General features: G+C 47.3%; 3 protein-coding genes across 3 annotated transcripts; 2 read left to right on the plus strand and 1 right to left on the minus strand.

The window, feature by feature from the left end:
• The first annotated feature begins 34095 nt into the window (after positions 1–34095).
• LOC137525329 (dexamethasone-induced Ras-related protein 1-like) lies at positions 34096–45537 on the plus strand. The gene is made up of 2 exons (XM_068246384.1): positions 34096–34366; positions 44990–45537. Exons 1-2 carry the CDS (start codon positions 34096–34098, stop codon positions 45535–45537), a joined length of 819 nt encoding a protein of 272 aa, XP_068102485.1.
• A 2304-nt stretch (positions 45538–47841) lies between these two features.
• LOC137525331 (involucrin-like) lies at positions 47842–49575 on the minus strand. Its single transcript, XM_068246385.1, has 3 exons — positions 49114–49575; positions 48604–48999; positions 47842–48504 (listed from the first exon to the last, which is right to left on the minus strand). The coding sequence occupies exons 1-3, from the start codon at positions 49573–49575 to the stop codon at positions 47842–47844; spliced, it is 1521 nt and encodes a 506-aa protein (XP_068102486.1).
• A 17652-nt stretch (positions 49576–67227) lies between these two features.
• Positions 67228–69882, plus strand: LOC137525362 (dexamethasone-induced Ras-related protein 1-like). Its single transcript, XM_068246423.1, has 2 exons — positions 67228–67565; positions 68836–69882. Exons 1-2 carry the CDS (start codon positions 67295–67297, stop codon positions 69363–69365), a joined length of 801 nt encoding a protein of 266 aa, XP_068102524.1. The 5' UTR covers positions 67228–67294; the 3' UTR covers positions 69366–69882.
• Positions 69883–72089: the final 2207 nt, after the last annotated feature.

Raw genomic sequence — 72089 nt, forward strand, 5'->3', positions numbered from 1 at the left:
GCTTATGCCGCAGACAGTACAGTAAAACTTTGTACTGCGCCTGTGCAGTAAGCTCTCGATCATGCGCACACTTGCGCAGCCGCAGTTCTATTCCTCTAATTAGACGAATAATTACACGGGTGCCAGCGGCAGGAAACGGAAGATCGTAGGAGGATGGCGTGGCGGTGGGACATGACAGCTGCAGGGGGCCGATAGGAGCCCCAGGTAACTGTCAGGTTTTTGTTTTTTGATACTTGCCACAGAACTCCTTTAAAGGGGAACTGAAGAGAGAGGTATATGGAGGCTGCCATCTTTATTTCCTTTTAAGCAATACCAGTTGCCTGGCAGCCCTGCTGATCCTCTGCCTCTAATACTATTAGCCATAGCCCCTGAACAAGCATGCAGCAGATCAGGTGTTTCATACTTTAAAGTCAGATCTGACAAGACTAGCTGCATGCTTGTTTCTGGTGTTATTCAGATACTACTGCAGAGAAATAGACCAGCAGGGCTGCCAGGTAATTGGTATTAATTAAAAGGAAAGAAATATGGCAGCCTCCATATACCTCTTACTTCAGTTCCCCTTTAAACAAAAATCCCCCAAATAATTAAGCAGGCAGCATGCCGTCTCCAGGTTTTGGTGGTCTAACACAACTCATGTCTTTGGATTTATAGACAGTCACTGGGATTTGGAACTCTACACATTATGGCGGTTGTGTCAGGACAGGCTCCCGGCACAAGTCTCCCAGTGTCACCGCATGTGACCTCTAAGTCACGGGAGAGCAGAGTAAGGCCGCTATGCGAGGCTAGAGTGCCTGAGAGCGATTTCTCCGATGGTAGCGATGGAAGAACACAAACAAGGCAATTTCATCCTCCTGCAATTTAGAATGCATTTAGATCAATCATCCCCGTCATGAGTGGAGAATATCAGGAACAATATGATCAGACCACGTCTTTTATTATTAATGCCATTATTATTATTATTGTGTATTTGTGTACTGCGGACATCGGCTGCGCTCTCCGGAGATCACGACTAGGACTGCGGATTGCTCATCAGATGTCCCCCCCCCCCCCGACATTACCGAACTCTCAATGAACTTTCCTCCTGGCTTCAATCCTAGAAGATTATTTATCATCTTCTCTAAAAAGTATCTTTGCAGCAAATGAAAAAGTTGTTTTGAGTATTTTCGTGCTCTCTGAAACTATAATAACTTCGAATGCAATAATGCAATATTCCGCAATTGACCCCCCTCCCCTCCCCACCCCTTTTGCACACCGCTAAAAAGTAAGTGCAGGCATGTAGGTGATCCAGGGAGTGCTGCAGTGGCGGGCATCTGGAGAGTCATCAGGGGGAGGGGGCGGGGCCGGCATGAGCCTGAATGGTAACTCCACCCCCAGGGAATGCTGCAGTGGCGGCATCCGGAGGGTCTCTAGCTCCTTGCACTATACCTGGCATCAGGGGGAGGGGGCGGGGTCGGCACTAGCCTGAGCACTAACTCCACCCCCAGGGAGTGCTGCAGTGGCGGCATCCGGAGGGTCTCTAGCTCCTTGCACTATACCTAGCATCAGGGGGAGGGGGCGGGGCTGGCACGAGCCTGAATGCTAACTCCTCCCCATGGAGAGCTGCAGTGGCGGGCATCCGGAAGGTCTCTAGCTCCTTGCACTATACCCGAGTCATCAGGGGGAGGAGGCGGGGTCGGCACTAGCCTGAGCACTAACTCCACCCCCAGGGAGAGCTGCAGTGGCGGCATCCGGAGGGTCTCTAGCTCCTTGCACTATACCCGGCATCAGGGGGAGGAGGTGGGGCCGGCACGAGCCTGAACGCTAACTCCTCCCCATGGAGAGCTGCAGTGGCGGGCATCCGGAGGGTCTCTAGCTCCTTGCACTATACCTGGCATCAGGGGAAGGGGGCGGGGCCGGCACGAGCCTGAACGCTAACTCCTCCCCATGGAGAGCTGCAGTGGCGGGCATCCGGAGGGTCTCTAGCTCCTTGCACTATACCCGGCATCAGGGGGAGGAGGTGGGGCCGGCACGAGCCTGAACGCTAACTCCGCCCCCAGGGAATGCTGCAGTGGGGGGCATCCGGAGGGTCTCTAGCTCCATGCACTATACCCGGCATCAGGGGGAGGGGGCGGGGCCAGCACGAGCCTGAACGCTAACTCCTCCCCATGGAGAGCTGCAGTGGCGGGCATCCGGAGGGTCTCTAGCTCCTTGCACTCGAGCGAGGAGACAACCCGGCATTAGGGGGGGGGGGGGGGGGGGGGGGGCCGGCACTAGCCTGAATGCTAACTCCTCCCCATGGAGTGCTGCAGTGGTGGCATCCGGAGGGTCTCTAGCTCCTTGCACTATACCCGGCATCAGGGGGAGGAGGCGGGGCCGGCACTAGCCTGAATGCTAACTCCTCCCCATGGAGTGCTGCAGTGGTGGGAATCCAGAGGGTCTCTAGCTCCTTGCAGTTGAGCGAGGAGAATACCCGGCATCAGCGGAGGGGGTTGGTCCACAGAAACCTGCATGCTATATCTCCGCCCCCTTGCACACGCACCAATGTAATTTGCAGACAGCGTGGTGCAGGAGGGGATAAAACTGTTGGACTGTGGCTGATGTGGGGTGGACCGAGGAAACCGAGGCCCGGAGGAGAAAACCACCAGGAGCCAATAGTGCAATATGTCTATATACCAAGATAAATACGGGTAAAATAATACACTCACAAACTTCAGGCTGCAGGACATGCAACCATATGGCTTACAGAGGAGACCCCAGCTGCGCTCGGGTGTGCGAAGTAATCCGCAGAGGACACACTCCTAGCCTTCTCCGGGGTCACCATGAGCGCCTGTAGCACGTGGCAGCTGGCTTGTGTGAGCCGTTACACAAGGCCTGGTGGCACGTGCTACAAGCACTTGTGGACACTTTTACACATGGGGGCACCAGCCGGGGGTCCGTGGAGCATGTTGGTCGCCGTCATATAGGGCAATGTTACTGCCGTGTACCCGATTGATCACTTGCGAACAAGATTCTCCAGCATGTCCGATCAATCCTTTTGACTGATTTAGTCCAGAAATCAATCAAAAAACGGAAGGCCATCTTGTAGCACCAATGTCTTTTCCTCATGTGTGACCCACTGACTAACCCACTGCTCCCAACTGTCCTTTTTTTTTGCAGGAGCAGTCCCTCTTTAGGAGCCTTGCCCCTCTGTCCCTCTTTCCTCCTCATTTGTCCCTCTTTCATGAATAATTTACAGATCTGTGTAAATATCTGTATTTTTTTACTGAAAAATGTGTCTAATGTACTCCAAACTTTATTCTTATAATTTAAAGGGAACCTAAACTGAGAAGGATATGGATTATTCCTTTTAAAATAATACCAGTTGCCTGGCTCTCCTGCTGATCCTGTGTCTCTCTAAGGCCCCATTCACACTTGAAAAATGCAAAACGCTAGCATTTTTCTCTTGCGATTTTTGGCAATTAACGTGAAAAAATAGCCATTCACGATTTTTCGCGATTAGCGCTTCTATTTCACTAAACGCAATCGCCGGGAAATCACCTGGAGATGGTGCAGGATACAAATTTGCGTTTGGCGATTTGCGTTAATCGCCCAAGTGAGAACGGGCCCATAGGGGTATTATGGCACTAGCGCTTTAAAAAGTGCTAGCGCTTGAGCATTTTGCCGAAATTGCCGGCAAAACGCTCAGATGTGAACGGGGCCTCATACGTTTAGCTACAGCCCCTGAACAAGCATGCAGATCAGGTGCTCTGACTGAAGTCAGACTGGATTAGCTGCATGCTTGTTTCAGGTGCGTGATTCAGACACTACTGCAGTCAAAGAGATCAGCAGGACTGCCAAGCAACTGGTATTGTTTAAAAGGAAACATCCATATCCCTCTCAGTTTAGGCCCCCTTTAAAATGATTTATTTCTTATTTTAAAATCTTAGAAAGGAGGAAAACTAATGATGATAGAAAATGTCCATTGTGTGTTGAATAATAAAACTAAAAAACTTTAGCTTCTAAATTCTTTGTAGTATGCATAATGAGGGGTGTGGTGGGGGCGTGGTTAGAAATGTGGCAGGGGTGTGTCTTAAAGTGCCTCTCTTCCTTATCTCAAAAAGTTGGGAGGTATGCTAATCTGTAATTTGATCTCTCAGCTGTGTCAGCTGGCTGCCTCGGCAGAGCAGCTAATTTGTAAACACAGGACGTTAACCCTTTGTCTGCATCCATGAAAGCAGGAAGTATGCACACTGCAGAATTATTGCAGGATTTGTATCAGCTGTAACAAAGACATTTTTTTCTTTAAAGGTTATTATGCTGTTGCTTATCTTGTAGAGCAGAGAGGAAGTTCCGAGTTCAGGTCCGCTTAAACCACAAAGTAGATGAATGAATAGATGTACACACTGATTGATGAGCTTGTGGTATCTGTGCTGTGTGGAAGCCATTATATGGCCTAGTGCACACCGGAGCGTTTCTGCTGCGGTTTGCGATCTGCTTGCGGGTGCGGATCCGCTAGGGTAATGTATTTCAATGGGCTGGTGCACACCAGAGCGGGAGGCATTTTGCAGAAACGCATACTCCCGGGCTGCTGCAGATTTTGGATTGCGGAGGCGTTTCTGCCTCAATGTTAAGTATAGGAAAAACGCAAACCGCTCTGAAAAACGGCACTTCAGAGCGGTTTGCCAGGCGGTTTTTGTTACAGTAGCTGTTCAGTAACAGCTTTACTGTAACAATATCTGAAATCTACTACACCAAAACCGCTACACAAAACCGCAAAGTGCTAGCAGATTGTGAAACGCTTTTTCTTATTTTTCTGTAGCGTTTCAGCTAGCACTTTGCGGTTTTGTGTAGCGGTTTTGGTGTAGTAGATTTCAGATATTGTTACAGTAAAGCTGTTACTGAACAGCTACTGTAACAAAAACCGCCTGGCAAACCGCTCTGAAGTGCCGTTTTTCAGAGCGGTTTGCGTTTTTCCTATACTTAACATTGAGGCAGAAACGCCTCCGCAATCCAAAATCTGCAGCAGCCCGGGAGTATGCGTTTCTGCAAAATGCCTCCCGCTCTGGTGTGCACCAGCCCATTGAAATACATTACCCTAGCGGATCCGCACCCGCAAGCAGATCGCAAACCGCAGCAGAAACGCTCCGGTGTGCACTAGGCCTAAAGGTGCGTACACACATGCGACTATAGTCGTTTGTAAAGATCGTTCCCCGATCTTTACCAACGACGATCGTTACAAAAAACGAACCACCGACTATTAAGGCAAACGACGAACGAGCCAAATCGCTACAAAAGAAAGTTCTGTCTCGGCGGATTTTAACCAACGACGATCGTTTGCAAAAGTAGTACATCGTTGGAAACGATCGTTCGTACTAGGCTTGACATGCGCATTTCACTATTTCTCCATGGAACTTCTCATTTTTATGCGCAGGCGCAATAGTTGCTTTCTGTGATGTAACGTTCGTTCTAACGATCAGATCGTTACACACATTTTAAAACTACCTTTACTTAGGTCGTTCTTTCATCAATTAAAAGTTCGTTCGTCGTTCTTAACGAACGATCGTTGTCGCATGTGTGTACGTAGCATAAGAGTGGATACAGCTTTCTGATTTTCCCAGCAGCTAGTTGGCATTGCATATTATATATCTGGTTGTGTAGCGCCACCTTGTGTCTTTTTCATTAAATGTTTTTTGTTTTTTTTCTTACATTCTGAGAAGTGGAAATGTCAGTCAATGATATTGCAAATAATACCAAATTGCATGGAGATTTCATGCAAATGGAATTCAGCTGGAATCAGGCCAATGAAAATACAGGAGGCAGCCCATTTGCTTGGCATAATCTTAATATAATATGCATGAAAACCAAAACTATTTGCATCTCATTGACCAAGATGAAAGTGCAGAGACTGGGAAAGAACTCCGCTGTAGAGCTGTGATGCTGCCCACAAAGAGTTAATCTTTCTCTCCACATCTCCTTCCTAACGATCTCATGTGGGTGGCTACCTATATTGGGGGCGCCTATACCTGGCTACCTATACTGGGGGAACCTACCTGGCTAACCTATACTGGGGTACCTATACCTGGCTACCTATATTGAGGGCGCCTATACCTGGCTACCTATACTAGGGGAACCTATCTGGCTAACCTATACTGGGAGCACCTATACCTGTCTACCTATACTGTGGCACCTATACCTGGTTACCTATACTGGGGGCACCTATACCGGTCTACCTATACTGTGGCACTTATACCTGGCTACCTATACTGGGGGCACCTATAACTGGCTACCTATTCTGGAGGATCTATACCTGGCTACCTATACTGGTGGCACCTATACCTGGCTACCTATACTGGAGAATCTATACCTGGCTATCTATACTGGGGGCACCTATACCTGGCTACCTATACTGGAGGATCTATACCTAGCTACCTATACTGGGAGCACCTATACCTGGCTAACCTATACTGGAGGATCTATAACTGGCTACCTGTACTGGGGGCACCTATACCTGGCTAACCTATACTGGGGGCACCTATAACTGGCTACCTATACTGGAGGATCTATACCTAGCTACCTATACTGGGAGCACCTATACCTGGCTAACCTATACTGGAGGATCTATACCTGGCTACCTATACTGGGGGCACCTATACCTGGCTAACCTATACTGGGGATCTATACCTGGCTTATACTAAGGGGATAATTGCATGGCGGGGGGGGGGGGGATGGGTTGGGCACAATTTTCAGTTGAAAAGAATGATGCTGATTTTCACACTTTAGCCTCTCTTTCATTTTCCCATGATGTCTATGTGCCCGCTGTTTGTGCTTTCAGCAGTGGCCAGGATTTTATTATAGCACTCTGAATGGTGTGGTGGGGTCTACACGGCACTGTGTGTTCTGCCTGCTCTCTCTCTCTCTCGTATAGCCAGCAGTAAGTTTTCCCCGGCAATCTGTGCGATGGGCCTGGTCCAAGGGGACTAGCGTTTGCTCCCCCACACCCGTCACTGAGCCTTGGACTCCCATGTCCTGTTACTGGCTGTCATTCCTTGGATCAGTTTTCATAGGAGATGCTTCAAAGGACAACTGAAGAGAGAGGTGTATGGAGGCTGCCATATTTATTTCCTGTTAAGCAATACCAGTTGCCTGGCTGTCCTGCTGATCCTCTGCCTCTAATACGTTTAGCCACACCCCCTGAACAAGCATGCAGATCAGGTGATCTAACTGAAGTGTGACTGGACACTACTGCAGCCAAAGAGATGAGCAGGACTGTCAGGCAACTGGTATAATTTAAAAGGAAATAAATATGGCAGCCTCCATATTTCTCTCACTTCAGGTGTCCTTTAAATGCAATCAATTTTTTTGACTGATTGTATTGTTTCAAAAATCATCCCCATCTACTATAGCCATGTCTAATCTCCCCCAGTGTAACCTATCCTACATCCTCTGCAATGCCCAACCGGCAGAAATCTGACAGTTGTCTATGATGCAACATAAGTCGTAATGTCCATTCCATCTGCGGCAAAATTTGATTGAAATTACTATCGGAGGGCAAATTTTAATCGATCAGATGCGGTAGGGAAGCACCAGTAGATCGACGGCCCATACTGAAGAGTGCAAGGGCTGCAGTTTGATAGATTTTCAGTAGAATTGATGGTCAAATCTATTGAAAATCTGTGTGTAGTGTATGGGGGGAATCAATCTCTCTCTGATCAGATTCAGGCCTGGAACCCACTGGAGCGATTTTGTGAGCGTTTAGTGAGCGATTCAAACCGCTAGCGATTTCCCTAAACGCTCAGCTAAAGTTAATGGATGGGCCAAATTCCACCGGAGCGATTGTGATTACCAAAACGCAAAACGCAGAACATGCAGCATTTTTAGCGTTTAGCATTAGCATTTAGCGTTAGAGTTTAGCGTTAGCGTTTCTGCAATGTAAAGTATATAAACGCTGGCATAATTGCTCATCAAAACCTACACAGAAGTTACTGCACACTGTAAAATAATTAAAATGAATTGAAAGGACCAATCAGAATTAAAATCGCTAATCGCTACACAACCGCTGGCAAACAGAATACACTTTTTAAAATCGCTGCCAAAAACCCTCATGAAATTGCTTACAAAACGCTCACAGAAAACGCTAGCGATTGCGATTAGCGATTGCGTTTTGTAGTGAGTTCCAGGCCTCAGTCCTGGAACCCAGTACAAATCACAAATCGCTAGTGCAATCGCTCACGTTTATAATTAGCGTTTTGTAAGCGATTTCATGATCATTTTCTGCCGATTTTGGTAGCAATTTTAAAAAAGTGTAAGCTTTTTGCCAGCGACTGTGATAGCGATTTGGGATTAGTGATTTTAATTCTGATTTGTTCTTTCAATTTATTGTAATTTTTTTTTACCATTTGTAGTAATTTAACCATTTACTGACATCCTAAAGTATTAAAACGTCATGCTTACCGCTATTAACGGCAACACGACATTTTAATACATCGCGAGTTCCCGCCGCTGCTACCGCCGTGTGCGAGCCGCTACCGCCGCTGTTTCCGTCGGGATACCATGCTGAGTGATTGGGGAAGAAGACCGAACGGTCCTCTACCCAATCGCAGTGCCTGGAGTGAATGGACGTGACCGCGAACAGCGGCTACGTCCATTCACAAAAACAGAAAATGTAACAATTAAATAAAGTGTAAAAAAAAAAAAAAAAAAAGTGAACACTTCCTATACCGAGTGCTTGTGGCCAAAAAGTATATTACACCTACAAAATATAATGATTTTTTTTATTTATTTTCTGTTTTTCTCATTAAAACATATTTAGAATAAAAAAAATTCTTAGCAAAATGTACTATCCACAGAAAGCCTAATTGGTGGCGAAAAAAACGAGGTATAGATTATTTTCTTGTGATAAGTAGTAATAAAGTTATTAGGGAATAAAAGGGAGGAGCACTGACAACTGAAAATTGCTCTGGTCCGTTAGGATAAAAACCCTTGGGGGTAAACTGGTTAAAATTGCACATAAATCGTTATGCGTAGTGATTCATGGACAATTTGACATCGCTTCAATACCTTACATTGAAGCACAAACGTTCCCAAAATGCTGAATGTCCTGCGATTATGATTTTGCTAATCGCAATCGCTACTGTGGAATTTGTTACATTTATATACATTAGCAGAGCGCTCAGGGAAATCGCTAGCAATTTAAAGCTCTCCCTAAACGCTCAAAAAATCTCTGTAGTGGGTTCCAGGACTCAGATGTACGGCTACCTTAAGATTGTACAATCAAGGTTGTATCGTTAACAGGCAGCTTTTATGCTGGGTACACACGGTACGATTTTCCATGCGATTTTCCGACCCAATCGTTTTTTCCGCTCAATTCTGCACTTGATTCTGCGCTTAATTCTCTTATCTTTGCTTGTTTTTCTTATCTTTTTCCATTCACTTCTATAAGAAATCGAGCGCAGAGTCAATCAGGAGTAATGTCGGACATGAGGAATTTTATCAATCGGATTCATCTATCGCATTGAAAATCTTACCGTGTGTACCCAGCATAAGGTAGCCATACACACATAGATTGCCACCCAATGTAGCCAACAAATCTGAATCTGATCAGAGAGAGATCAAACCACCAACACAAAGATTTTCATTGGATTTCACCCAATCTATTGAAAATCTATCGAACTGCGGCGTCACACATACAATGTAACACTCCTTGCCATGTCTGAGTGATTCAAATTTACCATACAATCTTAATTTCGATCAATTTATTCCTGCAAATTGATTGAAAGAACGATCGATGTGACTTACTGCATCATACATAACTGGCAGATTCAATAAATATGGTCACGCACGATACAATTTTTACATTTCTTTTCAATTCAAGGATTACAATCAATTTTTCTGATTGATTGTAACATTTCAAAAATCTGACCAATGTACCACACACATGTGCTAAATTTTTACCCAATTATGATAAAAAAAAATCATAAAAATTATTTAGAAATTTCCAACACTCCCAATCGACTTTCCAATGCCGATTAAAAATGGGAAATCGAATCAGATTTCTTGCTTGAATGAAAAAAAAAGCTTTTAATCAATTGTTTCCCAGCTCTGAAAAAAAAATGATTGAAAACTCAGAAAAATTGCTTGGGTTTGTACATCAATAAATTGTCAGTCTGACACACACCATACAATTTTCATATAAATTGATCAGAAAAATCAGACACTCCCGATCTTCTTTAACCAAATAAAAACAGAAAATTAAATCAGATTTTCTCTCTCGAATAAAAAATAAAAAAAAAAGCTTTTGATTTTTCAGAACAAGTAAACGGTTTTATCGAATTGCTGTAAAATTGGATTTTATTGTACTGTGTGTGGTCACCTTAAGAGAGATTGAATCTTCTAGTAAAAAGTCAATGCTTGTATGTACTCTCCAAGAATCCGTCGACAATTTTTTTTAATATCTTTCCAGTTCAAGAATTGCAATCAAGTTTTCTGAAAAATTGCTTGGGTGTAAACATTATTAAAGAGAACCAGAGATGAAGCAACCTCATGTATTTTACCTTATAAATCAGTGGGAACATGACAGTAAACACCTAATCTGCTCTTTGTTACATTGTTCTCTGTTTAATTTGCCTGTTATCACCTCTAAGATAAGAATCCCGACTAAGCAGTCGGTCTGGCTTTGCTACAGAATAATTATAGCTGAGACTGTGTTCTTTGCTGTCTTCAAGTCCAAGCCTGCCCCCTGCTGGCTTTGCTCAGGAATCATTATAGCTGAGTCATTATAGCAAAGCCAGACTCAATGCTCAGTCCGGGATTCTTATCTCAGCTAGATAACAGACACTTTTAGCAGTGGGGATGGAACAGAGAGCATGGTAAGTGTTTTCTCTAATGTTCCCACTGATTTCCATGGTAAAATACACAAGGGTGCTTCGTCTCTGGTTCACTTTAAATTGACAATCTACTACCACACACCATCCAGCTTTCATAAAAATTGTTTAGAAAAAATCCACCACTCCCAAATGAATTTATTTTCTCACTCGCATAAAAAAATTTTTTTTTAAATTTTTTGGGGGAAATCTGATCGTTTTTATTGAACTGCAGTAAAATTGGATCATTTTATTGTATCGTGTGTGGCCACTATAAGGGCTTGTTCATACCTAAAGTGTTTTCGCTATTTCTTAAGCGCCGGCGATTTTGAAAATCGCCTTAAAAGCGATTGCGCAATAAATCTTTATTTGAATGTTCATATCTGCGCGTTTCATCCGCTTTCCGCTGACCAAAGCACTGCCTGCACCATGTTTTGGGTGATTTTGCTACAATAGGAATAGGAAAAATGCAAAACGCGCACAAAATCGCTTTTGCGGCCACTGCGTTTGTGCTTTTGAGAATAAATACATTGTATTTATTATTTTCCGGGTCAAAAAGTTAACTTCCTGACTTGCATCAGGAAGCGAAAAAAGAAATCGATCTGCAAAAGCGCTTAGAAAAGTGCTGTACACAAAATCGTAGCGCGCAGGTAAGCGCCGAGAGGGGAAAAAAACACAAAACGCGGCCGTTAGCGATTTCGATTTCAGATGTGGACAAATCCTAAAAGTTTCATGTTATTTGGAGGATTTATTTTGTGTTACATTCCTTCCTACCGCGCGCCGATTTCACACACCCTCCCCCCCCATCATTGTGATACCGACTATAGTTACACTATGCGGTGCCTGTAACCATTTCATGACCAAACCTAAAATAAAGTCAAGAGACAGTACCAGCTTCCCTTAAGCCTCGTACACACGAGGCACAAATGTAGCAGGAGAGAAAAAAAAAGCAGTGACAGTTCGTCGCCAGGTCCCTCTGTGCAGCAGCCGTACACCTCTGTGCAGCAGCCGTACACACGGCACACAGAGGGACAGAGATGTGGCGGAAGCTGTCGCAGAATGTTTCTCCCCCCGCCAGAAGTTCCGTCCATGGTAAGTGGGTTGCTGTCGCTAGTCCGCATACACACGGCGGACTAGCGACAGTTGCGGCAAAGTTGCGGCGACAGCTGTTGCCGGCGACTGGCCGCGCCAATCGCCTGGCGACAGCTCTTACTAGCGATGGTTCGTGGCCTATGCGTTATACACACAGGGACCTCTCGCCGCAACACGCGGGGTGCCACGTGGTTGCTGCGACAGTTGTAACCCGTGTGTATGAGCCATTAACCTCAGCTTCTTACTACAGTGCCCCTGATTATAGTGCTTATCCTGCTACCCCCCCCCCCCCCTCCCCCCATCCTTCTACACACACTTTGGCGCTGCTAATTATCCTAATTCCTTGCAGCCTCCTCATCCTGTGGAGACTGGCATGTGGACGTTGGTTATAGTTTCCTGCTTAATCCCTCTGTTCATTCGCTGTACACCCGGCCCCAGTGCTAGCCCCTCAATTATATCCCTTTCACCTCCAAGGGTTTTTAAAAAGAATTAACATGTATTTCATATTTCTATGGGAAGGTGTATAATAAGGTATTTGGATGTGGTTTTACTTTTTGGCCACAAGATGGAGATATAGAGTCAGTGTGTTCTAAAAATAGAAACAGAACCATCTGTTTATATTTGTTTGTATTTGTGTACATACAGGGACGTAGATACTCGTGCTGGGGGAGGTGAAAAGGTAGGACAACTGTAGCAAGAGTGTTATGTAGGCTGCCCTCCTTCCTTTTAAGACTTGATGCACTAAATTGTGATAACTCATATGACGGGTGCGCTAGCGTTTTCTTGCACGTTTTCGAGTGTTGCGTGAGCGAAATTCGTGATTGCGCGGGAAAATGCACAATTGTGCGCAAAAACATGCGTAAAAACGCTAGCACAGCCATGATATGAGCTATCACGGTTTACAGAATCAAGCCCCTAGGGTGTTTTTGCCTTTTTTTTAGCACCGGCGATTTTGAAAATCGCCTTAAAGCGCTTGTGCAATGATTGCCTATGACAGTGTTCACATATCAGCGGTTCAATTCCGATCCGCTCAGCAAACCGCTGCCTGTACCTATTTGGAGCGATTTCCCTATAATAGCAGGTATGGTGAAATCGCAAAACACTTGAAAAAGCGCTTGGTATAACGATTTCCCCAGCGATTTTAACCTATTTTGGTTTCTGGACGTAGAAACTACGTCCAGAAACCATGTGCGCTACCGCGCGCCCCCGCTGCCGATCGCGCGCGTGCACGCGCACTCCCCGGCCGCGGATTCGGTAGTCAGGGAATCAATGTATCGGACTATGAAGTCCGATCACTGATTCCTCTCCCCCGCTGAAAAAGCGACAGCTTCTCTCGGAAGCTGCGCCTTTTCTGGCCATTCACTGCCTAATGCGCCACTCTAAGCGTGTGTTACGCTTAGAGTGACGTCATGTAAACAAACTCATGGCCGCCATCTTGTGGCCAAAAAGTAATACTACACCTGAAAATAAAAATGAATTAAAATCAACACACATTTACATTATAAATCTATTGTTTACCCCCCACCCTCCCAAAACTACCCAAATAAAATGTTTACTATAAATAAAAAAAAACATTACAATAAAAAAAAAAAAACATGTAAATATTTACCTAAGGGTCTAAACTTTTTAAATATCAATGTAAAGATGAAATATTTCTATATTTTTTTTATTTTAAACTTGTTAATAGTGATGGATGCAAAATGGAAAAAATGCACCTTTATTTCCAAATAAAATATTGTCGCCATACATTGTGATAGGGACATAATTTTAACGGTGTAATAACCGGGACATATGAGCATATACAATACGTGAGTTTTAATTATGGAGGCATGTATTATTTTAAAACTATAATGGCTGAAAACTGAGAAATAATGAATTTTTCCATTTTTTTCTTATTCTTCCTGTTAAAATGCGTTTACAGTAAAGTGGCTCTTAGCAAAATGTACCCCCCAAAGAAAGCCTAATTGGTGGCGGAAAAAAACAAGATATAGATCAGTTCATTGTGATAAGTAGTGATAAAGTTATAGGCTAATGAATGGGAGGTGAACATTTCTCTCGTGAAAACCACGGAACCTGAATGGGTTAAGAATGAATACATTGTATTTATTATTTTCCGGGTCAAAGAGTTCCCTTCCTGACTTGCGTTAGGAAGTGAATAAACAAATCAAAGCGCGCAGGTCACTCAAAAAAATCGAAAATTGATGGCATCAGTGATTTCGATTTTAGATGTAAACATAGCCTTAAAGTGTACCAGAGCTCCAGAAAATAAAAAGTTTTATACATACCTGGGCCTTCTTCCAGCCCTATAAGCCTGGATCACTCCCACGCTGCCATCCTCCGCTGCCTGCAGCACCGGTACCGGGCCCCGTAACTTCTGTCAGTCGGGGCCCGTCTATGCAGGAGAAGGGCGCCCTCTACGTATCTCTCCGGCGGAGATATGCAAACAGCGCACTTCTCTTACGTCAAACTGGCCCGACCGAGAGACCCAGTACCGGGATCTGACAAGATCTGACAAGATTAGCTGCATGCCAGGCAACTGGTAAGGTTTAACAGGAAATAAATATGGCAGCCAGGGCCGGTTCTAGACTTTTTGCTGCCTGAGGCAAACTTTTAAGTATGCACCCCCTGATTTGGAATGATCGCACAGCACCTGACAATTTACTCTGCTTCATTTAATGTTCTCACATGACATGCTGCAGCTCAACACAATAGCACACTGGCTGGCTGTGACTCTGTGACACACTGCTCACCCTCAGCCGTCCTCCATTCCTCCTCAGTCAGCACAGCAGTGCCACCTCCTCCCTTCTGCTGTGCAAGTCAAACACTGCTGCTCTCCTGCCTCCCCCCTCCCCACTCACTGTCAGACTCCTCACACAGCACAACAAGCTGCTTTTCCCCAATGATGCTCTCCTGCCTCCCCCCTCCTCACTCACTGTCACACTGCTCACACAGCACAACAAGCTGCTTTCCCCCAATGATGCTCTCCTGTCTCCCCCTCCTTACTGACTGTCAGACTCCTTCCACAGCACAACAAGTTGCTTTTCCCCAATGATGCTCTCCTGCCTCCCCCTCTCCTCACTCACTGTCAGACTCATCACACAGCACAACAAGCTGCTTTTCCCCAATGATGCTCTCCTGCCTCCTCCTCCTCCTCACTCACTGTCAGACTCCTCACACAGCACAACAAGCTGCTTTTCCCCAATGATGCTCTCCTGCCTCCCCCTCCTCACTCACTGTCAGACTCCACACACAGCACAACAAGCTGCTTTTCCCCAATGCTGCTGTCCTGCCTCCCCCCTCCTCACTCACTGTCAGACTCCTCACACAGCACAACAAGCTGCTTTTCCCCAATCCTGCTCTCCTGCCTCCCCCCTCCTCACTCACTGTCAGACTCCTCACACAGCACAACAAGCTGCTTTTCCCCAATGATGCTCTCCTGCCTCCCCCTCCTCACTCACTGTCAGACTCCTCACACAGCACAACAAGCTGCTTTTCCCCAATGCTGCTCTCCTGCCTCCTCCCTCCTCACTCACTGTCAGACTCCTCACACAGCACAACAAGTTGCTTTTCCCCAATGCTGTGGTCCTGCCTCCCCCCTCCTCACTCACTGTCAGACTCCTCACACAGCACAACAAGCTGCTTTTCCCCAATGATGCTCTCCTACCTCCCCCCTCCTCACTCACTGTCAGACTCCTCACACAGCACAACAAGCTGCTTTTCCCCAATGCTGCTCTCCTACCTCCCTCCTCCTCACTCACTGCCAGACTCCTCACACAGCACAACAAGCTGCTTTTACCCAATGCTGCTCTCCAGCCTCCCCCTTCCTCACTCACTGTCAGACTCCTCACACAACACAACAAGCTGCTTTTCCCCAATGCTGCTCTCTTGCCTCCCCATCCTCACTCACTGTCAGACTCCTCACGCAGCACAACAAGCTGCTTTCCCCCAATGATGCTCTCCTGCCTCCCTCCTCCTCACTCACTGTCAGACTCCTCACACAGCACAACAAGCTGCTTTTCCCCAATGCTGCTCTCCTGCCTCCCCCCCCCCCCCCTCCTCACTCACTGTCAGACTCCTCACACAGCACAACAAACTGCTTTTCCCCAGTTATGCTCTCCTGGCTCCCCCTCCTCACTCACTGTCAGACTCCTCACACAGCACAACAAGCTGCTTTTTCCCAGTGATACTCTCCTGCCTCCCCCCCTCCTCACTCACTGTCAGACTCCTCACACAGTAAACAATCTGCTTTTCCCAGTGATACTCTCCTGCCTCCCCCCTCCTCACTCACTGTCAGACTCCTTACACAGCACAACAAGCTGCTTTTCCCCAATGATGCTCTCCTGCCTCCCCCCTCCTCACTCACTGTCAGACTCCTTACACAGCACAACAAACTGCTTTTCCCCAATGCTGCTCTCCTGCCTCCCCCCTCCTCACTCACTGTCAGACTCCTCACACAGCACAACAAGCTGCTTTTTCCCAATGATACTCTCCTGCTTCCCCCCTCCTCACTCACTGTCAGACTCATCACACAGCACAACAAGCTGCTTTTCCCCAATGCTGCTCTCCTACCTCCCCCCCTCCTCACTCACTGTCAGACTCCTCACACAGCACAACAAGCTGCTTTTCCACAATGCTGCTCATCTGCCTTCCCCCTCCTCACTCACTGTCAGACTCCTCACACTGCACAACAAGCTGCTTTTCCCCAATGATGCTCTCCTGCCTCCCCCCTCCTCACTCACTGTCAGACCCCTCACACAGCACAACAAGCTGCTTTTAACCAATGCTGCTCTCCTGCCTCCCCCTCTCCTCACTCACTGTCAGACTCATCACACAGCACAACAAGCTGCTTTTCCCCAATGATGCTCTCCTGCCTCCTCCTCCTCCTCACTCACTGTCAGACTCCTCACACAGCACAACAAGCTGCTTTTCCCCAATGCTGCTCTCCTGCCCCCTCCTCCTCACTCACTGTCAGACTCCTCACACCGCATAACAAGCTGCTTTTAACCAATGCTGCTCTCCTGCCTCCCCCTCTCCTCACTCACTGTCAGACTCATCACACAGCACAACAAGCTGCTTTTCCACAATGCTGCTCATCTGCCTTCCCCCTCCTCACTCACTGTCAGACTCCTCACACTGCACAACAAGCTGCTTTTCCCCAATGATGCTCTCCTGCCTCCCCCCTCCTCACTCACTGTCAGACCCCTCACACAGCACAACAAGCTGCTTTTAACCAATGCTGCTCTCCTGCCTCCCCCTCTCCTCACTCACTGTCAGACTCATCACACAGCACAACAAGCTGCTTTTCCCCAATGATGCTCTCCTGCCTCCTCCTCCTCCTCACTCACTGTCAGACTCCTCACACAGCACAACAAGCTGCTTTTCCCCAATGCTGCTCTCCTGCCCCCTCCTCCTCACTCACTGTCAGACTCCTCACACCGCATAACAAGCTGATTTTCCCCAATGTTGCTCTCCTGCCTCCCCCTCCTCACTCACTGTCAGACTCCTCACACAGCACAACAAGCTGCTTTTCCCCAATCCTGCTCTCCTGCCTCCCCCCTCCTCACTCACTGTCAGACTCCTCACACAGCACAACAAGCTGCTTTTCCCCAATGATGCTCTCCTGCCTCCCCCTCCTCACTCACTGTCAGACTCCTCACACAGCACAACAAGCTGCTTTTCCCCAATGCTGCTCTCCTGCCTCCTCCCTCCTCACTCACTGTCAGACTCCTCACACAGCACAACAAGTTGCTTTTCCCCAATGCTGTGGTCCTGCCTCCCCCCTCCTCACTCACTGTCAGACTCCTCACACAGCACAACAAGCTGCTTTTCCCCAATGATGCTCTCCTACCTCCCCCCTCCTCACTCACTGTCAGACTCCTCACACAGCACAACAAGCTGCTTTTCCCCAATGCTGCTCTCCTACCTCCCTCCTCCTCACTCACTGCCAGACTCCTCACACAGCACAACAAGCTGCTTTTACCCAATGCTGCTCTCCAGCCTCCCCCTTCCTCACTCACTGTCAGACTCCTCACACAGCACAACAAGCTGCTTTTCCCCAATGCTGCTCTCTTGCCTCCCCATCCTCACTCACTGTCAGACTCCTCACGCAGCACAACAAGCTGCTTTCCCCCAATGATGCTCTCCTGCCTCCCTCCTCCTCACTCACTGTCAGACTCCTCACACAGCACAACAAGCTGCTTTTCCCCAATGCTGCTCTCCTGCCTCCCCCCCCCTCCTCACTCACTGTCAGACTCCTCACACAGCACAACAAACTGCTTTTCCCCAGTTATGCTCTCCTGGCTCCCCCTCCTCACTCACTGTCAGACTCCTCACACAGCACAACAAGCTGCTTTTTCCCAGTGATACTCTCCTGCCTCCCCCCCTCCTCACTCACTGTCAGACTCCTCACACAGTAAACAATCTGCTTTTCCCAGTGATACTCTCCTGCCTCCCCCCTCCTCACTCACTGTCAGACTCCTTACACAGCACAACAAGCTGCTTTTCCCCAATGATGCTCTCCTGCCTCCCCCCTCCTCACTCACTGTCAGACTCCTTACACAGCACAACAAACTGCTTTTCCCCAATGCTGCTCTCCTGCCTCCCCCCTCCTCACTCACTGTCAGACTCCTCACACAGCACAACAAGCTGCTTTTTCCCAATGATACTCTCCTGCTTCCCCCCTCCTCACTCACTGTCAGACTCATCACACAGCACAACAAGCTGCTTTTCCCCAATGCTGCTCTCCTACCTCCCCCCCTCCTCACTCACTGTCAGACTCCTCACACAGCACAACAAGCTGCTTTTCCACAATGCTGCTCATCTGCCTTCCCCCTCCTCACTCACTGTCAGACTCCTCACACTGCACAACAAGCTGCTTTTCCCCAATGATGCTCTCCTGCCTCCCCCCTCCTCACTCACTGTCAGACCCCTCACACAGCACAACAAGCTGCTTTTAACCAATGCTGCTCTCCTGCCTCCCCCTTCCTCACTCACTGTCAGACTCCTCACACAGCACAACAAGCTGCTTTCCCCCAATGATGCTCTCCTGCCTCCCTCCTCCTCACTCACTGTCAGACTCCTCACACAGCACAACAAGCTGCTTTTCCCCAATGCTGCTCTCCTGCCTCCCCCCCCCTCCTCACTCACTGTCAGACTCCTCACACAGCACAACAAACTGCTTTTCCCCAGTTATGCTCTCCTGGCTCCCCCTCCTCACTCACTCTCAGACTCCTCACACAGCACAACAAGCTGCTTTTTCCCAGTGATACTCTCCTGCCTCCCCCCCTCCTCACTCACTGTCAGACTCCTCACACAGTAAACAATCTGCTTTTCCCAGTGATACTCTCCTGCCTCCCCCCTCCTCACTCACTGTCAGACTCCTTACACAGCACAACAAGCTGCTTTTCCCCAATGATGCTCTCCTGCCTCCCCCCTCCTCACTCACTGTCAGACTCCTTACACAGCACAACAAACTGCTTTTCCCCAATGCTGCTCTCCTGCCTCCCCCCTCCTCACTCACTGTCAGACTCCTCACACAGCACAACAAGCTGCTTTTTCCCAATGATACTCTCCTGCTTCCCCCCTCCTCACTCACTGTCAGACTCACCACACGGCACAACAAGCTGCTTTTCCCCAATGCTGCTCTCCTACCTCCCCCCCTCCTCACTCACTGTCAGACTCCTCACACAGCACAACAAGCTGCTTTTCCACAATGCTGCTCATCTGCCTTCCCCCTCCTCACTCACTGTCAGACTCCTCACACTGCACAACAAGCTGCTTTTCCCCAATGATGCTCTCCTGCCTCCCCCCTCCTCACTCACTGTCAGACCCCTCACACAGCACAACAAGCTGCTTTTAACCAATGCTGCTCTCCTGCCTCCCCCTTCCTCACTCACTGTCAGACTCCTCACACAGCACAACAAGCTGCTTTTCCCCAATGCTGCTCTCCTGCCTCCCCATCCTCACTCACTGTCATACTCCTCACGCAGCACAACAAGCTGCTTTCCCCCAATGATGCTCTCCTGCCTCCCTCCTCCTCACTCACTGTCAGACTCCTCACACAGCACAACAAGCTGCTTTTCCCCAATGCTGCTCTCCTGCCTCCCCCCCCCCCCCTCCTCACTCACTGTCAGACTCCTCACACAGCACAACAAGCTGCTTTTCCCCAGTTATGCTCTCCTGGCTCCCCCTCCTCACTCACTGTCAGACTCCTCACACAGCACAACAAGCTGCTTTTTCCCAGTGATACTCTCCTGCCTCCCCCCTCCTCACTCACTGTCAGACTCCTCACACAGCACAACAATCTGCTTTTCCCAGTGATACTCTCCTGCCTTCCCCCACCTCACTCACTGTCAGACTCCTTACACAGCACAACAAGCTGCTTTTCCCCAATGATGCTCTCCTCCCCCTCCTCACTCACTGTCAGACTCCTTACACAGCACAACAAACTGCTTTTCCCCAATGCTGCTCTCCTGCCTCCCCCCTCCTCACTCACTGTCAGACTCCTCACACAGCACAACAAGCTGCTTTTACCCAATGCTGCTCTCCTGCCTCCCCCTTCCTCACTCACTGTCAGACTCCTCACACAGCACAACAAGCTGCTTTTCCCCAATGTTGCTCTCCTGCCTCCCCCCCTCCTCACTCACTGCCAGACTCCTCACACAGCACAACAAGCTGCTTTTCCACAATGCTGCTCATCTGCCTCCCCCCTCCTCACTCACTGTCAGACTCCTCACACTGCACAACAAGCTGCTTTTCCCCAATGATGCTCTCTTGCCTCCCCCCTCCTCACTCACTGCCAGTCTCCTCACACAGCACAGCAAGCTGCTTTTCCCCAATGATGCTCTCCTGCCTCCCCCCTCCTCACTCACTGTCAGACACCTCACACTGCACAACAAGCTGCTTTTCCCCAATGCTGCTCTCCTGCCTCCCCCCCCTCCTCACTCACTGTCAGACTCCTCACACAGCACAACAAGCTGCTTTTCCCCAATGATGCTCTCCTGCTTCCCCCCTCCTCACTCACTGTCAGACTCCTTACACAGCACAACAAGCTGCTTTCCCCCAATGATGACCTCTTCACCTCGCTCTCCTCTCGCTTTGCCTCCTACTCTGACTACATTCTGTAAGTGTAAACAGATCGGATCTTTAAGATCCCTGATGACTCTGCGCAAAGTACAGCGATTGCATGGCTTCCCGTTCGCACCCGTCATGTCACCTTGTGTGACGTCAGGAGCAGGAAGAGGATTCGCCGAACACTCGTCATCAAGGAGATGTCACTGGATCCATCAGGAGGTGAGTTTTCAGCTTAAGGATCAAATCCCTCTCTGATCAGATTAAGAGCATGTTTACACTATGAGCATTTTCGGGTTTTTTTTAAACGCTGGCGATTTTAAACAATCGCCTTAAAAGCGCTACTGGAATGGTTGCTTATGGGCTCATTCTCACTACAGAGCGCATACACGAACGCGATTTCGTGTATGTGTTGCCATGACACAGAATTCACGTTGTGGTGCGCTAGAGTGCAGACGTCGGCAGACGTACCCTTCGGGAAACATGTGCGTTGTGCGATAAAATGCACCCAGACGCGTTACATTGTAACGCATGGCAACGCACACCTGTAATGTGAATGGTAACATGAAACTCTATGGACTTTCATGTTGCCATGTGGATCGTACACCATGTGCGTTGTGTCAGAACTGACAGCGCAGCACATAGTGTGAATCAGCCCTAAGTGAGTGTTCTCACATAAGCGATCTGCTTTCTATTGAATCGCAAACGCAGCTTCTGGACCATTTTCTGAGCGTTTGTGTTCAATAGAAAGTATCGGGAAATCGCAAGGCGATTGAAAAAGTGCTTTGAATAGTGATTTCCTGTGCGCTTTTATGAATAAATACATTGTATTTATTCATTTCCGGGTCAAAGAGTTCACTTCCTGACTAACGTAACGTAGCGAAAAAAGTAATCAGAGAGCAAAACCGCTTAGAAAAGCGCTTACATAAGCCTTTTCTAAGCGAAAAGTGCAGGGGAAATTGCTTTGAAAAGGTAGCCAGTATAATTGCCCTTTTATAGGTAGGTAATATAGTTGCCCCTGTATAGGTAGCCAGTATAGTTGCCCCTTTATAGGTAGGTAGTATAGTTACCCCCAGTATAGGTAGCCAATATTGCTGCCCCTGTATAGGTAGCCAGTATAGTTGCCCCCTGTATAGGTGATATAGTTGCCCCAGTATAGGCAGCTAGTATAGTTTTCCCCAGTATAGGAAGTATAGTTGCCCCAGTATACTGTAGGTAGCTAGCATAGTTGCCCCAGTATAGGTAACTAGTATAGTTGTCCCATTATAGGTAGTATAGTTGCCCCCAGTATAGGTAGGCGGCTAGTAGAGTTGCCCCTGTATAGGTAGTATAGTTGCCCCAGTATAGGTAGCTAATATAGTTGCTCCCAGTATAGGTAGTACAGTTGCCCACAGTATAGGTAGTACATTTGCCCCCAGTATAGGTAAGGTAGTGTAGTTGCTCCCAGTATAGCTAGTATAGTTGCCAGTTGCCCCAATATAGGTAGTACAGTTGCCCCCATTATAGGTAGTATAGTTGCCCCAGTATAGGTAGTATAGTTGACCCCAGTATAGGTAGTACATTTTCCCCCAGTATAGGTAGTATAGTTGACCCCAGTATAGGTAGTATAGTTGACCCCAGTATAGGTAGTACATTTGCCCCCAGTATAGGTAAGGTAGTATAGTTGCTCCCAGTATAGGTAGTATAGTTGGCCCCAGTATAGATAGTACAGCTGCCCCCAGTATAGGTAGTACATTTTCCCCCAGTATAGGTAGTATAGTTTACCCCAGTATAGGTAGTATAGTTGACCCCAGTATAGGTAGTACATTTGCCCCCAGTATAGGTAGGGTAGTATAGTTGCTCCCAGTATAGGTAGTATAGTTGCCAGAGTATAGGTAGTACATTTGCCCCCAGTATAAGTAGTATAGTTGACCCCAGTATAGGTAGTATAGTTGGCCCCAGTATAGGTAGTACATTTGCCCCCAGTATAGGTAAGGTAGTATAGTTGCTCCTAGTATAGGTAGTATAGTTGCCCCCAGTATAGGTAGTATAGTTGCCCCCAGTATAGGTAGTATAGTTGACCCCAGTATAGGTAGTACAGTTGCCCCCAGTATAGGTAGTACAGTTGCCCCCAGTATAGGTATTTGGGTAGGTAGAAGAAAGGACGGGAGGAGAGATCGGGAGCCCAAGCTAGTATAGTTACCCCAATAAAGGTAGTACAGTTGCCCCCATTATAGGTAGTATAGATGCCCCAGTATAGGTAGTATAGTTGACCCCAGTATAGGTAGTATAGTTGCCCCCAGTATAGGTAGTATAGTTGACCCCAGTATAGGTAGTACAGTTGCCCCCAGTATAGGTAGTACAGTTGCCCCCAGTATAGGTATTTGGGTAGGTAGAAGAAAGGACGGGAGGAGAGATCGGGAGCCCAATCTAGTGCAGTATTGTCAGTGAGGGTTACAAATACTTTCAAAAGTAAATGGCTAATATACTCACAAGAGAGGGTTGCCCCAATAGCAACCACTAAGATCGCATGTGGGGAAGTACCGTCCCCACTCGGCCTTTACAGCTGATGGTCGCAGCTCCTCCAAAAAAGTTCCACTGAGGCAGTGGTGACCCCTATTGTTAGGGGGCGAAACGTCTGTAGGACGCAGTGGCGCAGTGGGGTCATATGCTCACGCCCCCCGCTATGGCAATAGGCTTAGCGCAGTGACGTCTTATGACCACGCCTCCCGTTCCGGAAATAGGCTTAGCGCTATTTATTTCCACAGCAGCAGCGGCGTCCCACATACAGGCGCACCAGGATAGCTGCTCCTAAGCATCAGGCACAGTATTCGACCTGAAGAAGCGGTTTTCACCGCAAAACGCGTGTCAGTTAAGTGCCCAATAAAGTCTCTACCTTTTACCAAACTGAATGGATGGACTGCTTCTTTAGAGGTAGGACCTTCCATCTTTTATCATTAAGATCAATGCTTTTTAACATTTGAAATACACGAAATCTGAACAAACACATCGGGCGCCTCCTCAACCCTCCTACACACCAGTATAGGTAGTACAGCTGCCCCCAGTATAGGTAGTACAGCTGCCCCCAGTATAGGTAGTATAGCTGCTCCCAGTATAGGTAGTACAGCTGCCCCCAGTATAGGTAGTATAGTTGCTCCCAGTATAGGTAGTATAGTTGCCCCCAGTATAGATAGTACAGCTGCCCCCAGTATAGGTAGTATAGTTGCCCCCAGTATAGATAGTACAGCTGCCCCCAGTATAGGTAGTATAGTTGCTCCCAGTATAGATAGTACAGCTGCCCCCAGTATAGGTAGTATAGTTGCTCCCAGTATAGATAGTATAGTTGCCAGTTGCCCCAATATAGATAGTACAGCTGCCCCCAGTATAGGTAGTATAGTTGCTCCCAGTATAGGTAGCATAGTTGCCCCCAGTATAGATAGTACAGCTGCCCCCAGTATAGGTAGTATAGTTGCTCCCAGTATAGATAGTACAGCTGCCCCCAGTATAGGTAGTATAGTTGCCCCCAGTATAGATAGTACAGCTGCCCCCAGTATAGGTAGTATAGTTGCTCCCAGTATAGATAGTACAGCTGCCCCCAGTATAGGTAGTATAGTTGCTCCCAGTATAGGTAGTATAGTTGCTCCCAGTATAGATAGTACAGCTGCCCCCAGTATAGGTAGTATAGTTGCTCCCAGTATAGATAGTACAGCTGCCCCCAGTATAGGTAGTATAGTTGCTCCCAGTATAGGTAGTATAGTTGCCCCCAGTATAGATAGTACAGCTGCTCCCAGTATAGGTAGTATAGTTGCTCCCAGTATAGATAGTACAGCTGCCCCCAGTATAGGTAGTATAGTTGCTCCCAGTATAGGTAGTACAGTTGCTCCCAGTATAGGTAGTATAGTTGCTCCCAGTATAGATAGTACAGCTGCCCCCAGTATAGGTAGTATAGTTGCTCCCAGTATAGGTAGTATAGTTGCCCCCAGTATAGATAGTACAGCTGCCCCCAGTATAGATAGTACAGCTGCCCCCAGTATAGGTAGTATAGTTGCTCCCAGTATAGATAGTACAGCTGCCCCCAGTATAGATAGTACAGCTGCCCCCAGTATAGGTAGTATAGTTGCTCCCAGTATAGATAGTACAGCTGCCCCCAGTATAGGTAGTATAGTTGCTCCCAGTATAGGTAGTATAGTTGCCCCCAGTATAGGTAGTATAGTTGCTCCCAGTATAGATAGTACAGCTGCCCCCAGTATAGGTAGTATAGTTGCCCCCAGTATAGGTAGTATAGTTGCCCCAAGTATAGGTAGTATAGTTGCTCCCAGTATAGGTAGTATAGTTGCCCCCAGTATAGATAGTGCAGCTGCCCCCAGTATAGGTAGTATAGTTGCTCCTAGTATAGGTAGTATAGTTGCCCCCAGTATAGATAGTACAGCTGCCCCCAGTATAGGTAGTATAGTTTCTCCCAATATAGATAGTACAGCTGCCCCCAGTATAGGTAGTATAGTTGCTCCCAGTATAGGTAGTATAGTTGCCCCCAGTATAGGTAGTATAGTTGCTCCCAGTATAGATAGTACAGCTGCCCCCAGTATAGGTAGTATAGTTGCCCCCAGTATAGGTAGTATAGTTGCCCCCAGTATAGGTAGTATAGTTGCTCCCAGTATAGGTAGTATAGTTGCCCCCAGTATAGATAGTACAGCTGCCCCCAGTATAGGTAGTATAGTTGCTCCTAGTATAGGTAGTATAGTTGCCCCCAGTATAGATAGTACAGCTGCCCCCAGTATAGGTAGTATAGTTTCTCCCAATATAGATAGTACAGCTGCCCCCAGTATAGGTAGTATAGTTGCCCCCAGTATAGGTAGTATAGTTGCCCCCAGTGTCTGCTACCCCCTCCCTTGAAACCTGCCCAACCGCCCCCCACCCCACGCGGCCACCGATAATATTACCTTCCTGACGGCTGCTTCCTCCACAGTCCCCATCCTCCTTGCATGCCGCCGCTCGCCGCTACACACAGACCTCATATCAAAGCCTATCAGCGCATACTTTCTGTATACACGCTGATAGGCTAGCCACTGTCCTGTCATAGGGATACCATACATTTATAGATTGTCACTTGATGTAGCTGTTTATTGTGCAGAATCCCCTCCCCCCATACATTCTGGGAGACCAGAGATCTTTACTACTGGCTTTAGAACTCTCAGTAAACAAACATTCAGCAGAGATCACCTGACAGGACTAAAGATGTCATTACCTCTGATACATGTCAGAAAGTAAATCAGGGAAAGGAAGGATTTTACAATAGACAAACACTGACTAAATCTCTCTAAGCTCACTAATATTACAAATGGGAAAGTTTAGATGTTTGTTACTCGATCACGCAACAATGGCTGAACGGATGTGAATGACATTTGGCACACACATAGTACATTACCTGGAATAACATACAGGATACTTGTTAACCCTCTGGGCGATACAATTGCATCGCCCAGGAGGGGGCGCAGCACTTTTTTTAAATTTTTTTCTTTTTTAAATCATGTAGCGAGCCCTGGGCTACATGATAGCCGCTGCACAGCGGCATCCCCCCACCCACTCCGATCGCCTTCGGCGATCAGAGTAAGCAGGAAATCCCGTTCAGAACAGGATTTCCTGCTGGGCTTCCCCGGTCGCCATGGCGACGGGGCGGGATGGTGTCACCGACGTCATGGACGTCGTGACGTCAGAGGGAGTCACGATCCACCCCTCAGCGCTGCCTGGCACTGATTGGCCAGGCTGCGCAAGGGGTCTGGGGGGGAGGGCTGCGCGGCACGGCTGGTAGCGGCGGATCGGCGGCGATCGGAAGTTACACGCGGCTAGCAGAGTGCTAGCTGCGTGTAACAAAAAAAAATTATGCAAATCGGCCCACCAGGACCTGAGAAATCCTCCTGCGCGATATACCCCGAGCTCAGCTCGGGATTATCGCCCAGGAGGTTAATTGACATAACCAAAAAGTGGGCGGAGACCAATACAAATTTCACTGGGAAAATGTAAACTGCAGCCATTCTTACACTGTTAATGGCAGGGTTCCCAAACTTTGCACAGTTGGTCAGTGGGTGACTAGGATTAATATTCAGAAAAGTGGGTGGAGCCTACAAAAGCCAATCAAAATTCACCTATTGTTTTTCAAGGGGAATATGTAATTGCTGCCATTCTTATACTAGCCTCAAACCTGGTACAGTTGGTCATTGGGTGACTGGGGTTCGAATTCAGAAAAGGGGGTGGAGCCACAAACAGCCAATCAGATTTGTTTTTCATTTCAATGCAAATTATTGATACCAAAGACCGCAAAGCTCACAAACTTGGTCAGTGAGTAATTGTGTGTTAGGGTTAGAAAAAGTGGGCGGAGCCAACACCAGCTAAATACATACCCGGGCAACGCCGGGCCATCAGCTAGTAATTTATAAATTAATATAAAAAATAAGCAATTTTGTTAATTATGTTATTTTTAGTACAGTACCTCTTTAACTAAAGAAAATAAAAATAAGGCACTAGTTACCATACAAACAGCCTTATGAGATTAAATAAGAAAGACATTTTTTCCAACATCCACTTTATAAATTATAATTAAGGAGGCCAATCCCCCACATATGAATTAGGAAGTGTGTTACCCTAAAGCACATGATTCAGCAGCGGGTGCACCAAACATAACAATTAGTAGCCGAGCCCCAAAATACAGAATCCAGCCGTGTATGGTAGTAGGTCGGCTCCAGTCAGCATTTCCTCCCCAAACACAATCAGGCTGACTTGGCTTGCTAACTACAGTAGCTTTTTTTCTAGGTAGAGTGAGCTGATAGCTGCCTGGTTGAGTTTGATCTAATTGGCTGGGAGGCATGTGCAACTTAATATACTTTATCTGTAGGTGGCGCCGAGGATTCTGAGAAGATGCCACCCATCTGAGGCACAGGAGGGAGAAGGTGAAAAGATGTTTTGATTGGCCAGCCCACCCATGATGCTTCACTGCCTGCTGAACGAATTGTGTTGGCACATTGGATACCGCAGGACGGCCGTATAATATGGTAGTACATTAGACCAGTGTTCCCCAACCCTGTCCTCAAGGCCCACCAACAGTGCATGTTTTGCAGGAAACCACACACATGCACAGGTGAGGTAATTAGTGTCTCAGCAGAGCCGAGTAACTACCTGTGTGGATTTCCACAAAACATGCACTGTTGGTGGGCCTTGAGGACAGGGTTGGGGAACACTGCATTAGACTATAGCTATGGCAGGATTAGATTGTGAGCTCCTCTGAGGACAGTCAGTGACATGACTATGTACTCTGTAATGTGCTGCAGAAGATGTCAGTGCTATATAAATACATAATAATAATATGGTAGGACATTAGACTATGACTATGGTAGGATTAGAGTGTGAGCCCCTCTGAGGACAGTCAGTGACATGACTATGTACTCTGTAAAGTGCTGCAGGAGATGTCAGTGCTATATGAATACATAATAATAATAATATGGTAGGACATTAGACTATGACTATGGTAGGATTAGAGTGTGAGCTCCTCTGAGGACAGTCAGTGACATGACTATGTACTCTGTAATGTGCTGCAAGAGATGTCAGAGCTATATAAATACATAATAATAATATGGTAGGGCATTAGACTATGACTATGGTAGGATTAGATTGTGAGCTCCTCTGAGGACAGTCAGTGACATGACTATGTACTCTGTAATGTGCTGCAGAAGATGTCAGTGCTATATAAATACATAATAATAATATGGTAGGACATTACACTATGACTATGGTAGGATTAGAGTGTGAGCTCCTCTGAGGACAGTCAGTGACATGACTATGTACTCTGTAATGTGCTGCAGAAGATGTCAGTGCTATATAAATACATAATAATAATATGGTAGGTCAATAGACTATGACTATGATAGGATTAGATTGTGAGCTCCTCTGAGGACAGTCAGTGACATGATATATACTCTGTAATGTGCTGCAGAAGATGTCAGTGCTATATAAATACATAATAATAATATGGTAGGACATTAGACTATGACTATGGTAGGATTAGATTGTGAGCCCCTCTGAGGACAGTCAGTGACATGACTCTGTACTCTGCAAAGTGCTGCAGAAGATGTCAGTGCTAAATAAATACATAATAATAATATGGTAGGACATTAGACTACAGCTATGGCAGGATTAGATTGTGAGCTCCTCTGAGGACAGTCAGTGACATAACTATATACTTTGTAAAGTGCTGCAGAAGATGTCAGTGCTATATACAGTAAATACATAATAATAATATGGTAGGACATTAGATTATGACTATGGCAGGATTGTATTGTGACCTCCTCTGAGGACAGTCAGTGACATGACTATGTACTCTGTAATGTGCTGCAGAAAATGTCACTGCTATATAAATACAGAATAATAATATGGTAGAACAGTACACTATGACTATGGTGTGAGCTCCTCTGAGGACAGTCAGTGACATGACTATGTACTCTGTAATGTGCTGCAGAAGATGTCACTGCTATATAAATACAGAATAATAATATGGTAGAACAGTACACTATGACTATGGTGGGATTAGATTGTGAGCTCCTCTGAGGACAGTCAGTGACATGACTATGTACTCTGTAATGTGCTGCAGAAGATGTCAGTGCTATATAAATACATAATAATAATATGGTAGGGACATTAGACTATGACTATGGTAGGATTCGAGTGTGAGCTCCTCTGAGGACAGTCAGTGACATGACTATGTACTCTGTAAAGTGCTGCAGAAGATGTCAGTGCTATATAAATACATAATAATAATATGGTAGGGACATTAGACTATGACTATGGTAGGGTTAGATTGTGAGCTCCTCTGAGGACAGTCAGTGACATGACTATGTACTCTGTAATGTGCTGCAGGAGATGTCAGTGCTATATAAATACATAATAATAATATGGTAGGACATTAGACTATGACTATGGTAGGATTAGAGTGTGAGCTCCTCTGAGGACAGTCAGTGACATGACTATGTACTCTGTAATGTGCTGCAGAAGATGTCAGTGCTATATAAATACATAATAATATGGTAGGACATTAGACTATGATTATGGTGGGATTAGAGTGTGAGCTCCTCTGAGGACAGTCAGTGACCTGACCATGCACTCTGTAATGTGCTGCAGGAGATGTCAGTGCTATATAAATACATAATAATAATAATATGGTAGGACATTAGGCTATGACTATGGTAGGATTAGAGTGTGAGCTCCTCTGAGGACAGTCAGTGACATGACTATGTACTCTGTAAAGTGCTGCAGAAGATGTCAGTGCTATATAAATACATAATAATAATATGGTAGGACATTAGACTATGACTATGGTAGGGTTAGATTGTGAGCTCCTCTGAGGACAGTCAGTGACATGACTATGTACTCTGTAATGTGCTGCAGGAGATGTCAGTGCTATATAAATACATAATAATAATATGGTAGGACATTAGGCTATGACTATGGTAGGATTAGAGTGTGAGCTCCTCTGAGGACAGTCAGTGACATGACTATGTACTCTGTAATGTGCTGCAGAAGATGTCAGTGCTATATAAATACATAATAATAATATGGTAGGACATTAGACTATGACTATGGTAGGGTTAGATTGTGAGCTCCTCTGAGGGACAGTCAGTGACATGACTATGTACTCTGTAATGTGCTGCAGAAGATGCTAGTGCTATATAAATACATAATAATATGGTAGGACATTAGACTATGACTATGGTAGGATTAGATTGTGAGCTCCTCTGAGGACAGTCAGTGACATGACTATGTACCCTGTAATGTGCTGCAGAAGATGTCAGTGCTATATAAATACATAATAATAATATGGTAGGACATTACACTGGCTATGGTAGGATTAGAGTGTGAGCTCCTCTGAGGACAGTCAGTGACATGACTATGTACTCTGTAATGTGCTGCAGAAGATGTCAGTGCTATATAAATACATAATAATAATATGGTAGGACATTAGACTATGACTATGGTAGGATTAGATTGTGAGCTCCTCTGAGGACAGTCAGTGACATGACTATGTATTCTGTAATGTGCTGCAGAAGATGTCAGTGCTATATAAATACATAATAATAATATGGTAGGACATTACACTATGAGTATGGTAGGATTAGAGTGTGAGCTCCTCTGAGGACAGTCAGTGACATGACTATGTACTCTCTAATGTGCTGCAGAAGATGTCAGTGCTATATAAATACATAATAATAATATGTTAGGACATTAGACTATGACTATGGTAGGATTAGACTGTGAGCTCCTCTGAGGACAGTCAGTGACATGACTATGTACTCTGTAATGTGCTGCAGAAGATGTCAGTGCTATATAAATACATAATAATAATATGGTAGGACATTAGACTATGACTATGGTAGGGTTAGATTGTGAGCTCCTCTGAGGACAGTCAGTGACATGACTATGTACTCTGTAATGTGCTGCAGAAGATGTCAGTGCTATATAAATACATAATAATAATATGGTAGGACATTAGACTATGACTATGGTAGGGTTAGATTGTGAGCTCCTCTGAGGACAGTCAGTGACATGACTATGTACTCTGTAATGTGCTGCAGGAGATGTCAGTGCTATATAAATACATAATAATTATATGGTAGGGCATTAGACTATGACTATGGTAGGATTAGAGTGTGAGCTCCTCTGAGGACAGTCAGTGACATGACTATGTACTCTGTAATGTGCTGCTGAAGATGTCAGTGCTATATAAATACATAATAATAATATGGTAGGACATTAGACTATGACTATGGTAGGATTAGAGTGTGAGCTCCTCTGAGGACAGTCAGTGACATGACTATGTACTCTGTAATGTGCTGCAGGAGATGTCAGTGCTATATAAATACATAATAATAATATGGTAGGACAATAGACTATGACTATGGCAGGATTAGAGTGTGAGCTCCTCTGAGGAGAGTCAGTGACATGACTATGTGCTCTGTAATGTGCTGCAGGAGATGTCAGTGCTATATAAATACATAATAATAATATGGTAGGACATTAGACTATGACTATGGTAGGATTAGAGTGTGAGCTCTTGAGGACAGTCAGTGACATGACTATGTACTCTGTAATGTGCTGCAGAAGATGTCAGTGCTATATAAATACATAATAATAATATGTTAGGACATTAGACTATGACTATGGTAGGATTAGACTGTGAGCTCCTCTGAGGACAGTCAGTGACATGACTATGTACTCTGTAATGTGCTGCAGAAGATGTCAGTGCTATATAAATACATAATAATAATATGGTAGGACATTAGACTATGACTATGGTAGGGTTAGATTGTGAGCTCCTCTGAGGACAGTCAGTGACATGACTATGTACTCTGTAATGTGCTGCAGAAGATGTCAGTGCTATATAAATACATAATAATAATAATATGGTAGGACATTAGACTATGACTATGGTAGGATTAGAGTGTGAGCTCCTCCGAGGACAGTCAGTGACATGACTATGTACTCTGTAATGTGCTGCAGACAAGTTCAGTGCTATATAAATACACAATAATATTAATTATAATAATAAGAATAAATAATAATAAATGGGGTTCAGAGGGTGGTGGATAGGGTGCTGTTTTGGAGAACAAGTCCAAGAAAAAAAAATAACACCAGCACAGGAAATGCGGCAAATATAATATTCAATACAACACTACTGTAATCTATCTGCTGTATCTATCGGCATCTAACCATCTAAAAGTGATAACTCATAATAACAACATAATTTACATCACATACACAAAGTGCTCCTCTATCTATCTATCTATCTATCTATCTATCTATCTATCTATCTATCTATCTATCTATCTATCTAGAGAAGCGATAGTCTGCACGCTCCAAAGTGTATGCAAATCCAAAAAGCTTTATTTAAGCAACAGGTACAGCATAAAAATGTCTGCATATCTATGCCTCTTTCTCTCTCTCTCTCTCTCTCTCTCTATCATCACCTACACCACCTGCGTGTCCCCAAACTAATAATACCAACATCATAAGATTACATACACAAAGTACATCTATATATCCATCATATTTTTTTTCGCTTTCTTTCTTCCTTTCCTTCTCTCTCCCTCTACTTCTACCCATTTATCAAATGATCTATCTATCTATCTATCTATCTATCTATCTGCCGTCTGCATAGTTTCTGTGTGTCAAACCAATAATACCGACATAATATTACATACACAAAGTACATTCATCTATCCATCATCTATTCTTTCTTTCTTTCTTTCTTTCTTTCTTTCTTTCTTTCTTTCTTTCTTTCTTTCTTTCTTTCTTTCTTTCTTTCTTTCTTTCTTTCTTTACATCTATCTATCTATCTATCTATCTATCTATCTATCTATCTATCTCTCTCTATATTTATCCATCTATCCATCTATCTATCTATCTATCTATCTATCTATCTATCTGCCGTCTGCATAGTTTCTGTGTGTCAAACCAATAATACCGACATCATAAGATTACATACACAAAGTACATTCATCTATCCATCATCTATTCTTTCTTTCTTTCTTTCTTTCTTTCTTTCTTTCTTTCTTTCTTTCTTTCTTTCTTTCTTTCTTTCTTTCTTTCTTTCTTTCTTTCTTTACATCTATCTATCTATCTACTATCTATCTATCTATCTATCTATCTATCTATCTATCTATCTATCTATCTATCTATCTATCATGTATCTATGCTCACCTGCATCCCTTCTGTGTGTGGGATCTGCTAGTATCACCATCAGGACATACCATACACAGAGAGCATGCATGCCTTACACACACACACACAGAGTACATACCTGCTCCATCTCTTATCAGACTCCAGAGAACGGTCTGCCAGTCTCCGCACTCTGCCTCCTTCTGCCACTCTGAGGGAATGAGCAAGGCTGGGGTACCCTGCTTATCCCTCCCATCACCCCCTCCTGAGCCACATGGCTAGCACTCTTATCACTAGGTAACAGGGTGACGTGTGCTGAGCATGGATACAGCTCTATATAAGCCAGAGCAGCATCAGCATCCCATCTTAATGTGACATGGAGTAAATGCTGCCTCCTCTCCATCCATCCCTCCATCCTCCCCTCACACGTGACAGCAACATGGCCAAATACATCTTCCCCAAAGAGCTGGACCTCAGCGTCTCCCCCAAACACCGCTGCCGCCTGCTGCTCCTGGGCTCCCCCAACGTGGGCAAGACCTGCATCGTCCACCGGTTCCTCTGCAGAGGTTTCCTGGAGGACTACAACCCGACCACCGACGACATCCATCGCATGTACTACAGGATCCGGGGCAAGTTCCACCAGCTGGACATCCTGGACCCCTCGGGCCACCAAGCCTTCCCAGCCACCCAGAGGCTGGCCATCCTAAACAGTGAGTGGTGCTCCTCAAACTTCTATCCAACTTCTACACAGTTCTCAGGGCCGGGCCGAGGCATAGGCTGGAGAGGCTCCAGCCTCAGGGCGCAGTGTAGGAGGGGGCGCACAATTCATTCAGTTGTCATTCCTAATTGTGTATGAAGCAGAAAGAAATAAGAAAAGGGGATACATAGCAGTGACTGCAAGCCAGAGAACTAGATATTAAGGTGTTGGGGAGGTTGTGGGCCCTGTGGCCCTCTTAGTGTAATAGCAATCAGTGTGTGACAGCTGGGGTGGGAGGGATGGAGGGGCGCACTTTGGTGTCTCAGCCTTGGGTGCTGGAGGACCTTGTCCCGGCTCTGACAGTTCTGTAGGGTTGGCTGCTATCAGGGGCGAAACTGGAGGGGAGTAGCCCCGCAACTGTAGGGGGCCCAGATCTCTAAGGGGTCCACAACTACTACATCCTTCAGATCAGGTGTTTTTGTGGCTACACTTGTTATGGGTGTGAAGATTACGATGTCCACCACACTTTTTGTTAGGACACTTGCATGCATGATGAGCTCCATGACTGTGAGGGTCACAAGGGTTGGCAAGGGGAAGGGTTATAATATTGGGGGGGGGGGCATCAAAGTTCCCCAAGATTTGTAGTTACGCCACTGGCTGCTATGTGCTGCTATAGAATAATGTACATCATGAAGACCTTACTCTAGTCATGCACTCTGGCTTTGGAGAGCTTCTTCTTAAAAGACCACTAATCGCAAGAAAAGTAGGCAGTTAAAATCTGACAGAACCGACAGGTATTGAGCCAGTCCATCTCCTCATGGGGGATTCTCAGGGTCTTCTTTGTTTTCAACAGCATCTCCTGAACAGCAGTTGCAAAGTCTAACTGACAAAATAGTGTGCAAGTGAGTAGGGAGGGTGGCTGGTATCTTACTATTTTGACAGTTAAACTGCTGTTCAGGAAATGCTGTTGAAAACAAAGAAAACCCTGAGAATACCCCATGAGGAGATGGACTGGCCTAAAACCTGTCGGTTCTGTCAGATTTTAACTGCCTACTTTTTTTGCGATGGTGGTCCTTTAAGGCGGGGGGTCTGAGGAAAAATGTGTTGATATCGGACGTCGGAAAGGCAGGTGCTGATCGGTAGAGTTCGGTATGGATTGGTGTGTGGAGTAATAACAATGCCATGTGGTCTGTCTTCGCAAGATTCACCATCAGCAATTAACTAGCATGAAGTGCTGCCAATTGTTTCTCAATATTATGACAGCCTGAACCTCTTTATCCATTATTGCCCTCCCCACCCCTCATAGTGACTGCGACCACCACCAGTACCCAGTCATATAGAGATACTTCGGAGCTTTCTGAAATGCAGTACAAATGCTTTTCAGTCATCCCTGAATAGCTTTAAAGTGGACCTGAACTCTTGCTCTAATCACCACTGTAATTTAATGTTTCAGCTGTGTCAGCTGGCTGCCTCGGCAGAGCAGCTAATCTGTAAACACAGGATGTTAACCCTACGCCTGCTTCCATGAAAGCAGGAAGTAGAAACACTGCAGATTTATTGAAGGATTTGTATCAGCTGTAACAAAGAAAGTTATTTCTTTAACGGTTATTATGCTGTTGCTTATCTTTCAGAGCAGAGAGGAAGTTTTGAGTTTAGGTCTGCTTTAATTATCTCTTGTTGTTTCAGTATATTTATGCAAAGCTGCCCATTAATGGTACAATCTCCTGACCAACCGTACGATCGATTGGATTGGGTAGCGTTTGTGGTGCCGATTGATGATGAACAATCGTATCTTCGATCCAAATTTTGGATTGATTCTATTATGGTGCCCACTAATGGTACAATCTTTCTTGTCCAATCTTACCACTTATTTGTAATATGAGGGACTGCCAGATCCACTCGAAGTATATTTAACTCAGTTTACCCTCCTACTACCTAGATGTGGTAAGATTGGTCAAAAAAGATTGTATCGTTAGTGGGCACCTTATGATATAATTATGTACTCACTGTAAAATAAAGAAGACAAAGTCTTGTAAAAAAAACACTTATTATTGTAAATAGGCGATAAATACTCACCTTTAATTAATGTTCCCAGATCGCTGTTCTGCGTCTGCCGCACACTCGCCCCACCTTGCCAATAACAAGCTCTTGTTGCCGGGAGATCGTCAGTTACAGTCAATGCCATACTCCGGCACTGACATTATCAACGTGGGGTACAGGAGGGGGGGGGGGGTGAGGTCCAACAAATGCAGACAGGCATGGGGGGGGGTGTCTATAAAAAAAAGAAATGGTGGATATCAGTATGAAAACATTAATTCAAGATGAGGTCAAGATTTACTTTGGACAATTGTCTTTTTTTCTACCAGTGTCTGCCTGGAGTTTTATTTTTAACCCTTTGTGGGAATTGGGTATGAAGTCCGAAAGTTCCCTAATGCCCATTTCATCAGAAAGGGGGGAGGGGTCATTTGTAGGCATCTTTGATGTTACAGGGGGGTCCCAGATTCTACCAAAAGTCCTTTTCTCTCGGGATTACAGCCATGTGGATTGCAATAGCTACCCCCTCCTCCCTGAACGTAAGGTGAGTATAAGCTCAATGGACAAGTGTGACCTGCAGGAGGGGGAGGCTTTCCTGCACAAGGTACCCCCCCCCCCTCACACACACACACACACACACACACACACACATTCTCAGGGCCGGTTCTCTCATGAAGCAAGGTAAAACATTTGCATCGGGCGTAGAGATTGCACTGTGGTTACACTAACAGCATGCAGTCAGAGTAGGAGGCGAGAGGAGAGTGAGGTAAACAGGTCATCATTGGGGAAAAGCAGCTGGTTGTGCTGTGTGAGGAGTCTGACAGTGAGAGAGGAGGGGGGAGGCAGGAAAGCATCATTGGGGAAAAGCAGCATGTTGTGTTGTGTGAGGAGTCTGACAGTGAGTGAGGAGGAGGAAGGCAGGAGAGCAGCATTGGGGAAAAGCAGCTTGTTGTGCTGTGTGAGGAGTCTGACAGTGAGTGAGAAGGGGGAGGCAGGAGAGCATCATTGGGGAAAGCAGCTTGTTGTGCTGTGTGAGGAGTCTGACAGTGAGTGAGGAGGGGGGAGGCAGGAGAGCAGCATTGGGGAAAAGCAGCTTGTGGTGCTGTGTGAGGAGTCTGACAGTGAGAGAGGAGGGGGGAGGCAGGAAAGCATCATTGGGGAAAAGCAGCTTGTTGTGCTGTGTGAGGAGTCTGACAGTGAGTGAGGAGGAGGGAGGCAGGAGAGCATCATTGGGGAAAAGCAGCTTGTTGTGCTGTGTGAGGAGTCTGACAGTGAGTGAGGAGGGGGGAGGCAGGAGAGCATCATTGGGGAAAAGCAGCTTGTTGTGCTGTGTGAGGAGGCTGACAGTGAGTGAGGAGGGGGAGGCAGGAGAGCATCATTGGGGAAAAGCAGCTTGTTGTGCTGTGTGAGGAGTCTGACAGTGAGTGAGGAGGGGGGAGGCAGGAGAGCATCATTGGGGAAAAGCAGCTTGTTGTGCTGTGTGAGGAGTCTGACAGTGAGTGAGGAGGGGGGAGGCAGGAGAGCATCATTGGGGAAAAGCAGCTTGTTGTGCTGTGTGAGGAGTGTGACAGTGAGTGAGGAGGGGGGAGGCAGATGAGCATCATTGGGGAAAAGCAGCTTGTTGTGCTGTGTGAGGAGTCTGACAGTGAGTGAGGAGGGAGGAGGCAGATGAGCAGCATTGGGGAAAAGCAGCTTGTTGTGTTGTGTGAGGAGTCTGACAGTGAGTGGGGAGCGGGGAGGCAGGAGAGCATCATTGGGGAAAAGCAGCTGGTTGTGCTGTGTGAGGAGTCTGACAGTGAGAGAGGAGGGGGGAGGCAGGAAAGCATCATTGGGGAAAAGCAGCTTGTTGTGCTGTGTGAGGAGTCTGACCGTGAGTGAGGAGGGGGGGGAGGCAGGAGAGCAGCATTGGGGAAAAGCAGCTTGTTGTGCTGTGTGAGGAGTCTGACAGTGAGTGAGGAGGGGGAGGCAGATGAGCAGCATTGTGGAAAAGCAGCTTGTTGTGCTGTGTGAGGAGTATGGCAGTGAGTGAGGAGGGGGAGGAGGAGAGCATCATTGGGGAAAAGCAGCTTGTTGTGCTGAGTGAGGAGTCTGACAGTGAGTGAGGGGGGGGGGGAGGCAGGGGAGCATCATTGGGGAAAAGCAGCTTGATGCGCTGTATGAGGAGTCTGACAGTAAATGGGGGGGGGGGGGGGGGCAGGAGGGCATCATTGGGGAAAAGCAGCTTGTTGTGCTGTGTGAGGAGTCTGACAGTGAGTGAGGAGGGGGAAGCAGGAGAGCATCATTGGCGAGAAGCAGCTTGTTGTGCTGTGTGAGGAGTCTGACAGTGAGTGAGGAGGGGGGAGGCAGGAGAGCATCATTGGGGAAAAGCAGCTTGTTGTGCTGTGTGGGGAGTCTGACACTAAATGGGGGGGGGGGGGGCAGGAGAGCATCATTGGGGAAAAGCAGCTTGTTGTGCTGAGTGAGGAGTCTGACAGTGAGTGAGGGGGGGGGGAGGCAGGGGAGCATCATTGGGGAAAAGCAGCTTGATGCGCTGTATAAGGAATCTGACAGTAAATGGGGGGGGGGGGGGGGGCAGGAGGGCATCATTGGGGAAAAGCAGCTTGTTGTGCGGAGTGAGGAGTCTGAAAGTGAGTGAGGGGGGGGGGAGGCAGGGGAGCATCATTGGGGAAAAGCAGCTTGTTGTGCTGTGTGAGGAGTCTGACAGTGAGTGAGGAGGGGGGAGGCAGGAGAGCATCATTGGGGAAAAGCAGCTTGCTGTGCTGTGTGAGGAGTCTGACAGTGAGTGAGGAGGGGGAGGCAGGAGAGCATTATTGGGGAAAAGCAGCATGTTGTGCTGTGTGAGGAGTCTGACAGTGAGTGAGGAGGGGGAGGCAGGAGAGCAGCATTGGGGAAAAGCAGCTTGTTGTGCTGTGTGAGGAGTCTGACAGTGAGTGAGGAGGGGGAGGCAGGAGAGCAGCATTGGGGAAAAGCAGCTTGTTGTGCTGTGTGAGGAGTCTGACAGCGAGTGAGGAGGGGGAGGCAGGAGAGCATTATTGGGGAAAAGCAGCTTGTTGTGCTGTGTGAGTAGTCTGACAGTGAGTGAGGAGGGGGGAGGCAGGAGAGCAGCATTGGGGAAAAGCAGCTTGTTGTGCTGTATGAGGAGTCAGGCAGTGAGTGAGGAGGGGGGAGGCAGGAGAGCTGCATTGGGGAAAAGCAGCTTGTTGTGCTGTGTGAGGAGTCTGACAGTGAGTGAGGAAGGGGGGAGGCAGGAGAGCATAATTTGGGGAAAAGCAGCTTTTTGAGCTGTGTGAGGAGTTTGACAGTGAGTGAGAAGGGGGGAGGCAGGAGAGCAGCATTGGGGAAAAGCAACTTGTTGTGCTGTGTGAGTAGTCTGACAGTGAGTGAGGAGGGGGGAGGCAGGAGAGCATCATTGGGGAAAAGCAGCTTGTTGTGCTGTGTGAGGAGTCAGGCAGTGAGTGAGGAGGGGGGAGGCAGGAGAGCATCATTGGGGAAAAGCAGCTTGTTGTGCTGTGTGAGGAGTCAGGCAGTGAGTGAGGAGGGGGGAGGCAGGAGAGCAGCATTGGGGAAAAGCAGCTTGTTGTGCTGTGTGAGGAGTCTGACAGTGAGTGAGGAAGGGGGGAGGCAGGAGAGCATCATTTGGGGAAAAGCAGCTTGTTGAGCTGTGTGAGGAGTTTGACAGTGAGTGAGGAGGGGGGAGGCAGGAGAGCATCATTTGGGGAAAAGCAGCTTGTTGTGCTGTGTGAGGAGTCTGACAGTGAGTGAGGAGGGGGAGGCAGGAGAGAATCATTGGGGAAAAGCAGCTTGTTGTGCTGTGTGAGGAGTCTGACAGTGAGTGAGGAGGGGAGAGACAGGAGAGCAGCATTGGGGAAAAGCAGCTTGTTGTGCTGTGTGAGGAGTCAGGCAGTGAGTGAGGAGGAGGGAGGCAGGAGAGCAGCATTGGGGAAAAGCAGCTTGTTGTGCTGTGTGAGGAGTCTGACAGTGAGTGAGCAAGGGGGGAGGCAGGAGAGCATCATTTGGGGAAAAGCAGCTTGTTGAGCTGTGTGAGGAGTGTGACAGTGAGTGAGGAGGGGGGAGGCAGGAGAGCATCATTTGGGGAAAAGCAGCTTGTTGTGCTGTGTGAGGAGTCTGACAGTGAGTGAGGAGGGGGAGGCAGGAGAGCATCATTGGGGAAAAGCAGCTTGTTGTGCTGTGTGAGGAGTCTGACAGTGAGTGAGGCGGGGAGAGACAGGAGAGCAGCATTGGGGAAAAGCAGCTTGTTGTGCTGTGTGAGGAGTCTGGCAGTGAGTGAGGAGGAGGGAGGCAGGAGAGCAGCATTGGGGAAAAGCAGCATGTTGTGCTGTGTGAGGAGTCTGGCAGTGAGTGAGGAGGAGGGAGGCAGGAGAGCAGCATTGGGGAAAAGCAGCTTGTTGTGCTGTGTGAGGAGTCTGACAGTGAGTGAGGAGGGGGAGGCAGGAGAGCATCATTGGGGAAAGGCAGCTTGTTGTGCTGTGTGAGGAGTCAGGCAGTGAGTGAGGAGGGGGGAGGCAGGAGAGCACCATTGGGGAAAAGCAGCATGTTGTGCTGTGTGAGGAGTCTGGCAGTGAGTGAGGAGGAGGGAGGCAGGAGAGCAGCATTGGGGAAATGCAGCTTGTTGTGCTGTGTGAGGAGTCTGACAGTGAGTGAGGAGGGGGAGGCAGGAGAGCATCATTGGGGAAAGGCAGCTTGTTGTGCTGTGTGAGGAGTCAGGCAGTGAGTGAGGAGGGGGGAGGCAGGAGAGCAACATTGGGGAAATGCAGCTTGTTGTGCTGTGTGAGGAGTCTGACAGTGAGTGAGGAGGGGGAGGCAGGAGAGCATCATTGGGGAAAAGCAGCTTGTTGTGCTGTGTGAGGAGTCTGACAGTGAGTGAGGAGGGGGGAGGCAGGAGAGCAGCATTGGGGAAAAGCAGCTTGTTGTGCTGTGTGAGGAGTCTGACAGTGAGTGAGGAGGGGGGAGGCAGGAGAGCATCATTGGGGAAAAGCAGCTTGTTGTGCTGTGTGAGGAGTCTGACAGTGAGTGAGGAGGGGGGAGGCAGGAGAGCAGCATTGGGGAAAAGCAGCTTGTTGTGCTGTGTGAGGAGTCAGGCAGTGAGTGAGGAGGGGGGGGGGGGGGGGAGGCAGGAGAGCATCATTGTTCATCTGACTTGCACAGCAGAAGGGAGAAGGTGACACTGCTGTCCTGACTGAGGAGGAATGGAGTGGCTGAGGGTGAGCAGTGTGTTTGTCACAGACTCACAGCCAGCCAGAGTGCTATTGTGTTGAGCTGCAGCATGTCATGTGAGAACATTAAACGAAGCAGAGTAAATTGTCGGGTGCTGTGCGATCATTCCAAATCGGGGGGTGGGGAGGGTGACACATCATCGCATGTTTGCCTCAGGCAGCAAGAACCGGCCATGCACATTTTTATTGACCATGTGGGTTGAAATTGCTATGCTTATTAAGGGGCTCTGAGTTCCTGCAGGAGCACAGGGGGTTAATACTTGGGGAAGAGACCCCATTCTGTCCTTTTTTTATGTGTTTGAGCGTTTAAATGTGCACTGTAAATATAACAGTTTCACTGACTGCATTTTGATCCTTCATGTTCGGAGTTCAAAAGCTCTTTTTCATGGCAGAAGGTTGAGATAAAACATTTCCACTAGTGACCACAATATACACAGTTTGAGCCATTAGCCTGTTTTGGTGCATTGCAACTATCTTGAAAAGTTGGTACCATAGATAAAGGATGCTGTACAGAGGATGTCAGTGCTATACAAATACAAATGTAAAATAAGGTGTGGCAGGATTAGATTGTGAGCTCCTCTGAGGACAGTCAGTGACATGACTATGTACTCTGTAATGTGCTGCAGAAGATGTCAGTGCTATATAAATACATAATAATAATATGGTAGGACATTAGACTATGACTATGGTAGGATTAGAGTGTGAGCTCCTCTGAGGACAGTCAGTGACATGACTATGTACTCTGTAATGTGCTGCAGGAGATGTCAGTGCTATATAAATACATAATAATAATATGGGAGGACATTAGACTATGACTATGGTAGGATTAGTGTGTGAGCTCCTCTGAGGACAGTCAGTGACATGGCTATGTACTCTGTAATGTGCTGCAGGAGATGTCAGTGCTGTATAAATACATAATAATAATATGATAGGACATTAGACTATGACTATGACAGGATTAGAGTGTGATCTCCTCTGAGGACAGTCAGTGACATGACTATGTACTCTGTAATGTGCTGCAGAAGATGTCAGTGCTATATAATTACATAATAATATGGTCGGGACATTAGACTAGGACTATGGTAGGATTAGAGTGTGGGCTCCTCTGAGGACAGTCAGTGACATGACTATGTACTCTGTAATGTGCTGCAGAAGGTGTCAGTGCTATATAAATACATAATAATAATATGGTAGGACATTAGACTATGACTATGGTAGGATTAGAGTGTAAGCTCCTCTGAGGACAGTCAGTGACATGACTATGTACTCTGTAATGTGCTGCAGAAGTTGTCAGTGCTATATAAATACATAATAATAATATGGGAGGACATTACACTATGACTATGGTAGGATTAGAGTGTGAGCTCCTCCGAGGACATTCAGTGACATTACTATGTACTCTGTAATGTGCTGCAGAAGGTGTCAGTGCTATATAAATACATAATAATAATATGGTAGGACATTAGACTATGACTATGGCAGGATTAGAGTGTGAGCTCCTCTGAGGACAGTCAGTGACATGACTATGTACTCTGTAAAGTGCTGCAGTAGATGCCAGTACTATATAAATACATAATAATAATAATAATAATAATAATAGGGTAGGTCATTAGACTATGACTATGGTAGGATTAGAGTGTGAGCTCCTCTGAGGAAAGTCAGTGACATGACTATGTACTCTGTAATGTGCTGCAGAAGATGTCAGTGCTATATAAATACATAATAATAATTATATGGTAGGACATTAGACTATGACTATGGTAGGATTAGACTGTGAGCTCCTCTGAGGACAGTCAGTGACATGACTATGTACTCTGTACAGTGCTGCAAGAGAGGTCAGTGCTATATAAATACATAATAATAATATGGGAGGACATTAGACTATGACTATGGTAGGATTAGAGTGTGAGCTCCTCTGAGGACAGTCAGTGACATGACTATGTACTCTGTAAAGTGCTGCAGAAGATGTCAGTGCTATATAAATACATAATAATAATAATATGGTAGGACATTAGACTATGACTATGGTAGGATTAGAGTGTGAGCTCCTCTGAGGACAGTCAGTGACATGACTATGTACTCTGTAATGTGCTGCAGAAGATGTCAGTGCTATATAAATACATAATAATAATATGGTAGGACATTAGACTATGACTATGGTAGGGATTAGAGTGTGAGCTCCTCTGAGGACAGTCAGTGACATGACTATGTACTCTGTAATGTGCTGCAGAAGATGTCAGTGCTATATAAATACATAATAATAATATGGTAGCACATTAGACTATGACTATGGTAGGATTAGAGTGTGAGCTCCTCTGAGGACAGGCAATGCTAGAGAGGGCACATAGCTTTGACAGCCGCTCCACTGCCAGCTCTGTCAGTCTCAGATTTAACTCACTTGAGCCTATAGGCACAGATGTCCCGGCACCTTAGACTTCTCCCCTCCATGAACCTACAAACCCCCACCGAACTGCACCGCTAGTGTGCTGGTTGTCCCAGCTTTCACTTCTCCCCTACGCATTATACTTAATATTGAGGTTATGTCTGGCTACCTAATACTAAGTAGCTAGAGGTGCCCCCAATTATTAGGTAGCTAGAGGAACCTCAGTATTCAGTAGCTAGTGAAGCCCCTGACTGAAGGGAAATCTCATCAGTTGAATGCCGAGAGCAGGGTGAGAAACCTCTTTTACACTCATCAGGACTCTGCATAGGGAAGGAAGGAGGCACGCGGGTAGGGGAGCCGCCTTTCCATAATCAGGCGCCTGTAGGCACGTGCCTACAGTGCCTTATGGTAAATCTGGCCCTGAGCTCTGTAATACTGCCCCAGCCCTCCTACCACCCAAGTCCCATGTCCTTGTGTCCTTACCACAAATCCACACCAGCATGCAGCCAGTGGCTGGATGGTGTAATGGTTAAGGGCTCTGCCTCTGACACAGGAGACCTGGGTTCAAATCTCGGCTCTGCCTGTTCAGTAAGTCAGCACCTATTTCAGTAAGGAGTTTCTTGGGCAAGTCTCCTTAACACTGCTACTGCCTACTGAGTGCTCTCTAGTGGCTGCCTCGCAAACGCTTTGAGTCCGACAGGAGAAAGGCGCTATACAAATACTGCCATTATTATTATCTCCTGCAGTTGCCCTCAACCTCTAGTCATGGCAAGAATTTTCAATGAAAGAACGTAGACTCGTGCAACTCCAGGAATGGTCAGATGTTATTTGAAACAACCATCAGCTATCTGTCTTCCTTTCATAAATTGAGTAAGCAGTCTAGTTTTCCACTAGTTACAATAAAAACATGTAGATGTGTGAAAATGTAGGGGAAGTCCTTTTTCTGCAAATTAAGCATTGTAACCTGACCTGTTCTGTCCTCCAGGTGACATGTTCATCTTGGTCTTCAGTCTGGACAACCATGATTCTTTCGAGGAGGTGCAACGTCTGAAGCATCAGATCATTGTGACAAAGTCCTGCTTGAAGAACAAGTCTAAGGAGAGCTTTGAGGTACCCCTGGTGATATGTGGCAACAAAGTGGACCGGGATTTCTGCCGAACAGTCCAGTCACACGAGATTGAGCAGCTGGTCGGGGTGGGCAATAACTATTCTTACTTCGAGGTGTCAGCCAAGAACAACGTCCGGTTGCAGGAGATGTTCCAGGCTCTGTTTACCATGGCCAAACTACCCATCGAGATGAGCCCTGGACTCCACTTCAAAGTCTCCATCTACTACCGTGAAATTGAGCACAAGAAGCTTTTCATGGGCAAGAAAGCCATGATGGATGGAGATGCCTATGGCACCGTGGCTCCCTTTACCCGCAGACCCAGCGTCAACAGTGAACTTATATACATTAGAGAGAAGGCCAAGCCTCAGAAACGAATCCTTCCTCTTCGTTTCCGCTGGTGGCAGTTTTTGCTTAGACAGAGATAGAGAGTTGACTGCACCTGACCCGGGGGAGACGATATTTGCACCCAAACCAAATGATTTGAATTGCAACCTGATTTTAGGAAATCCAACAGGAAAGTTAAAAAGTAAAAAGAAAAACTACTTGTATGCAGAAAGAAGATTTTATTACACCTTTTTTTCACCAACAAAATGAACAAAGGGCATGTAATAGTCCTCAAATTGTAATAAGACAAAACATTCCAATATGAACTCCCCATCAAGGATTACAAAAAGACACCAGAAGCCTTATCCCCACAATCGGAAAAGTGAAAAGTGGTCTTTACAATGAAAACCGAGGAGAGGACATTGAAAAATGAAAGATAAATATTTGTTACCTAATGGACAAGCTGGATATTTTTCAAGGATTGGGACACCTAAAAGGCCTTATTATACAGTATTAAACCCCCACTCGATTCAGAAAACCATCTTATATATCTCCAGAAGGGAAGGCAATGTACGTTTATATCTCGTAATGTCCTTTCTTATATCTATGAACACTGACTGTTGACCAGGGGCGTAACAATAGGCCCTGCAAGAGATGCAGCTGCAGGAGGGCCCCGGGGGGAAAAGCCTGAGAGGGGGCCCTTGGCTCTGGGGCCCTCCAGGTCCATTTTTAAGGGCAGGAGGGGGCACAGTGCAGGAAGAAGGAGAAGCAGGCACAAACAGCAGCAGGGAGGGGGGCTCAACTCCTCACCCCTCGCACCATCAGCACTCCCCCTTCCAGCAACGACACCTGGGGGGCCCATCTAAATTTTCGCAGGGGGGTCCAGTGATTTCTAGTTACGCCCCTGCTGTTGACCCATAAGTTGGACCCTCCCCAATTCTCTCAGACTAGCTGTAAGAGCCCGATTTTATAGATCTATACCTTCTTTCAACCAATTCCCTCCTACCCCAAACTCCTTCCCTTTCTCCTCTCCTTCATGAGACCCACCATTCCCTTACCTCCCTTCCTCTCCCCTGCACACCCTGCCTCGTCACTCATTGGGCCCTTATTCACCAGTCTAATTTTTTTTAATGCTTTAGTTATCAACCCTGCTATGATGCGTCCTTGAGAGCTATAACTTGGTCAATAACTTTTTCTGATTATGTAAAGAGAACGGACCATTGATTTTGAAACTGTTTTCACATCAATGGGCTTCTCTTTTAGGAGCCCTAGGCGTTCATGCAGAACATCTAGCATTGATGTGGAGCATCAGAACCAAAGAACAACCAGAAGGCCTGTCTGCTCCAAACACGTACAAACAAGACTTGTCTACTCATAACAAGCTGGAACTCTAGTAATGATGAAAACAACTTGGATCCAAGTTGTAATTGGTTGCACTTAATGGACGATATTTAAAATTGTTTGAATGCAAGAGAATTCTGTGCTAAACCCTTTCACCACCGTTGAGGTTCCCTCCGGCCAAAAGGGTCCCTACTCCCCCCACATCAGTCAGAAAGCAAGCAAATATTTCACGCTCTTGAACCTAATGGCCCATACTCACGGGCAACTTTTTTGGCCTGTCGCCAGCACACGTGAGCGTGTGCGCGACAGGCCGGCGACAGCTCGTCGCCAGGTCCCTCCGCATACACACGGTGGAGGGACCTGACAACTGATGCTGTCGCTGTTGCTCCTCCCCCCGCCGGAAGCCCAATGTGTTCCTATCTTGTTGCTGTCGCTAGTCCGCGTACTCACGCGGACTAGCGACAGTTGCGGCGGAGTTGCAGCGGCAACTGTCACCAGGCGATTGAGTGGTTCAATCGCCTGGCGACATCAGCGACGAGCGACAGTTCAGGGTGCGCGCCCGTGCAACGGCGCATACTCAAGGGCGACCTGTCACGGCAACACGCGCGCGTCTCGTGTTGCGGCGACAATTGTAGCCCGTGAGTATGGGCCATTAGATTCACTCTGAAGTCTGTCAGGTTCTGCCTATGAAGGGACCACATGCTGCACATAAATTAGTCTAAGATCTTCAGGAGCAACAAAACGGCACTACTCACACCATTCATCAATGTGCTGCACTGGCATAGGGGACAGGAAGTGAGCTACAGACTGCAGCCAGCCAGACCATGATGGCTGCTGAAATATACACACAAGCCAGGGAAGCTATGCTCACCCTGTTGAGGGCCCAGGATTTAAAGGGGAAAGGAGGTGCTAAGGGGAGTGGTCAATTTACAAACAACCATTAACCCTCTATACTCAAACACTCACAACAAGCTGGGCCTCTAGTAGTGATAAAAACAACTTAAATGCAAGTGCCATAGTGCATGCAGTGTCCCAGCCTGCTGTTCTGTCCGTGAACCGTGGCTTCAAACTCCCCGTCTGCTGTATCTCCTCTGTCTGCAGTGTTCTGCCTGCTGTTCCTTCTGTGCCTTCCGACTCCCAGCCTGCTGTTCCTTCTGTGCCTTCCGACTCCCAGCCTGCTGTTCCTCCAGTGCCTGCAGAGTCCCGCCTGCTGTTCTGCCCATGAACCATGGCTTCACACTCCCCGTCTGCTGTTCCTCTTGTGCCTGCAAAGTCCCCGCCTGCTGTTCCTCCTGTGCCTGCAGAGTCCCCGCCTGCTGTTTCTTCCGTGCTTGCAGAGTCTCCGCCTGCTGTTTCTTCCGTGCTTGCAGAGTCCCCGTCTGCTGTTCCTCCTGTGCCTGCAGAGTCGCTGTCTGCTGTTCCTCTTGTGCCTGCAGAGTCCCCGTCTGCTGTTCCTTCTGCGCCTTCAGACTCCCAGCCTGCTGTTCCTCTTGTGCCTGCAGAGTCCCCGTCTGCTGTTCCTCCCGTGCCTGCAGAGTCCCCGTCTGCTGTTCCTCCCGTGCCTGCAGAGTCCCCGTCTGCTGTTCCTCCTGTGCCTGCAAAGTCCCCGCCTGCTGTTCCTCTGGTGCCTGCAGAGTCCCCGTCTGCTGTTCCTCTTGTGCCTGCAGAGCCCCCGTCTGCTGTTCCTTCTGCGCCTTCAGACTCCCAGCCTGCTGTTCCTCCTGTGGCTGCAGAGTCCCCTTCTACTGTTCCTCCCATGCCTGCAGCGTCCCCACCTGCTGTTCTTCCTTTGCCTGCAGAGTCCCCGCCTGCTGTTACTTCCGTGCTTGCAGAGTCTCCGCCTGCTGTTTCTTCCGTGCTTGCAGAGTCCCCGTCTGCTGTTCCTCCTGTGCCTGCAGAGTCCCCGTCTGCTGTTCCTTCTGCGCCTTCAGACTCCCAGCCTGCTGTTCCTCCTGTGCCTGCAGAGTCCCTGTCTGCTGTTCCTCCTGTGCCTGCAGAGTCCCCGTCTGCTGTTCCTTCTGCGCCTTCAGACTCCCAGCCTGCTGTTCCTCTTGTGCCTGCAGAGTCCCCGTCTGCTGTTCCTTCTGCGCCTTCAGACTCCCAGCCTGCTGTTCCTCTTGTGCCTGCAGAGTCCCCGTCTGCTGTTCCTCTTGTGCCTGCAAAGTCCCCGCCTGCTGTTCCTCTGGTGCCTGCAGAGTCCCCGTCTGCTGTTCCTCTTGTGCCTGCAGAGTCCCCGTCTGCTGTTCCTTCTGCGCCTTCAGACTCCCAGCCTGCTGTTCCTCCTGTGGCTGCAGAGTCCCCTTCTGCTGTTCCTACCATGCCTGCAGCGTCCCCACCTGCTGTTCTTCCTTTGCCTGCAGAGTCCCTGCCTGCTGCTCTGCTCGTGCCTGCAAAGTCCCCGCCTGCTGCTCCTCCCGTGCCTGCAGAGTCCCCGACTCCTGTTCCTCCCGTGCCTGCAGAGTCCCCGTCTGCTGTTCCTCTTGTGCCTGCAGAGTCCCCGTCTGCTGTTCCTCTTGTGCCTGCAGAGTCCCCGTCTGCTGTTCCTCCTGTGCCTGCAGAGTCCCTGTCTGCTGTTCCTCTTGTGCCTGCAGAGTCCCCGTCTGCTGTTCCTCCCGTGCCTGCAGAGTCCCCACCTGCTGTTCTTCCTTTGCCTGCAGAATCCCTGCCTGCTGCTCTGCTCGTGCCTGCAAAGTCCCCGCCTGCTGTTCCTCTGGTGCCTGCAGCGTCCCCGACTCCTGTTCCTCCCGTGCCTGCAGAGTCCTCGTCTGCTGTTCCTCCGGTGCCTGCAGAGTCTCCATCTGCTGCTCTGCCCATGCCTGCAGAGTCCCTGTCTTCTGTTCCGCCTGTGCCTTCAGACTCCTAGCCTGCTATTCCACCTGTGCCTGCAGAGTCACGCCTACCATTCCCCCTGTGCCTTCAAAGTCTCCACCTGCTGCTCTGCCCGTGCCTGCAGAGTCCCCGCATACTGTTCCGCCCCTGCCTTCAAAGTCCCTGCCTGCTGTTCTGTCCCTTCCTGCAGAGTTCCAGCCTACTGTTCTACCGGTGCCTTCAGAGTCCCCGCCTGCTGCTCTGCCTGTGCCTTCAAAGTCTCCGCTTGCTGCTCTGTCCGTTCCTGCAGTGTCCTGCCTGCTGTTCCGCCTGTGCCTGCAGAGTCCCGCCTGCTGTTCCTCCTGTGCCTGCAGCAGAGTCCCGCCTGTTGTTCCGCCTGTGCCTTTAGAGTCCCAACTTGCATTTTTATTTTGGCTTATTACATTTCCCCTTGTGTACCTCGATAATTATGATATTTGGGGGCATGTGGAAAGAGGCACACACTGAACAGCAGGCGGGACTCTGCCTGTGCCTGCAGAGTCCCTGCCTACTGTTCCTCCTGTGCCTTCAGACTCCCAGCCTGCTGTTCCGCCTATGCCTGCAGAGTCCCGCCTGCTGTTCTGCCTGTGCCTGCAGAGTCCCCGCCTACTGTTCCTCCTGTGTCTTCAGACTCCTAGCCTGCTGTTCCGCCTATGCCTGCAGAGTCCTGCCTGTGCCTGCAGAGTCCCGCCTGCTTTTCTGCCTGTGCCTTCAGTCCCAGTCTGCTTTTCCGCCCGTGCCTGCAGAGTCATGCCTGCAGAGTCCTGCCTGCTTTTCCACCCGTGCCTGCAGAGTCGTGCCTGCAGATTCCCGCCTGCTTTTCCACCCGTGCCTGCAGAGTCCCGCCTGCTTTTCCGCCCGTGCCTGCAGAGTCCCGCCTGTGTCTGCAGAGTCCCAGCTTGCATTTTTATTCTGGCTTATTACATTTCCCCTTGTCTACCCCCATAATTATGATATCTGTAGACATGAGGAAGGGGGCACACACGGAAAAAATATTTCATTCCGGTATCTGGGGCACATTTCTTCCCAATTTAAAGCAATACTAAAGCGGCCTGCAAAAAATGAGTTTGATATTCAGATATGGAGAGGGAAGTCTCTGGATCCCATATAGTGTTCCCAGTCCTCTCTCCCTGCCCTCGTTCCACCGACGGGCCCATGAAGGTCTTCGACCAGCTTGGCTATTCTGTGTACCTCTGCGGCCCTCCTGGGGCAGCCTTGGGAAGTACTCGCGTCCCCGAATGTGTCTGAACATGGGCGGATCCATACTAAGCACCCATGAGTCCGTGCTCATGCACATGCATTATGAATGTGCCCATCTTTGAAAGCACTTAGGGATGAGAGTGCTTCTAAAGCCTGCCGAGGTGTCCTGAAAGGGTGAAAATTCAATGGGAGACAGCAGTGGAATGAGAGCACTGAGAGGCAGAGTTTCCCAATGCATGTGCCGCAGCAGCTGCTGGTATGTGTCGCCATGTCCCCGCTCTGGCGCTGTAACTCCTCCTCTGCTCTGTTTGTAATTAGAGCAGGGCTACAAGAAAATGGCCACCGGAGTCGTGGACATCGGTGGCCATTTTTTTAAAGCCCTGCTCTAACTGCAATCAGAGTAGAGGCAAAATGGGAGGCAGAGCAGCAGATGAGCAACAGTGGGGGAGCCAGACACGGCTCTACCAAGCTGCACCAATGGAGAAGGAGCGGCGGGAGAGACAAACAAAAAAGATTGGGGACCACTGGTCTATGGGGTTCAGAGGCTTCCTTCATAATTCCCCATAATTGAGTATCTAACTCATTATTTGCAGGTCTCTTCAGTACTTCTTTGATACCTGGGGTGCACATTGATAATTAAAGAAAATCTGGAACGAAAAAACCTCCCCTGGGGGGTACTCACCTCGGGTGGGGAAGCCTCCGGATCCTATTGAGGCTTCCTCGGTCCCACGGCGGCGGCGAAAATCCTCCCGGAGTGGCGGCGATGTAAATATTTATCTCCGTGGCTCCAGCGCAGGCGCAGTATCCGCTCTTCCCACGGAGATAGGCAGAAATAGCCAAACTCCGTCAGGCCTCTCTACTGGGCAGGCGCAAGCCGCCTGCGCAGTAGAGCGGCCCCGACGGAGCCGATCTCCGTGGGAAGAGCCGCAACAGCGCCACCCGCTGGAGCCAGAAAAGGTAAATATTGCACCGCCCGACAATTGTCGCCTGTGCGTTTCCCTGGGCTGCAGCGAGACCGCCGTGGGACACAGGAGGACGGGGGAAGCCTCGATAGGGCCCAGGGGATTCCCCCTACTGAGCTGAGTACCCCCCAGAGGAACTTTTTTCAGTACAGGTTTTCTTTAAGCCTTAATTAAAGTAATAATCCTAGATCCTGCTCTGATTGTTGCAAACACATCATGCTTGTTAGAGTTTATTATGGGTGAAGAAGTCTCCGCTAGTTGGCCCATCCCCTTCCTGTACATCACCACCTCCCCCTCACAGGCACCGCCTCTTGCGTAAAGAGCTCCTCCCCATCCCATGCAGCACCGTCCCTTTCTCCTACATACTCTCACAGTCACTGTTGCTGCCTTACAGAGGACCCGCCTCCTGGCCTGCCATCCCCCGTCCATTGCTGCCAAAGGCTAAACAACTCCCCAAATGATCAATATACTTTACAGGTTTTGTGTTATTTATTTTTGTTGTGTTATTGTGAATTATTGAGCTATCTCTTTATTTGAGGATTGCATTGTAAAGAGGGAGGAGTCTGAGTGACAGGTCATCGCAGTTTGGAGGCTAGCCGCTGAATTTATGGACGTTTCTGGTCTTGCAGAACCTGTGCCTGATTCTGACTGCCCAGCTCTGACCCTGATTCTGACTGCCCAGCTCTGACCCTGATTCTGACTGCCCAGCTCTGACCCTGATTCTGACTGCCCAGCTCTGACCCTGATTCTGTGCCATGCATTCTTGCATATACGCTGCAAAAGTCCATTCATTTCAGTAATTCAATGTAAATGATGAAACTAATCTATGAAATAGGAGCCCTTTGCAGGTGTTTTGGATGAATAAGCTGATTAGAGTCTGAAATTTCGGGCCTGATTCATCAAGCTTTTCTTTCAAATTATCTCACCATATTTAACTCACAATTAACGCATGTTTTACCTCTCCTTATTTGACATAACTCATGGGTTAGCTCTCCTCCTTATCTGACATAACTCATGGTTTAGCTCTCCCCCTTATCTGACATAACTCATGGTTTAGCTCTCCTCCTTATCTGACATAACTCATGGTTTAGCTCTCCTTATCTAATGTAACTCATGGTTTAGCACTCCTTATTTGACATAACTCATGGTTTAGCTCTCCTAATCTGACATAACTCATGGTTTAGCTCTCCTTATTTGACATAACTCATGGGGTAGCTCTCCTTATTTGACATAACTCATGGGTTAGCTCTCCTCCTTATTTGACATAACTCATGGTTTAGCTCTCCTTATTTGACATAACTCATGGTTTAGCTCTCCTTATTTTACATAACTCATGGTTTAGCTCTCCTTATCTGACATAACTCATGGTTTAGCTCTCCTTATTTGACATAACTCATGGTTTAGCTCTCCTCCTTATCTGACATAACTCATGGTTTAGCTCTCCTTATTTTACATAACTCATAGTTTAGCTCTCCTTATTAGACATAACTCATGGTTTAGCTCTCCTTATCTGACATAACTCATGGTTTAGCTCTCCTTATTTGACATAACTCATGGTTTAGCTCTCCTTATTTGACATAACTCATGGTTTAGCTCTCCTTATTAGACATAACTCATGGTTTATATCTCCTTATTAGACATAACTCATGGTTTAGCTCTCCTTATTTGACATAACTCATGGTTTAGCTCTCCTTATTTGACATAACTCATAGTTTAGCTATCTTTATTTGATATAACTCATGATTTAGCTCTCCTTATTTGACATAACTCATGGTTTAGCTCTCCTTATTTGACATAACTCATGGTTTAGCTCTCCTTATTAGGCATAACTCATGATTTAGCTCTCCTTATTTGACATAACTCATAGTTTAGCTCTCCTTATTTGGCATAACTCATGGTTTAGCTCTCCTTATTTGACATAACTCATGGTTTAGCTCTCCTTATTTGACATAACTCATGGTTTAGCGCTCCTTATTTGACATAACTCATAGTTTAGCTCTCCTTATTTGGCATAACTCATGGTTTAGCTCTCCTTATTTGACATAAAAAGATAGAAGACCGAGAGCCCAATATAGTGTAGTATGTTTAAGTAAGATTGGAGGTATAAATGACTTGTAAGAAATATACTTACAAACCAGGGTTGCCAAGATAGCAACCACTGTAAAGGCAGGTGGGGAGAACAAGCCTGTCCCCACTCAGGAGTAAAACGTCGCTCTCTGCGGATAGAGAATTTTTAGGGTGGGTCACCCTTCCACCAAGGGTGGACTTCTGAATGCTTGCAGGTGTACAGAGGCGCCGGGAGTATAAAAAAGGCTAAAAATGTTTAAAATGTTTAGGTTGCGGTGGTGGACCGGCTAACCACAAACTGACAACAAGGCTGTTGATTTTTCAAAAATAAATATACATAATTTATTCGATTGCTCCCAATAAAGTCGCAACGCGTTTCACGGGCAAAGAGGCCCGCTTCCTCAGGCAATAAAGACAGGAGCAACAACACTGAAAATGACAGAGATACAAAGCAGACATCAGTATACTGTGTGTGGTACAGTTGTATGCATATATAATTTCTAAGGTATACAAGATGCTGTCATAACAACATTATTACTGGAGTGACTGATGTTAAACCTATTTGGTTACGGGGTATGTGTTAAGTTTAACACATACCCCGTAACCAAATAGGTTTAACATCAGTCACTCCAGTAATAATGTTGTTATGACAGCATCTTGTATACCTTAGAAATTATATATGCATACAATTCAATACACCCATACAACTGTACCACACACAGTATACTGATGTCTGCTTTGTATCTCTGTCATTTTCAGTGTTGTTGCTCCTGTCTTTATTGCCTGAGGAAGCGGGCCTCTTTGCCCGTGAAACGCGTTGCGACTTTATTGGGAGCAATCGAATAAATTATGTATATTTATTTTTGAAAAATCAACAGCCTTGTTGTCAGTTTGTGGTTAGCCGGTCCACCACCGCAACCTAAACATTTTAAACATTTTTAGCCTTTTTTATACTCCCGGCGCCTCTGTACACCTGCAAGCCTTATTTGACATAACTCATGGTTTAGCTCTCCTTATTCGACATAACTCATGGTTTAGCTTTCCTTATCTATTTATCTCATGAATTATCTCTCCTTATTTGTTTATCTCATGTATTAGCTCTCCTTACAGTTAATTAAGCTGAAAAATAAGTAATCTTTGTGAATCATCCCTTTTGAGCTGAGATTATTGAACCTTTTCACAATATTCTAATGGTCTGAGATTTTGGGGTTCTCATAATTATCAAAATTATAACAAATAAAGGCTTAAAATATCTCGCTTTGCATGCAATGGGCCTGATTCACAAAGTGGTGCTAACAGTTAGCACGCTAGTGAAAAGCCCTTTATCACGCCTAAACTCAGTTTAGGCATAATAAGTTTAGGCGTGCTAAGTTTAGGTGTGATAAATTTTTAGGCGTGAGAAGTTTAAGCACCAACTGGGTTAGCACCGCAGTGCACAGCTGATCAAAAGTTTTGCGCTAGCAAAGTCTGGTGCACTTCGCATAGAGTTTAATGGCGCTGCTTTGCGTGCGGGACTTTGCACGCTATCTACACTTATCTAAACTTAGCATGCCTAAACTTATCACACCTAAACTGAGTTTAGGCATGATAAAATGGTTATCACGCCTAAAGTCTTTAACTGGGTTATCACCGCTTTGTGAATCGAGCCCAATGAGTCTATTTCATAGATTACTTTCACTTTTTAAGTTGAATGACTGAAATAAATGGACTTTTGCATGATATTGTAATTTTTCGAGTTTCACCTGGATTTGTCTAGATTGTGTTGGTTTATTAGTTAGTTAGGTCTGATGGATTATTGTTATTTGATGTTCACACATTAATCACATATCGTCTTCACACATCCATATATATCGCACCTATTTATTATGCATTGCAGCCTCCAGATCGGGTCACAAAATAGTCCAAACACAAGTTCTTTCTGATTGCATCGATTGGATTAGGCTCGGGGGTTTGTTGAGCTGCTATTATGGTGATGTTTTGCTAAGTATTGCTGCTCTCTTATATATTGGCAATGTTTTCACATTTATATATTGTTAACTTATTTTTTTCAATAAACTTTATTGTTACTATTATCCAGTATCCAGCCTTCAAGTACCATATATGATTGCTGCAAAGCGTAAACATGTGTCTGTTGTCTGTGCATCCTGTGTGACACCATCAGAAGTGGCCAAAAAAGGACTGATTCAGGTAGGGACAGGGCTGGGTCTAGCATGCGGCCTACCTGAATCAAACTATGGAGGATGCGTCTCCCCCCAAGAAATGCTGAGATTATATATATAAATATATATATCTATATATACACCCCCACATCATATATATACCTCGCATCATATATGCCCCCCATATGAAACCCCATCACCGGCGAAAGATCACCATGGTCAGTCAGAAGGGAAGCTTTGGCACGCGACCAATCAGGATGGGGGTGCTGGCAGTAGGCCAGCCAATTACAGCCGCCCGCTGCTCTTTTTGCTAACTGGAGCCAATGATCTCACGGGCGGGACCACAGCACTGTCATTGGTCAATCACTGCACTCGATTAGGAGCGGTGACCTATCAGATGTCACTGCTACTGATCAAGTGCTGTGATTGACCAATGACAGAGCCGTGGTCCCTCCCATAAGACCATTGGCACGTGTTAGCAAAAGGAGCATTGGATTGCTGTTAGTCCAAATGCCGCCCCCTAGCTTTTGCCCCCTGAATCACGTGGCTCAGTTGGCTTCATGGTAGATCTGTCCCTGCGTATGGAGTGCATGGCAATTTTCCTGGTAACACAGCCTGGGGTGTGATAAGCTATTGCCTGTAATCCACATTACTAGCATTGTAGCAATAGTGCAACATGCACTTCCACCCCGGTGTTGGTACCAGTAATGGCCCGTACTCACGGGCTGCAGAAGTGGCCTGTCGCCAGCATACGTGAGCGTGCTAGCGACAGGCCGGCGACAGCTTCTCTCCAGGTCCCTCCGCGTACACACGCGGAAGAGGGACCAGCGGCGAGACGGAAGCTGTCGCCGACGTTCCTCCTCCCCCCGCCGGAAGCTCCATTTACCTCTATGGAGGTTGCTGTCGCTAGTCCGCGTACTCACGCAGACTAGCGACAGTTGCGGCGGAGGTGCGGCGGCGACTGTTGCCATGCGATTGAAACTTTCAATCGCATGGCGACAAGAGCGACGGGCGACAGTTCGGGGTGCGCGCGCGTGCAACGGCCCATACTCACGGGCGACCTGTCGCCGCAACACGCGCGCGCCGCGTGTTGAGGCGACAAAAGTCCCTCGTGAGTATGGGCCATAAGATTGCTGTGCATTGCCTTCAAGCAACCATTTTACCGGACCCAGGTGAATGGAACCCAAGGAGAGATAGGTGTAGAGATGAGCGTAATGACTTAATTACGATTTCGAGAAATTTCGCGTTTTTAGTGTAAGTACGATTATGGCCGTAAGTACATAATCGTAATGAAGAAGGATTTCGCGAAATTCCGCGTAAGCGTAATTTTCGCGTAGCTTTCGCATTATAGTGGGTATCGCGAAATTACGTTTGCCTTGCATGCAAACGTTTGTAAACATAGTAACGTAACGTAATTTCGCGATAGTTCATATTACTCTCATTGATCACAGTGTAATTATTGCGAAAAAGCTTGCTCTATGCGTAGAAACATTCTTGTCAATACACCCTTGAACTGCGCATGCTTAGTTTTTACATTATTTAAGGCGAAAAAGCGTTCATATGCGAAAATTTGTTAGCGTTCGTCTGACTACCGCTGATTCGCTTCTGATTGGCTAATGCGCACAAAAACAACAGGAAGTCAAACTACAATTGGTTGTTTAGGATGTATCTCAAAAGAAGCCTGTAATATGATTGGACAATCTCCAATACCCAGACACTTTCCTGTGTCTAGTAATTACTATTATAAACGAAATTACTTTCATTTTCAAAATTAAAATGTATTTCTTTTTATAGCTAACAAGTAATTACGAAATTCGCGAAATTACGAAGAAATGCGAAATTACGTTATGGTTTAATGTGAAATTACGTTATGAACGAAACGCAAAATTACGCATTGAAAATTACGCTTACGGTATTATCAATTACGATTTTAATGGCAATTACGCTACCATAATTTCGCGTCATAATAGCAAATTTTGCATGCGTAATTATGGTAACGCGAAATTTCGAAAATTTCGGCTCAACCCTAGATAGGTGATCAGCTAAGGGGTAACCTTGTATGTTACCATACAAGGACAGAGAGAAGAAAACGTTCAGGGCATCTTGAAGAGGTGAAGTCGGAGGAGGCGTGTCCATAGTGGGGGTTACTTGCTTGCCATTCCCTCTGCCAGATAGGGCGCATACACACATCCAATCTTGATTGGCCAATTTTATCACTTCCATGTATGAAGGCCAACAGTACTATGAACAGATTGTGTAGGTAAGATCTCATAATACAGGGAAGTGGTAACATTGGATGTATTTATGAACTTTTAAAGTAAACTTTAGATAATGGGAACATGAGGATTTCTACTTACCTGGGGCTTCCTCCAGCCCCTTACAGTGTGCCAGCCCCCCAGGTGTCCTCCCAGTCAGCTCCACTGGGCTGCTGTCACCCCTGTTAAAGTCCACCACTGAGTTGTAGGTTACTGCGCATGCGCTGTCCTGGCTCCTCCTAAACCGTTCTCCTGAGGTCGCGGACTTGGCTCTAGAAGTCCCAGCATGCATTGGGGTGCTGGAATTGCTAGAACTAATGGGAGAAAGTCGAGACAGAGGCAATAAGCAGATCGAACCCTCACACATAACAGGATTGAGCTGCGATTTGTGTTTTTGGGGAATTCGCATTTGCTGCAACATCTAATGCAAGTCAGTGGCATCACATTTGACTTGCGCTGTTTTTGGCAAATGCGATTCTTCTGCAGAAAATAATTGGCTGCTTTGCACTTTTTTTGTTTTTGTTTGTTTTTTGTTCTGTAACAGCAATGCAATTCAGGTTTCAAATCACACATAAATTCACTGGTATGCCTGGAACAATCTAATTTTGAACATTCGCATAAAAGTGTGATGGCTGCCTGTGCCTAACAGATTTACATTACAGCGTCAAGGGCAGTAAAGTTATCTATAAAGTGATGCTTCATCTTTGGTGGAAAGTCTACCTCCTTTACCCCCCCCCCCCCCCCCATAAGGTGTTCCTATAAGATAATCCACATTACATCCAGGGCCGAGTCCACTCTTTTTGCTGCCTGAGGCAAACTTGTGAGGATGCCCCCTTCACCATTTGGAATGACCGCACAGAACCCGACAATTTACTCTGCTTCATTTAATGTTCTCAGTCACCAAGAAGACATATGCAGCAACCTGAGACATGTCATGCTGCAGCTCAACACAATAACACACTGGCTGGCTGTGAGTCTGTGACAAACGCACTGCTCACCCTCAGCTATCCTCCATTCCTCCTCAGTCAGGACAGCAGTGCCACCTTCTCTCTTCTGCTGTGCAAGACATATGAAACACTGCTGCTCTCCTGCCTCCCTCTTCTTCTCTCACTGTCAGACTCCTCACACAGCACAACAAGCTGCTTTTCCCCAATCCTGCTCTCCTGCCTCCCCCCCCCCCCTCACTCACTGTCCGACTTCTCACACAGCACAACAAGCTGCTTTTCCCCAATCCTGCTCTCCTGCCTCCCCCCTCCTCACTCACTGTCAGACTCCTCTCACAGCACAACAAGCTGCTTTTCCCCAATGATGCTCTCCTGCCTCCCCCTCCTCACTCACTGTCAGACTCCTCACACAGCACAACAAGCTGCTTTTCCCCAATCCTGCTCTCCTGCCTCCCCCTCCTCACTCACTGTCAGACTCCTCTCACAGCACAACAAGCTGCTTTTCCCCAATGATGCTCTCCTGCCTCCCCCCCCCCCCCCCCTCACTCACTGTCCGACTTCTCACACAGCACAACAAGCTGCTTTTCCCCAATGATGCTCTCCTGCCACCCCCTTCTCACTCACTGTCAGACTCCTCACACAGCACAACAAGCTGCTTTTCCCCAATGCTGCTCTCCTGCCTCCCCCCTCCTCACTCACTGTCAGACTCCTCACACAGCACAACAATCTGCTTTTTCCCAGTGATGACCTCTTCACCTCACTCTCCTCACTCACTGTCAGACTCCTCACACTGCACAATAAGCTGCTTTCCCCAATGATGCTCTCCTGCCTTCCCCTCCTCACTCACTGCCAGACTCCTCACACAGCACAACAAGCTGCTTTTCCCCAATGCTGCTCTCCTGACTCCCCCCTCCTCACTCACTGTCAGACTCCTCACACAGCAATTCAAGCTGCTTTCCCCCAATGCTGCTCTCCTGCCTACCCCCTCCTCACTCACTGTCAGACTCCTCACACAGCACAACAAGCTGCTTTTCTCCAATGATGCTCTCCTCCGTCCCCCTCCTCACTCACTCTCATACTCCTCACACAGCACAACAAGCTGCTTTTCCCCAATGATGACCTCTTCACCTCGCTCTCCTCTCGCTTCTCCTCTGTAACGATTGTGGAACTTTCTCCGTGATCAGGGAAATTCCTGTCGGCAGATGGCGCTGGGGAGTGCAGAGGAACCAATCCTCTGTACCTCCACAATTGCCAGACAGGAATTGTACGAAGCGCAGAACGCAATCGCAAGAGAGGCGATTGCGAATGAGAACGAGCAAAGGGACAGGTTGTATGTGTGTGCGCCAATCCAGTCGCCACCCCGCGACCGCGCACACACAACAGCAGATATGAAATAGGAACGCGATCGCGAGAGGTGCGATCGCCAGACGTGACACAAGGCAGATCAGAACAGAATACGAGGGTAGCAAAGGCACAGCAAATAACACAATGAGAAGATGCGGAAAACAACAAACGCTAGCTAACCGCGAACACCGCACTCATTCGCAACAGTGCACACGGTTATGCGCGGTCTCCACGTGGTAAGCACAATAGAGACAAGCACGCCTAACTAACCATCGACAGACAAACATGAAACAGAGGACGCGAACGCTTGCTTAACGGTTACCTCACCGAGCCTCCAGCAAGCGGTCGTAGCAGACAAGACAGACACACGAAAACAGGGACAAGCGAGAGATAGGATCCCCAGCACTAGCGAAAAGTGGCTAGCGCGATCCAGGTACAGAGTAGCAGAACAGAAGGATTCACAGCACTAGCGGAAAGTGGCTAGCGCGATCCCAGGAGACAGAACAGAAGGATCCACAGCGCTAGCGAAAAGTGGCTAGCGCGATCCAGGTACAGAGTAGCAGAACAGAAGGATCCACAGCACTAGCGGAAAGTGGCTAGCGCGATCCCAGGAGACAGAACAGAAGGATCCACAGCGCTAGCGAAAAGTGGCTAGCGCGATCCCAGGAGACAGAACAGAAGAGATAGCTGGTAGCAACCGCTGCACCAGCTATACTCCAAGAACAGAGATCAGAACCATTTCCTGTCGACCACCGCTGGGACAGGACAACAGCACAGAACAAACTAACAGATAAACAATCCTAACTGCACTATGGAATCTGCCTAGCACAGTTTCCAGGAATTACTCTAAGCTGATCTTCAAACCAAGAGCATGGCTGACACTCTCCAGAGTGTTTCACAGGAAGACTCCTTATGACCAGCGAAGCATTGTGGGAAAGACATAGTACTTATAGTACACGCCTCCAATGAATGTGGCCAGGCAATTTGCATGACAACGTATGCAAATCCCTCTGCAAGCACAAGCTGCAAAACTGACAGAAGCTCTTCTTTCCAGAGTCCTGTAGCATGCAAACCTACACAATGGTCAGAAAGCTGCCTGCCTGCACAGGCAGCTGAGCAAATCATCACATCCTCCTACTCTGACTGCATGCTGTTAGTGTAAACACAGTACAAACATGCCACCCCTGTAATCTCTGGGCCTGATGCAAATGCTTCACCTTGCTTCTTGGGAGAACCGGCCCTGATTGCATCACCAGCTAAATAAAATGATACACTGTGGGGCAGAGTCCATATGAAAAGTATGAAATGAAATCATGCCACACCCCTATGTGAATGGATAAAAGCTCCTCCCACCATGTGCACAAGGATGCCCCGCCCACAGACTATGTATATAGACTATGTATATCTCTGTCAGGCATCCGGGGAGGTCACATCAATGGTGGTATAAGATTTAATTATTGGGGTGGTGCCTAATGACTCTTCCAGAGAAGACAGATGACCTTAGTAGAGGTGGGGAGGCATCTGACAGTTTATTAAAAGGAAACTCCGCTTCTGTTCGGTCCGCAGGGGTGTCAATCTCAAATACAAAGTGGCCCGACACTGAACACTGGGACCAAGTCGCGGGCCAACCTCAATGCCTAGTGGCCCCCTTCCTCCCTTATAAATGTCCCTAGTGTCTAATGGCCCTCTCCCTCCCCAATACAGTTCCCTAGTGTCTAAGACCGACCTCCAACCCCTATAAAGTTGCCGTGTGTATAGTGCCCCCCTCCCTCCCCTATACAGTTCCCTGGTGTATAGTGCCCCCCTCCCTCCCCTATACAGTTTCCTGGTGTCTAGTGGCCCTACTCTATTCCCCTATACAGTTCCCTAGTGTCTAGTAGCCTCCTCCCTCCCCTATACAGTTCCTGGTGTCTAGTGCTTTCCCCCTCTCTCACCTATATGTTTTTTTCTGGTGATCAAGGGTTTCACCTCCAATACAGCTTCCCTGATAGTCTAGAGTGGGCCAAACATAATGCAAAGGGGGAAACCACTTGGGGGCCAAATTTGATGGCTCTGTGGGGCCAGATTTGGCCGTGGGACGGAGTTTGACATGTAGGCTCTAGACCAGTGTTTCTCAACATTTCATTGTTATGTACCCCTTTTAAAACCCTGGACTCACCAAGTACCCCCTAGCATAGTAAACCATTATCACAAGTACCCCTTGACAAATATATATTAAATCGTAGTACATGATAAATAAATGGTTCTAAACAATTTCCAAGTGTTTACTATTGCTTTTAATTAGCTAAAATACTAATATGGTAAAATTCCTCACGTCCAGGCGGCTGCTCTGCTGTGGTGCCGTGCTTCGGCGCTCTCCCGTGCTGTCCCCCGGTAGCCCTGGGATCAGTGAACGGGAACATGGTTCCCGATCACCGATCCGTGTCCCCAGCACAAAAACTGAAGTGCTCTTACAAGAGGCTTCAGTCTTTCTTGCAAGTAAAATTTTCAGCGTCATCCTTGTGCATCCGCTTAGCGAGAAGCACTAGGAGAAAAAAAAAAATAAGGTGGCCATCTTGTGGCCAAATAGTAAAACTACATCTACATATTCTTTACATTACAATTTACACATATAATAACATTAAAAATGAACCGTTTATTTCCCACACCAAAATATTACCCAAATAAAATTTTTAATGGAAAAAAAAATAAAGACATTAATATCTACCTAAGGGTCTGAACTTTTTAAGTATGCATTTGAAGGGGGTATCCTACGAACATTTTTTTTTAATTATAAGCTTGTAAATAGTGATGAACGCAAAAGAGAAAAAAATGCACCTTTATTTCCAAATAAAATATTGGTGCCATACATTGTGATAGGGACATAATTTAAATGGTGTCATAACCGAGACAAACGGGCAAATAAAATACATAGGTTTTTATTATGGTAGCATGGATTATTTTAAAGCTATAATGGCGGAAAACTGAGAAATAATGCATTTTTTCCATTTTTTTCTTATTAATCCTGTTAAAATGCATTTATAAAAAAAAAATAATTCTTAGCAAAATGTACCACCCAAAGAAATCCTAAATAGTGGCGGAAAAAACAAGATATAGATCAATAAATTATGATAAGTAATGATAAAGTTATTAGCGAATGAATGGGAGGTGAAAATTGCTCTGATGCATAAGGTGAAAAATCCCCGCGGGCTGGAATGGTTTAACTAAGATTTATCATTTTCGAAAACTCTAAAATTTGTTATTCTTGATTAAGTATATCAAGCCTCAGTACCCCCTTGAACCATCAGAAGCACCTCCTGGGGTACACATACCACATGTTGAGAACCTAGGCTCTAGACATTGCAAGAAGTTATTGGCAAATATTATTTCAGCCTGTATGTCTATGTCATCATAAAACAACCATAACACAGCGTTCTTAGCAGGAGAGCGGCTGGATTAGTGCAGGTGTTGGAAATGACGAAACACTGCCTGCTGTCCTGACCAACCCGTTACTCCTCCAGCAAGGGGAGAACTTCTGGACGGCCTCCTGTCAGCAGTACTCCAAACAGAGCATGGTTGCAGAGATGGGCGGTATGAGACCTATGGTTGCTGCTATATTTATTTCCTCTTAAACAATACCAGTTGCCTGGCAGCCCTGCTGATCTTTCTGGTCAGTAGGGTGTAAATCACACACCTGAAACAAGCATGCCGTTAATTTTGTCAGGTTTGTCATAGACATCTGATCTGCTGCATGCTTGTTCAGGGTCTATGGCTTAAAGTGTTAGAGGCAGAGGATCAGCAGGACAGCCAGGCAATGTGCATTGATTAAAAGGAAATAAATATGGCAGCCTCCATATGCCGCTCACCTCGGGTTCACTTTAAGCTCTCTGGCAGTTCTGTTATTTTTGATTCCATATTTTCTTCCAACATTGAACGTATTTTTATAAGGCATCCATCATATAATGGTATAAATTAGAATGCCTGATATAACTAGCATACCACTTAAAGCTTTAGCTGTATACAGTACAAGTGGGTGTCTGTCTGTGACTGCAGCCATGATACAGGGTTAGCTCACTGCTCACACACGCCTGACACACAGCACCACCTACTGGGCACAGCATGACATCTCACGCCAAATGCATGTGGGTTAAAGGACAACTGAAGTTAGAAGACTGTGGAGGCTGCCATATTTATTTCCTTTCAAACAATACCAGTTGCCTAGCAGTCCTGCTGATATATTTGGCTGCAGATGTGTCTGAATTACACCAGAAACAAGCATGCAGCTAATCTTGTCAGAAACACCTGATCTGCTGCATGCTTGTTCAGGGGCTATAGCTAAAAGTATTAGAGGCAGAGGATCAGCAGGGCTGCCAGGCAACTGGTATTGCTTAAAAGGAAATAAACATGGCAGCCTCCATATACCTCTCACTTTAGCTGTCCTTTAATAAAGTGGACCCGAACTCTTGCACAGGACAGAAGGAAATCAAAGAAAAATCCACCCTGTGTGTATTCAGAGAGTTTAGCCTATCTAATTCCCCCTCATAACGTTATTGATCATGAACAGCATGCAATGTCCCAAAAATAGTAACAGTTGTCCGTTTTTTTTTTTCCTGGATGTAAATTTTGCGTCTAATGCAAATGGGTACAACTTTTTTTTTTATTGTCGTGAGAATTTGTGTGCTAAAAAATGCACAAAGTCCCACCCAGTGGAAAGAGGTCCTAAGCTGCAGCGTGTCCTGTGACGTACGGAAGCAGAGTATGATACTCTCCCTTCAGGAACAGGGCTGCAGGGCAGTATTCCTACATGATAAGCCCAAACACACCTCCAAGGAGACCACTGCCTTGCTAAAGAAACTGAGGGTGAAGGTGCTGGGCTTGCCAAGCATGAGTCCAGACCTAAACTCCACTGAGCATCTGTGGGGCATCCTCACATGGAAGGGGGAGGAGCACAAGGCCTTTAACATCCACCAGCTTCATCATGGAGAAGGGGAACAGAAATGAAGTGGCACCTGAAACACTCTAGTGACCTCCATACCTAACGCTGGGAATACACAATTCGTTTTTTCAGCAGATTTACTGGACGATCGTTTTTCCTATCTATTTCCATTCACTTCTATAAGAAAATCGATCAGAAAAACGATCGTAATCAGATCGGACCTGTCGGAAATGATCTGTCGAACTATCTATCTGCCAAAAAAAACTACGATGCATTCCCAGCAGTGAGTTTGTATGTCCCCCCTGTGTCTGTGTGGGTTTCCTCCCGGCACTCTAGTTTCCTGCCGCGTCCCAAAAACATACAGATAAGTGAATTGGTTTCCCCTAAAATTGGCCCTAGACTACAATAGATACATAGCTCCCAACTGTCCCTCTTTCTTTCACATTTGTCCCTCTTTTATTTATTATTTATTTATTTACTGTATTTATAAAGCGCCAACATATTACGCAGCGCTTTTACTACTCATGTACAGAAATATGTAAATAAATGTATTTTTCTACTGGAAAACTGTCTTTAATATAAAAAACACCTTAATCTCTAGTTATCTGGCTTGCAGTCACTGCCATATATCCCCTTTTCTTATTTCTCTCTGCTTAATAGGGGAATGATAGCTGAGTGAGTTGTGCTCCCCTCCTACACTGCGTCCTGAGGCTGGAGCCTCTATTGCCTCGGCCCCGCCCTCCCTCCTACACTGCGCCCTGAGGCTGGAGCCTCTCTCACCTCTGCCTCGGCCCTGTGCCGCCCTCCTACACTGCGCCCTGAGGCTGGAGCCTCTCTCGCCTCTGTCTTGGCTTGGCCCTACGCTCCCTCCTACTCTGCGCCCTGAGGCTGGAGCCTCTCTTGCCTCTGCCTTGAACCCCCCTACACTGCGCCCTGAGGCTGAAGCCTCTATCGCCTCTGCCTCGGCCCTGCGCCCCCTCCTACACTGCGCCCTGAGGCTGGAGCCTCTCTCGCCTCTGCCCCATCCTGCACCCCCTCCTACACTTCGCCCTGAGGCTGGAGCCTCTCTCGCCTCTGCCCCATCCTGCACCCCCTCCTACACTGCGCCCTGAGGCTGCAGCCTCTCTCGCCTCTGCCTCGGCCCTGTGCCCCCCTCCTACACTGCGCCCTGAGGCTGGAGCCTCTCTCTCGCCTCTGTCTCGGCTTGGCCCTACGCCCCCTCCTACTCTGCGCCCTGAGGCTGGAGCCTCTCTCGCCTCTGCCTCGCCCTGCACCCCCTCCTACACTGCGCCCTGAGGCTGGAGCCTCTCTCGCCTCTGCACTGTACATAATAATAATAATATGTAAAAGGCATGGTACATACATGTAGCATCAGGCATGGTACACACACATATAATCAGGAATGGCACACACACATGTGGCATCAGGCAGGGCATATACATACATGTAATCAGGCACTGCACACACACACACACACACATATACATACAGTGCATGCACCAGGCATGGCAGATACACACACAGTGCTGTGAGCCCAGCTAGAGGCATATACTCAGGCACTGCACACACATGTAGTATAAGGCATGGCACATACATGTATCAGGCAGATACACACACATACACACAGACACACCAGGCATGGCAGATAGACGAGGCAGCGCTGCTGGGGGCGTGTCGCGCCGTGCTGTGGGCGGGGCCGGCCTGTCCCGTGCCTCTATATAAGGCGGATCTGCAGGCGCTGGAAGCAGAGCAGTTTCTCCGCATAGACGCCGCGTTATTTCTGCAGCTCTCCGCCTAGCCCCGCCGCACAGCAGCTGCCAGATAATGATCAAGAAGATGTGTCCCAGCGAGCAAGAGCTCAACATCCCCGCCAAGAACTGCTACCGCATGGTGGTCCTGGGCTCCTCTAAGGTGGGCAAGACCTCCATCGTCACCCGATTCCTCAGCGGACGCTTCGAGGAGCAATACACCCCGACCGTGGAGAACTTCCACCGCAAGTTCTACAGCATCCGAGGGGAGGTCTACCAGCTGGATATACTGGACACCTCGGGCAACCACCCATTCCCGGCCATGAGGAGGCTCTCCATCCTAACTGGTGAGTGTCCAGACCTAAACTTCTGAGAAACTTCTGGGGGAACTTCTTCTGAGGGAGGTGTGTGCCTACAGAGACCTGCTCGAATCCAAGTGCAGAGGAGAGGAGCTCCCCTGACTGTCTCTTGGGTGGCAGAGGGGTCACAGAGGATAGCAGCTGGGCCCCTTGACACTTACTTGTCCCCAGGCACCTGCCTAGCTTGCCTCCTTTAATGATCCTTCTCTGAGCAGGGGTAAAAAGGGTGATCAAATCCGTGCTTCTGAAGGGTGGTGGGTGGGTGTACGCAGCAGGGGTCTCTGCTCATGTGACCAGGTGATGACAAGTCATATGTTCCAGGATTGAATGCAGGGGGGGGGGGGGGGGGGGGCGGTTAGCAGGACAGGTGAGTGACTACTTACCTATGCGTCACTTCTGCTAACTCAGTAGGTGGGGGACTTTACATGACTGTCTAAAGGGCTGTACATGTGCCAGATGGAAATCAGTGTGTGTAACACAGCCCCTCTATACCCCCCCCCCCCCCCCACACACACACACACACAAACACGCGCTAACAGTAATATTAAAAGTCAAAATAACCATACACACGTCATACTTGCCTCCTGTGTAGTCTACTCCTCAATCTGTCTCCTCTCCCGCGTCCCATTTATCCACTGTGATTAATGACAAGACAAGACAAATAACATTTATATCGCGCTTTTCTCCTGGCGGACTCAAAGCGCCAGAGCTGCAGCCACTAGGACGCGCTCTATAGGCAGTAGCTGTGCTAGGGAGACTTGCCTAAGGTCTCCTACTGAATAGGTGCAGCTTACTGAACAGGCAGAGCCGAGATTCGAACCCTGGTCTCCTGCGTCAGAGGCAGAGCCCTTAACCAGTACACCATCCAGCCACTGCTGGACGGAATTCTCTGTCCTCTATTTCACAAATGCTCATTACCCTGTAACATCTTCCTGGTAAGCACACTTGTCAAAAATAATGCCCACTTGAGCCATAGGGAAACATGGACATTGCCTTGCATATCAGTTGTAACTGACAGTCCCCCGAAAGGATTGAGGCCTGTGCAGGATAGGTGCATACCCCAGATCTTTAGGCCTACCAATACCACGGCTTATGCTTTTATTCGTTTTTAGGCATTAATTTCAGCTTTTGATATGCATAGAACTTGTAGTACTTCACCACAGGCAAAACCGTGTTTATTTTTTATGTATGAAAATGTAGGGAAAACGCTTTTTGGAAACTGAGAATTCTAAACTGACCTATTCCTTATGTCCTCCAGGTGATGTGTTTATCTTGGTCTTCAGTCTGGACAACCGTGATTCCTTTGAGGAGGTCCAGCGACTAAAGAAGCAGATCACTGAGACAAAGTCCTGCCTGAAGAGCAAGACCAAGGAGAGCTTTGAGGTGCCTCTGGTGATCTGTGGCAACAAGGCGGACCGGGATTTCTACCGAGAGGTCCAGCCGAACGAGATTGAGCAGCTGGTTGGAGAGGACGATAACTGTTGTTACTTTGAGGTGTCAGCCAAGAAGAACACTCAACTGAATGAGATGTTCCAGGGTTTGTTTACCTTGGCTAAACTTCCCAGTGAGATGAGCCCCAACCTCCACCGCAAAGTCTCCATCCAGTACTGTGAGATCCTGCACAAAAAGTCCTTCAAGGGCAAGAAACTCAAAGAGGATGGAGACTCTTATGGCATTCTGGCACCCTTTGCCCGTAGACCCAGCATCCACAGTGACCTAATGTACATTAGAGCGAAAGCCACTGGAGGTGGCCAAAGCAAAGACAAGGAGAGATGTGTTATCAGCTAAGGGGTCATCTTGTACGTTGCCATCCAGGCTTTATAAATATATACATAGAGAAACGGTCACGGCGTTTTGAAGCTCAAGTCGAAGGAGGCATGTCCGTAGCGGGGATTACTTGGCCCGCCATGCCTTCTGCCGGTTTGTCGGAGCCTCGAGGCTGTCGTGGAAGCCTGAGGCCAACCTTGGAGAACTGGTGTTTTTCGGACAGTGTGACATCCTGTCTAAGTTGTGAGAACTTGGAACGGTCAGGCAACGGGTTGAATGTGCACCTACAGGAAAATGCGAGAGTCCTCTGAGTTGGACGTCTCTCCGCCCTTCCCTGTGGCTTTACAAACTGGACTGATGGGGAGGTGCAGATTGTGTAGACTGTAGAACTGACATGAACTTTGTTTACACAGTGCCCTGGGCACAACTCTCAGACTACTGTACACTGAACAAATTCTGCTTATAACTGGTCAGACTGATCATGTCTGTTTTTTTTTATATATATTTTTTTTACATTAAAAGATTTATACAAGTACAATTTTTGTGTTTTTGAGTCCTACAAAATCTTGCCCATGCAGAAAAATGAAGGACAGAAGCAACACTTAACGACCAGCTAACGCCGATAGGTGGCGGCTGGTCGTTTGTGGTTTTACATGGAAACGGCGGCTCGCTAGAGCGGCCGGTCCATGTCAGTTCACGGAGGGTGTCTCCGTGAATTGCCTGCGAGCCTCCGATCGTGGCGGCTCGCAGGCTACTTGTAAACACGCAGGGAAGAAATCCCCGCTGTTTACATTAATACGGCGCTGCTGTAAAAGAGATCGGCGATCCCCGGCCTCTGATTGGCCGGGGATCGCTGTCATTTGATAGGCTGAAGCCTGTCCTAGGCGGCGCAGCCCATAGGGAGAGGGAGGGCAGAACCCCCCCCCCACCCCCCCCCCCCCACCCCCCCGCTCGGCCACACGGAGCGGCAGCGATCAGACCCACCCCAGCAGGTCACCCCCTAGTGGGGAAAAAAAAGGGGGGGGGGAGTGTGATCGCCCTGCCTTGCACACGATCTGGAGAGCCCACGCAGCGCAGATCAGACAGAACAGCCCCGCATGCCTTCCACTTTTGCAGCTCCTAGAAGTTCCAGCATGCATTAGGGGTGCTGGAGTTGCTAGAATTGTCTACAGCAAGACAGAGGAGTGCATACACACATCCAATTTTGATTGGCCAATTTCATCACCTCCATATAGTATAAGAGCTTACCTACACAATCTTTTCATAGACTTCGAAATCTGTTGCCCCCCAAACTACATGGAATTGGTAAAATTGGCCAATCAAAATTGATGCATCCTTAGGGCTGGTCCACATGGGCGCGCTGCGTCAAAGTCAATGGGAACTTTTTAAAAAATAGATACTTGCCTAGGTAGAAGGAAGTTTCTTGGTCCTATAGAGCCTTCCCTCTCCCAGTGCCTGTTCCAGCGCTGGCTCCCCGTTGCAGTAATTGACTAAATTAGTCAAATACTGTCAATACTGCTGTGTCAGCCGCCGAAGGAAGTCTTCAGGAGCCAGAGTGTTTCCGAAGACAGCCGCTCCATTCTGCACACGCATGAGCGCCTCTCTCACACAGGAGCAGTATGGAGCTGCCTGTCTTCAGGAGGCCTGGCTCCCGAAGACTTACTTAAACTCTCTAAATACATACAGGGTGAATTTCTCCTTTTCCTTTTTTTCTCCTGAGCAAGAGTTCAGGTCCACTTTAAAGGGGAACTCTACTTCTGTTGAATAAAACATCGCTTTCCCTTCAGCTCTACCCATGGCAAGATGAGAGCAAATCATTTTCCAGTTGAAGGATTATGCAAATCTATGTAGCTTGAAAATGGACCAATTGAACTTTACCTCCGCAGGATTCAATTGGTTCATGTTCAAGCTGCATACATTTGACTAATGCTGCATCAACTCTAAACTATTTGCATCTCATTGACTATCCCTAACATGACCATGGGGGATCAGCTGAGAGGGTAGTAAATACAATGGCCTCAATTCACTAATGCTGCATACACACTTGAGATAAAAGTCTTTGGAAAAGGCAAGATCACAGACCAATTATACCCCATTCCATGTAGTATGAGAGCCATACTCTACACAGTCTATTCTATGGAGCTGCACTCCCCATCAGACAGAAATCTTACCCCCTTCCATGTAGTATGAGAGCCACACCTACACAGTCTATTCTATGGAGCTGCACTCCCCATCAGACAGAAATCTTACCCCCTTCCATGTAGTGTGAGAGCCATACCTACACAGTCTATTCTATGGAGCTGCACTCCACATCAGACAGAAATCTTACCCCCTTCCATGTAGTGTGAGAGCCATACCTACACAGTCTATTCTATGGAGCTGCACTCCACATCAGACAGAAATCTTACCCCCTTCCATGTAGTATGAGAGCCTCACCTACACAGTCTATTCTATGGAGCTGCACTCCCCATCAGATAGAAATCTTACCCCCTTCCATGTAGTATGAGAGCCATACCTACACAGTCTATTCTATGGAGCTGAACTCCCCATCAGATAAAATCTTTGCAAGATGCTGCACACAAAGATGCCCGTACACACTCAAAAGATCATTATCTGCAAAAGATCTCTTCCTGCAATAGATCCATTCCTGCAAAATGCATTCATAGTCTATGAGATCTGCAGATCCTCATACACACCTTGTTTAACAGGCAATCATCTGCAGATCAGATCCACCAGGATGGATTT

Source organism: Hyperolius riggenbachi, chromosome 7 (genome assembly GCF_040937935.1).
Source record: "Hyperolius riggenbachi isolate aHypRig1 chromosome 7, aHypRig1.pri, whole genome shotgun sequence".
Taxonomy (NCBI): domain Eukaryota; kingdom Metazoa; phylum Chordata; class Amphibia; order Anura; family Hyperoliidae; genus Hyperolius; species Hyperolius riggenbachi.

Coding starts and splice junctions, on each gene's coding strand:
- LOC137525362 (XM_068246423.1), top strand. CDS start 67,295: ATGATCAAGAAGATGTGTCCCAGCGAGCAAGAGCTCAACATCCCCGCC. Junction 67,566..68,835: donor GAGGCTCTCCATCCTAACTG/GTGAGTGTCCAG, acceptor TATGTCCTCCAG/GTGATGTGTTTATCTTGGTC.
- LOC137525331 (XM_068246385.1), bottom strand. CDS start 49,575: ATGGAGACTCTGCAGGCACCGGAGGAACAGCAGACGAGGACTCTGCAG. Junction 49,000..49,113: donor AGGCAAAGGAAGAACAGCAG/GTGGGGACGCTG, acceptor GGGACTCTGCAG/GCACAAGAGGAACAGCAGAC. Junction 48,505..48,603: donor AGCAGGCGGAGACTCTGCAA/GCACGGAAGTAA, acceptor GGGACTCTGCAG/CCACAGGAGGAACAGCAGGC.
- LOC137525329 (XM_068246384.1), top strand. CDS start 34,096: ATGGCCAAATACATCTTCCCCAAAGAGCTGGACCTCAGCGTCTCCCCC. Junction 34,367..44,989: donor GAGGCTGGCCATCCTAAACA/GTGAGTGGTGCT, acceptor TCTGTCCTCCAG/GTGACATGTTCATCTTGGTC.